Genomic DNA, 72,089 nt, shown 5'->3' on the forward strand with positions numbered 1-72,089 from the left:
AACCAGAGCCTGCAGGGGGAACAGAGAGAGACACGGGATGCACAGTAGCCAGGGTGACATCTGAAAGGACCACTAGGGACATGGCCAGCATTTGACATCCAAACACCAACAGATTGCAGAGAGGTGTCTAGCATCTGTAACCCGGAAGACAGCCAACTGAGTCCTCAGTGACTGGCATCTGGGAGCCTGAGAAGAAACTGTGAGTGAAGGTTGGAACTCCATTCAGACAGCGACCATCCAGCTCCCTCCTCTGCTCGCTTCCCCCTTCATTAATTCACACAGACAACTCAGTGGGCTGGCTTTATCCCAAGCTACTTCCCGGTTTTTATATTCTTTCTTTTTTTAATTTTAAAAATACTGTAAAGTACTTGCTTGCCTATTTGTGTGCTGGATTGTGTGTCCGAGTGTATGCACACGTATATTGTGGATGCACCAACCTGCGCTCATGTGCAGAGGCAAGAGGCGCAAGCTGAACAGTCTCTATTTCTTTGAGGCAGGAACTCTTCCCTGAACCTGTGTCTTGGAAAACTTTTAGACAAACTTATCAAAAACCAACTAAACAAACAAACCCAAATGAGCAAAATTAGAGATGAGAAAAGAGACATAACAGATACCAATGAAATTCAGAAAATCATTAGAACATACCTTATGTATTCCACTAAATTGGAAAAATAAAAAAAAGGATGATTATTGACCTATATGATTTACCAAAATTACACCAAAATGAGGAAAACAGTTTAAATATATTTATAATAAGTAATGAATTTAAAGTGGAATTTTGCTTTTGTCTGTTTTCTGACACAGAAGCTTACTCTGTGGCCCTGACTGGCCTGGAACTCACTTTGAAGATAAAGACTGGCCTTGAGTTTATAGAGATCTGCCTGCCTCTTCCTCCCGAGCGCTGTGACTAAAAGTGTGTGACACCAAGTCTAGCTGAAGCAATAATGCTTTTTAGGCCCCACAAATTAATAAGACAGTACAAGCTTAGGTAGATCCGCTGTCGAATCTTTAAGTTCTTTAAAGATGAACTAACACAAACGCTTCCTAAATTATCCAAAAGACAGACCAAGAAGGAGCACTCCAAACACTGTTTGTGAAGTCGGTGTTATCCTGACACCAAAGCCAGATAGTGACACGGCAAAGAAAAAACTAAACACAATTCTCCCCAACAAACTCGCCAAGACTCCCAATAAAACGATCTTTTTTCTTTTCTAAAAATCACTCATCTTACATAAAAAATACCACTTGTCACACACAGGTTGCCTTCGTCCCAGAGATCCAGGAATGGTTCAACACTTGCAAACCAATAAAGGCAATCTGTCACCTAAACTGACCCATGAAGGGAAATCACATGACCATTCGGGAGATGTAAAAAGGGCTTCTGACAATTGTCACCATCAGCTCATAGTAAAAGCCCGAAAGCTAAAACCAATGCTGCACAGCTAGGGAAAACCCAGACCATTTCCACTAAAACTGGGAGCAAGACAAGGGGCTCCACTCTCTCCACTGTTACTCAAGATATATTTAAAATCTTAGCTAGAGAAAAAAAAATAAGAGAAAGCAATAAAAGGAAAGAAAGGAAGAAGTTACTGTATCTTCATTTATAACTCATGATTCTTTGCAGAAGAGACCCTAAACACTCAACCAGAAAACTCTTAGCTCTGCTAAACACTTGCAACAAAGCAGACGATAGAAAACTTAGATGCAGAAATAGCAGCCTAAGGCTGGGTGGCTGCAGCTGGAGTGGCTGCAGCTCGGTGGCTGCAGTCGGGTGGTAGAACGCTGCCCAGCACTCACAAAGCCCTGGGTTCAGTCTCCAGCACTGAATAAAGCAGATACAGTGGCGTGCCTGTAATCCTGGCTCACAGGAAGTAAGGTTCTCAGGAAAATCAGAAGGTAATGGTCACACTCAGCTATACTGTGAATTTGCCTCCGCTATGGGTTACATGAGATGTTGTTTCAAACTATCATCTAAAAAAATCAGTGGCTTTCCCAAAGAGCAATAATAAAATATGTTGAAAGAGAAATTGGGGAAACATCCCACTCATAATTGACTAAACAAAAAGAAAAAGAAAACAAGCAAACCACCTTGTAACCAAAGTAATGAAATGCGTCTAGAATCTAAATTTTTAAACACCAAAGAAAGAAATTGAGGAAGACACTAGACAGTGGACAGATGTCCCATGCTCACTGATTGGAAGAATGACTATTGTTAAAATGATTATACTACCAAAAGCATCATACTAGTTCAATGCAATTCCCATAAAAATTCCAATGCCATTCAGATATGTGTGTATATGTATATGCCTAGCATAGAAATACCAAAGATCCTGAATAGCCAAAGCAACACTGAGCAAAAATTGCTCCTGGTGGTATCACCATACCTGATCAAAATATAGTAGCTCCATCGTAGCAAATACAGACCATAGAGCAATGAATGAACAGAGGATCCAAATGTAAACCCACACAAATGTAACCACCATTTTAAAAACAAAGATAGTCCCTTGGCCGGCCTGCGAGGAGTACCTTGCGGGTTCCTCGGGACCTGCAGCTGCCCCCGACCAAGAGAGACCAGCCGGCCTTCAGAGAACAAAGAAAAGAAAAACTCAAGGAATATCTGTTAATACGAAAAACAACGTTTCCATACAAACAAGAGAATCAGATATCCAGAGATCAGAAAATGGTGACATCTGAGGATCAGGTCCAAGAAGGGAAAAAAGTTGTGAAACTCAAAACAGAAGTGGCTGATAAAGAAAATATTGGAAGTATAGTTGAAAAAAACTGCGTTCCATTAAAGGCTGAAGAAGTAGCCAGCTCAGAAACGCACCACCCAAAGGGTGATGTGCAAGCCGTGCAGCTGTTATCCACCGGAGCGGATTTCCCAGGTCAGCCCGTGATGTTAGACCAGGCTTGTCACCATAAAGACAGTGCAGGGACGCAAGTGACGGCAGAGAAGCCGAAGCAAGACACTAACATGTCTAAAAAACGAGTGCTTGGCTATTATCACGGCCAGATTGTTCAGTCTAAGATCAATTCATTCAGAAAGCTTCCCAGTGTCAAAGACGAGAGTCTCGCAGCAACCAAGAAACTCCCCACTACTGTGTCTAAAGCCAGGAAGGCTCACATTGAGCCTGGGAAGGCCGTCAGTGTCAGAGCCTCAAATACAGCTGCTGCCACCAGGTCTGCAGACACTAACTCCGGGAGCGCCTTGTCCAAGAACACACTTGTGCGACCACCTATCCGAAGTCTCCACAGTAGAACCCAGGGCGGGACCCTCGGTGCTGTGAAGCAAGGCCTCGGCGGGACCCTTGACAGTGTTACAGTCAGAAAAGAGTCACTTGAAAAGGAGTCACATCGACCAGAACCGGTCATGTCTGTTGTCAAAACCAGTTCTTCTCAGGACACAAAAAGAGGCAAGGCCCCACCAAGAAGCATAGCATGTAAAGATGTAACCAGGACTAACTCATCTAATGCCAGGCTGACAGGAAAGTCCAGAGATCCTGACCAGCGCAGATACACGATCGCAGGAGCGGCTGTCCTTAGATCAGCTCAGCCCAAAGATACCACAGCAGACAGGAAAGCTCAGATGACCGACTGGAGAACTGGCAAAGGGAAGGGGCTAAAAAGGCCTCCTCATTCAGAGGTCACCCAGGCTGAGCCCAAGAGACAAAACGAAAACGCAGTTGGGTCCTTTTGGACCACCATGGCAGAAGAAGACGAGCAGAGATTATTCACTGAAAAAGTAAACAAAATGATTTCTGAGTGCCTGAACCTCATTAATAAGGGATGCCCAAAAGAAGAAATTTTAGCTACACTGAATGACCTGATTCATAATATTCCAGATGCCAAGAAACTTGTTAAATATTGGATATGTCTTGTACGTATTGAACCAATCACAAGTCCTATTGAAAATATTATTTCAATCTACGAGAAGGCCATTCTGGCAGGGGCTCAGCCTATTGAAGAGATGCGACATATAATCATAGATATTCTAACAACGAAGAATCAAGAAAAAGCCAATTTGGGAGAAAATATTGAGGAGGCTCATGCAACCAAGGAACATATCCAAGAAGTAGATGTTGAAACTAATCTCGGGTCAGGAAAACCAGAAGAGGAGAATGAACATCATAGAAAAGTTGAGGTTTACGAAGACAATCAGGACAGCGAAACAGAAGATCCAACCAATGATCTAACAACCCCAGACTCAAAAGCCGAGGCAGGTTGCCTGATTCGATATAATGTATCTTCTACACCACGCTTGCAAAGTATGAAAAAGACGCAACATGATAAAAATTCCACATTTAAAGAGCTAAAGTTTCTGACACCCGTGAGACGTTCGCGCCGCATTCAAGAGAAGACTTTACAACTGCCAGACATGTTAAAAGACCATGACCCTTCCATGTCTTCCCTGGAACAGTTGTCGGAGTTGGGAGGGGACGCTTTTGTTTGCCGCCCTAATGCAGCCCTGTGCCCTCTGTTCTGTGAGACCGACGTCGTGGAGGAGGAATAGCACTCCTGAGGCCTCAGCAGTTATGGTTGCCTTGTGTACAACTTTACAATAGGTCTGATGCTGTCTGCATGCCTAAGTATGATACAGGTGAACACCAATAGCCTGTTTATTGTGTTTTAAAAATATGTTAGCTATTTCACTTTACTATTTTCCGTAAAGAAGCGTAATCAGAAAACGTAGCCTATATAAATTTATATTTTTACATTGACTTTGTTCCTAATATGTTTATAATAAATATGTGTGTATAAATATGAAAAAAAACAAAGATAAAAAGATACAGTGGCTAAAAGGGTTTGCTCAGCCAGTGGAGTGGAGGAAAGTGGGTATGCATACATAGAAGAATAAAACTAGATTTTTTTTCTCCATCTTTATTAAATTGGGTATTTCTTATTTACATTTCAATTGTTATTCCTTTTCCTGGTTTCCAGGCCAACATCCCCCTAACCCCTCCCATTCCCCTTCTATATGGATGTTCCCCTCCCCATCCTGCTCCCATTACCGCCCTCCCCCCTCAACAATCCTGTTCACTGGAGGTTCATTCTTGGCAGGACCGAGGGCTCCCCTTTCCACTGGTGCTCTTACTAGGCTATTCATTGTTACCTATGCAATTGGGGCCCAGGGTCAGTCCATGTGTAGTCTTTGGGTAGTGGCTTAGTCCCTGGAAACTCTGGTTGGTTGGCATTGTTGTTCATATGGGGTCTCTAGCCCCTTCAAGCTCTTTCAATCCTTTCTCTGATTCCTTCAATGGGGGTCCCATTCTCAGTTCAGTGGTTTGCTGCTGGCATTCACCTATGTATTTGCTGTATTCTGGCTGTGTCTCTCAGGAGAGATCTACATCCGGTTTCTGTAAGCCTGCACTTCTTTGCTTCATCCATCTCATCTAGTTTGGTGGCTGTATATGTATGGGCCACATGTGGGGCAGGCTCTGAATGGGCGTTCCTTCAGCCTCTGTTCTAAACTTTGCCTCCCTATTCCCTCCCAAGGGTATTCTTGTTCCCCTTTTAAAGAAGGAGTGAAGCCTTCACATTTTGGTCATCCTTCTTGAGTTTCACATGTTCTGTGCATCTAGGGTAATTCGAGCATTTGGGCTAATATCCACTTATCAGTGAGTGCATACCATGTGTGTTTTTCTGTGATTGGGTTACCTCACTCAGGATGATATTTTCCAGTTCCATCCATTTGCCTATGAATTTCATAAAGTCATTGTTTTTGATAGCTGAGTAGTATTCCATTGTGTAGATGTACCACATTTTCTGTATCCGTTCCTCTGTTGAAGGTCATCTGGGTTCTTTCCAGCTTCTGGCTAATATAAATAAGGCTGCTATGAACATAGTGGAGCATGTGTCTTTGTTGTATGTTGGAGCATCTTTTGGGTATATGCCCAAGAGAGGTATAGCTGGGTCCTCAGGTAGTGCAATGCCCAATTTTCTGAGGAACCTCCAGACTGATTTCCAGATATTTCTCACCCTGTACCCCCCAAAAAATTACCTTCATTTGGGTCAAATACCTCAACAAAAAGCCTGAAACTCTAAGTCTGTTGGTGGGAAAATTAATGAAAACACCCCAAGATATAGGTGTAGTTAAATATTCCCAGACTAGGATGAATGGTACAAGCACCTCATCGATGCAACTAGAAATCATGGAGTGATAAGCTCCAAACAGCAAAAGAAACAGTTAAGAGCAAATTAAGAGACAGCCTCAAGAGTGGAAGCAAACATTATTCGACCATGTTTGATTTAACTGTGAAGTGTTCCCCATAGTCTCACATGTTTGTTGCAACACTTGGTCCCACTGTTTGCACGGTTATGGGAGGCAGAGCCTTTCCAGAGGAAATACGTCACTGCAGGGTGAGGCTTTGAGGTCTGGTGGCCCAGCCCCACTTCCTGTTCCTTTTTCCCTGTTTGCTGAGTGTGGCTGCAGTGCGATGAGACAGCCACCTGCTCCTACTACCAAGTCTTCCATGCCTGCTGCCGGGATGGACTGCATCGCTCTTGACTGTAAGCCAAAGTAAACCATTTCTCCCTTAAGGTGCTTATTGCGGGGGCATTTTATCACAGCAACAGAAAATAACTAAGACACTCCATCTAACAGAGGATTACTCTCCCAGATATGTAAGGAACAACAACAACCAAACACATAAACAGAAAAATCTGACAACTGAATCAACAATGGAGCAAATGAAGTTAACAGATGGTTCTCGAAAAGATTAAGAGCAATTAGCAGTATACGTTGAAGAAGGTTCGATCTCACTAGTCATCAGCTCATTACAAATCATATCATCACCATCACCATCATCATCACAATCACCATCACCATCATTAACATCACCATCACCACCATCACCATCATCACCATCACCATCATCACCATCACCATCACCATCACCATCACCACCATCACCATCACCACCATCACCATCACCATCACCATCACAAATCCTGGTCACAAAAAGGGACCCTTTTTACACTGATGGAGGGACTAGAAAGAAGTCCAGCCTCTAAAACCATCAGTATAGGGGTTCCTCACGAAACTAAAATGAGATCTACTATAAGATTCATCCATACCAACTGGTAGGATGTACCTGAAGTCTCCAAGTCAATATATCACAGAAATAGTTGCACAACCATGTTTATGGTGGCACTATTTACCATAGCTGAGTTAAGGAAACAGCCTAGGCACCCATCAACAGAGGAATGGATAAATAAAATGCACTCAGTATAAACACGATAGCTTGTCTTATCATCCATAAAGAATATTCTGTTGTTTACAGGATATGGAGGTAACTGGAGAACATCATATTAAACACAAGTCAATCTCAGACAAAAACGAGGTGCTTTCTATGTGTGACCCCTAGATTTTGGGCATACAGGAAATCATGTATGCATATATGACATTGAAAGTAGATATGAAACTAGCTAGGGGGACAAAGAGGACTAGCAGGATGGCATGAGTACAAAAGAAAGAGATCTGTGATCTATATTCAACATGTATCATATACCTGTGTATAAAAACACCATGTATAGAGCACTTTCTCAGTCATCTTTAAAATTTTCAAATTAATTGTATGTGTATGTGCATGTTAGTACAGTTCCTATGGAGGCCAGAAGAAGGGGTTGGATTCCTTAGACCTGGAGTTAAAGGTGTTTCTGAGCTGCTGGACATGGTCTTGGGAACCAAGAGCAGCAAGTTCAGCCATCTCTCTAGCCCAGTCCATTGACTCTCCGTACCTACAAGTTACACACCTACAAATGGATCCAGCCACGAACTAAAATAATTTATTAGAAAGATGTCACATATGTCCTGAACAGGCTGGCACTGCTACCTGCAAGTGACCTAGGGAATCATCCACGTACATAGTGTTACACTACAGTCTTAGAAAGAATCACAAGTTATTTAAAGTACCTGTAGGGTACATGCAAGTCCCATGACATTTTACATAGAGAACCTCACAGACTGTGAGCTTGAGTATAATTCGGGGGAGGGGAGCATCCTGGATCCCATCCCCCACAGGTGTCTGTATTGCTTGGTAGCCTTAAGGTGAGAATTCACAAAGCTTTGGCTTAGGAATCTGCTGTGCTGGGGGTGATTAGGGACCTCTAATGCCACGGGGAAATGAGTGAAGTCAAGAGGGCTACTGTGAGCCCGATTTCCACATGACACCTGTGCTGTCACATTCTTAACCTAAACTGAACCCCAACGAGAGTTAATGTGAACCCAGCTCCATTGGCAAGTTAGTTTATAGGCAGCTACAAGGTAAATGACAGATGTTGGAGTGATGCCATGTGTTTTAGAGGTTGACATCATAGAGACTAAACAGCTGGGCCTGGGGCACACTGTCCTTGGTACCCTCCCAGCATCCACCTTCCTTATGGAACAGCGAGTCCTGAGCCAGTATGTGCCAAAGTGTCCACAGGACAGGGAGTGCACAGGGTGGGTACTAGCTGGTACATCAGAAACAAAGGGTGATAGGCTTCCCGGAGAATGCAGACTGTCCTTTCCCTTCAAACGGTGACTTGGAGCTGGCACACTCCCCCTGCTGGTCTCCTCTTCTGGAAGCCCCAGCCCCAGAATACAGAATCCTTCTTGGATATCACAAACAAACCAAAACTATCCCCATGGGTGCAAATGACTCCCTTCCCTTCAGAAGCAATTACAGATTTAAATAAGTGATCACTCCAGAAAGCAGATAACTCACCCCATCTCGCACTTGCTGCCTGCCTCACTGCTTTGCCCTTGACGTGCCTTAGCTCTTCGCCACCACAACACTATTGTTTGGGAAAATATGCCCATCTGGTTCCATGACTGTTGAAACTTGCCTGTGACATGATGAGCCATTTGCGGGGGTGCCACCACTGAGGGAATTAGTCGCTATTAAAATCATGTTCAAACCAGGGCGTTGCCAAGGTGCCGACATCTGGGGAAGCTGCCCGGAGGCTTTTGGCTGTCTAACAAAGACTTGGGGATGGCAGGAGTTCTGTAGGACTTCTAAATCATGGATGGACAATTTGAGACCAGAAGTCGCCTGAAGACCATGCCAAACCTGTGGGTTTTTAAAAGCTTTTAATAAACACAGAGAGAGAGAGAGAGAGAGAGAGAGAGAGAGAGAGAGAGAGAGAGAGAGAGAGAGAGAGAGAGAGAGAGAGGAGAGGAGAGAGAGAGAGAGGAGAGAGAGAGAGAGAGAGAGAGAGAGAGAGAGAGAGAGAGAGAGAGATTTGACCTAATACGGGCAGAAAAGGGAGAGAAACTTTGAGACAGAGACAGGAGGAAGAGAAGAGAGGAGGTAAAGAAAAGCATGTGTCCTTGACCTTTTTTTTTCCCTTTCTCCCGTGCATAGCTGTTCATAAACAGCATTTAGCCTAAATAGCATTTAACATACAAAGTAGCATGTTCTCGCTTGTGACTAAAGTTGTAAATGTCCTAGAGTCAGATGAGTGGATGGCAGAGTGACGTATGTACCACATCCCTACACCAGACATGTCTACACTTTCATTTGAGTCAAGTCTGGATCGGCCTGGCAGAGGGGACCGGCTGGAGACAGGAGCAGCACTGTTTGCCGACAGCCCCAAGTTCCTCTGGCTTTCACTTGGGATGCCCCAGGACTCTGGTCCTCAGCAGCAGACCAGCGCTGCCAGGGGTTTCTGTCCCAGGCGCTAGGTAAGGTTCTCTGCCATTCCATTCTCCATCCCACCCAGTTCTGCATCTCCAGTTGGGAAAGGAGCTGTAAAGTTAAAGAGGGAGGGAGCGTGAGTTGGGGGTGGGCAGAAGCAGGTGGGGTGAGTTTGTTTAAAGTACTCCCTGGATTGGCCCCTAGACCACAGATGTCCACATGGTTCTTTCAGGATAATGAGGCTAGAAAGACTGTTCAGTGGTTAAGAGCACTAGTGACTCTTCTAGAGGACCCAGGTTCAATTTCCAGCACCCACATGGTGACTCAACTTCAATTACAGAGAATCTGATGCTCTTTTCTGGCCCCCTCAGGCATCTGACACATGCATGATACACAGATAAATGCAGGCAAAAACATCCATACGAATTAAATTTTGAAGAAATTTGAAAACCCATATAGGCATTTGTACACTTATGTGTCTGAATGTGTGTGGGTGTGTGCATGCGCACGAGTGTGAAGGCCAGAGAAAAGCTCTGGGGTCATCCTCTGGACACCATGCCCCTCCTTTAAGGCAGGGCCTCACACTATATCCAGACCAGACTGGCTGGCCAGGAAGGACCAGGAGTCCTCCTCTTTCTGCCTCCCCAGTTCTGGGATTACAAACATGACCCATCATGCCTGGATGTTGAACAGAGGTTTTGGGGACTGAACTCAGATCCTCCTGTGAGCCCCACAAGCATGTCCTGACTGAGCTCCTGAGCCCTATTCTTTTTCTTCTTTTGGGAACTAACTTGTTTCATTTTTTTTCAATTTTCCGAGAAACAAGGTCATCCAAAACCTTTGTTCAGCATGGATTATGGATTATGAATCCAGTTCTTGTTCAATAACTCCATCTGTCAGATGGGGAAAGGCAAAAGGAAATAGAACTGACTCTCTTCACGATGTGAGAAAGCAAAGCATTAACAAAAATGTATACAAACCTTCTGTGTATATGCACACGTGTGGGGGCGTGCATGCCACAGCACACAGGCAGGGGTCAGAGGTCACCTGCAGGAGCTAGTTTTCTCTTTCCACTGCATGCATCTCGGAGGTCAAGCTCAGGTCACCGGGTTCTGTGGCAGGCATGGGTGTCCACCGAGCCCTCTGGACAGCCAGCCCACAGACATTTTTTATGTCTACATTTCAAACGTCTCGCTGTTAAACAGCATCCCATTGTGGGATGTATGGCACATTCCTGGTTTTTAAAACTGATATGTAATCACTTGAAGCCTAGTCAAGGAGTTGCAAATGGCAGACACATAGCTCCCACCACAGCTTTTAAGGAGATGTATCTGTATGTCTACGTTAGGGAGTCGAACAGTTGACACTTGCTTTTGATTCCGAAAGTTAGGTTTCGCTCTCACACAGTATTTTGACTTGATGTATCGTCTTAATCTCTTTACACATTACTCAATATTTTTTTTCACAGCCGAACTAAGTCTGTAAATGGAAGACTTTTATTTATTTTTATTTCCCGTGAAGTAAGCATTAAGCTTTTATCAAACAACATTTAGACAAAAGCAAACGAAAGGGAGTCTAAGATAAACTTTTGGAAAAACAAAATATCTCGTCTTTGTGTTCACAGAGTGTTATAGAACCTTTGCTGGGTTGGGGTGACAAGAACATGACCTTTATTCCCTTTCTGGTCTCTGTAAGATCAGAAGCTGTCAGAAAGAAATTGGGGCTGAACATTGAACAACCTGATTCTCTTTATGAACACAAATTAAGTGTTATATTTGTGAAAAAAGGTTAATGGCGGTTAGGGAATGTGGCCCGTTGCTAGAATGCTTGCCTGGGGTCTAGTCCCCAATGTGGTATAAAATCGGGTATAGTGGTGACTACCTGTGATTCCAGTGCTGGGAAGGTAGAGAGGCAGGAGGATCAAAAGTTGAAGGTGAACCTTGGCTACGAGTTTGAGGCCACCCTGTGGCAAAAGCAAAAGAGTTCATGTTTTGGAACTTGCTGAAATTTGTCACCTGTTTTTTGAAAATACAAACTATACAAATGAGGCATGGATCAGACTAAGTGAATGAGCATATTTTTAAATGTATTTATTTATTTTTACACTCCAGATTTTATTCCCCTCCTGGTCTACCACCTGAGGGTTCCATATCCCATACCTCCTCCCCCCTCTTCCCTCTCCCCTCCCCATCTCCACAAGGATGTCCCTACTCCACCCACCCCACCAGACCTCTAAACTTCCTGGGACCTCCAGTCTCTTGAGGGTTAGGCTCATCTTCTCTGACTGAACCTGGGAGTCCTCTGCTGTGTATGTGTTGGGGGCCTCATCTCAGCTGATATATGCTGCCTGGTTGGTGATCCAGTGTCTAGGAGATCTCAGGGGTCCAGGTTAATTGAGACTGCTGGTCCTCCTACAGTGTTGCCCTCCTTAGTTTCTTCCAGTTTTTCCCTAATTCAACCACAGGGGTCAGCAGCTTCTGTTCATTGGTTGGGTACACACATTTGCATCTGACTCAGCTGCTTGCCAGGTCTTTTGGAGAGCAGTCATGGTAGGTCCCTTTTTGTGAACACCCCAGAGCTTCAGTAATGGTGTCAGGTCTTGGGGCCTCTTCTTGAGCTGGAACCCACTTTGAGCCTGTCGCTGGACCTTCTTTTCCTCGGGCTCTTCTCCATTTCCATCTCTGCATTTCTTTCAGACAGGAAGAATTATGGGTCAGAACTTTGGCTGTGGGATACCAACCCTATCCCTCACTTGATGTCTTTATGCTGGAAGTGGGTTCAATAAGTTCCCTCTTCCCACTCTAGGGTCTTTCATCTAGGGTCCCCACCCCTTTGAGTCCTGAGAGTCTCACTTCCCAGGGTTCTGGTACATTCTAGAGGGTCCTCTCAACCTGCTTCCTCCAGAGGTCACCTGTTCCATTCTTTGTGCGATCATGTTCCCCTCTCCCCAATCCCCATCCCCTTTCCTTCCCCTGTCCCTCCCTCCCCCTTGTGGTTGCTTTCTTCTCCCTCCCAAGTGGAACTGAGGCGTCCTCACTTGGGCCCTTCCGCTTGTTGACCTTTTTGAGTTCTGTGGACTATCTTTGTTTTTGGGGTTTTTTGGCTGATATCCACTGATTAGTGAGAACATACCACGCATGTCTTTTGGGTCTGAGTTACCTCACTCAGGATGACATTTTCTAGTTCCATCCATTTGCCTGCAAAACTCAGGATGTCCTCGTTCTTAATAGCTGAGTAGTATTCTGTTGTGTAAGTGAATCACATTTTCTGTATCCATTCTTCTGTCGTGGGACATCTGGGTCAAATTAAATGGAGAGATACTTGAAGAAATCCCACTAAAATCTGGGACAAGACAAGGATGTCTACTCTCCCCATATCTATTCAATGTAGTATTCAAAGTGCTAGCGAGAACAATAAGACAACAAAAAGAGATCAAGGGGATACAAATTGGCAAAGAAGAATTAAAGGTATCATCATTTGCAGATGATATGATAGTATACATAAGTGAGCCCAAAAATTCTACCAGAGAACTTCTCCAGCTGATAAACAACTTCAGCCAAGTGGCCAGATTTAAAATTAACTCAAATAAATCAGTAGCCTTCCTTTATATAAATGATAAACAGGCTGAGAAAGAAATTAGGGAAACAATTCCCTTCACAGTAGCCACAGATAATATAAAATATTTTGGGGTAACTCTAACCATACAAGTGAAAGACCTTTATGATAAGAACTTCAAGTCTCTCAAGAAAGAAATCAAAGAAGATCTCAGAAAATGGATCTCCCATGCTCATGGATTAGCAGAATTAATATAGTAAAAATGACCATCCTACCAAAGGCAATCTACAGATTCAATGCAATCCCCACCAAAATCCCAACATAATTCTTCAAAGACATGGAAAGAGCAATTCTCAAATTCATCTGGAAAGGCAAAAAAAAAAAAAAAACAATAATAGCGAAAACAATTCTAAACAATAAAAGAATGGCTGAGGGAATCACCATCCCTGACCTCAAGCTCTACTACAGAGCAATAGTGATAAAAAATATGTGGTATTGGCACAGAGACAGACATGTTGATCAATGAAATAGAATTGAAGACCCAGAAATAAAAACACATACTTATGCACACTTTATCTTTGACAAAGAAGCCAAAAATATACAATGGAAAAAGGAAAGCATCTTCAATGGTGTTGGTCTAACTGTCTGTATGTAGAAAAATGAAAATAGACCCATATTTGTCACCATGCACAAAGCTCAAGTCCAAGTGGATCAAGGACCTCAACATAAAACCAGATACAATGAATCTAATAGAAGAGAAAGTGGGGAAGAGCCTGGAACTCATTGGCACAGGCAGAAATTTCCTAAACAGAACTCCAATGGCTCACACTCTAAGATCAAGAATTGATAAATGGGACCTCATGAAACTTGGAAAGCTTCTGTAAGGAAAAGGACATAGTCAATAAGACAAATTGGCAACCTACAGATTTGGAAAAAAAACTTCACTAACCCCACATCCGATAGAGGGTTAATATCCAAAATATATAAAGAACTCAAGAAGCTAACCACCAAAAAAACAAACAACCCAATCAAAAAATGGGGTATCAGTGAACGTGATTGTTGGGGGGAGGGCAGTTATGGGGGGAGGATGGGGAGGGGAACACCCATATAGAAGGGGAGGGGTTAGGGGGATGTTGGCCCGGAAACTGGGAAAGGGAATAACATTCGAAATGTAAATAAGAAATACTCAAGTTAATAAAAAAAAAATGGGGTATAGAACTAAACTGAGAATTCACAATGGAGGAATCTCGAATGGCTGAGAAACACCTAAAGAATGTTCAAAGTCCTTAGTGGTCAGAGAAATGCAAATCAGAACGACCCTGGGATTCCACCTTATACCGGTCAGAATGGCTAAGATCAAAACCTCAGGTGACAACACACGTTGGCAAGGATGTGGAGAAAGCAGAACACTCCTCCATTGCTGGTGGGACTGCAAACTGGTACAACCATTCTGGAAATCAATTTGGGGGTTCTTCAGAAAATTGGAAATAGACCTACCTAAAGATTCAGAAATTCCACTCGGGAATATACCCCAAAGATGCCCCACCATGCCACAGGGGCACATGTTCCACTATGTTCATAGCGGCCTTATTTATGAATGAGCATTCTTGGCAAGTTCTTTCTTTTGACTGAAGACAAACTCAGAGAGGGCACACCTCCCCTGAGACCAGGCACCTCCCAGAATGCTTTGCGTGAATGCTAAGCATTTGGTTTCCACTTACATCTCCACTCCAGCTTTCCACACCCCTTGGCGGACTCTCACCTTTCCTTCTCCTGTGCTCTGTTTCTCTCAAGCCTTCTGCATCTCTCAAGAAACCTGACCACCTACCTGCCTAGCTTCTTCCCTCCGTGTCTACCTCTACCTCTCTGTCCTTTCAAATCATACCCGTGCCCTGTCACCTCACTGCCAAGGTCTGATTAAGACCCTCGTGTTGCTTCACCCGGGCATGTGTTTTTCATGATTACTTGTCCCCGCCGATGGTCTCTGATTAAATCCCTGCCAGAGCACTGTCCCCAAAACAGAAGCCATTTTAATTGGAGTCCTCGAGCAATGATTTCCAGCTCTGGCTGCATGGTAGAATAAATCACCTGGGGTAATTTTAAGGGCTCAGTATCACAGCTGCTCACCAAATCAATTAAACCAGTTATCTCTGAGTGCAATCAAGATGTGTGTGCAGTGTGTGTGTGTGTGGTGTGTGTGTGTGGTGTGTGTGTGTGTGGTGTGTGTGTGTGTGGTGTGGGTGTATGGTGTGTGTGTGTATGTGTGTGTGTGGTGTGTGTGTGTGTGGTGTGTGTGTGGTGTGTGTGTGTGTGGTGTGTGTGTGTGTGTGTGGTGTGTGTGTGTGGTGTGTGTGTGTGGTGTGTGTATGTGTGTGTGTGTGGTGTGTGTGGTGTGTGTGTGTGTGTGTGGTGTGTGTGGTGTGTGTGTGGTGTGTGTGTGTGGTGTGTGTGTGTGGTGTGTGTGTGTGTGTGTGTGTGGTGGTGTGTGTATGTGTGTGTGTGTGTGGTGTGTGTGTGTGTGTTTACAACTGGCCAAGCTGCTCAAGCCAAGGCTAGGAACTGTTACTGCACACAGGCCCCTGCTCCTGGGTCGGGCTCTGCAGGCACAGGCTGTACTCCCACTCTGAAGCTCTGGTCACATGAGATGTCCTCGGTTCTCATGCTTTCTCTGCTCTCACTTCTCTGACCTGGCATGGCCCCTGGAACTCCCTTCCTCCTCTCATGACCTGAACAACCTCTATCCATTGGCTGGGATAGAAAGCTAAGTCACTGGGAATTCCCTTTTTACTGACATATTTTTAAAAAACTGCCAAGTAGCAGACACCACATCATGCCCGTTCCAGTTGTCAGTTGTCTGCGCAGCCTTTCATTGAACACAACCATCTCTCCACCATTTGACAGTACTCCCAGGCCTGTCATTCAGCTTCTCTAGGATGTCTTAATTCATCCTTCTCTGGACCCAGGTTTGCATCTCTCTCATGGATGAGATACTCAAGCATTGCTGGGCCAAGGGTCCCACAGTAGCTTCCTTTCAGCTTTTCTGTGTCCACTACTAGGCATGGTCTCTTGGCATGACTACACGGATGCCACTGATGCTAACACATTGCTGGTACAGTGGTCCTATAGCAAATGTCACTCTCTTTATAGTTTCTATCATAGAAACAATCACAGATGCCTGCTACTTGGATCCATTAGTGAGGGACACTTGAAGAGAAGCTGGTCTAAGCAGCATTAGGATTCAGCAAGGCTGACATATAGAAGGTGAGAGTCACTAGACCAGAGACAGGAGACGTAGCGCCAACCATCCCCATTCAACCATAGCAGGCATGGCTAAGTAATCCTGGCCTCTTAACTCCAAGCTCCAGAATGCTTTCAATACACACACTCCACCCATGAGTAGTTGAGACTTATTTAGCATCTTGGCCTTAAATGTCATGCATAGCCAGCCGAGTTCTTAGCACACCATAGAGACATGATGAGTACTCAGGTCCCAAAACTGAATTGAGGCTACATTTGAAGGGTTTGTAAGTTTAGTGGTAGAGCGCTTGCCAAGCATGTTCAGGGCTCTGGGCTGGCTCTCTATCACTGAAGTAAAAACAACAAAGCTACATTTGAATTTAGTAACAAGAATGGATCCAAGGTTAGGCATCTGCATGTGAGAGCATTTTAGAGAAATTCTTTGTAGGTGTAGTTTTAAACCAAAGGGTCAAAGCCCTGAACAGGTCCTTACTGAGGTCCCCGCTCTAGTATGGACCTTTGTCTGAAACCTCTGCTGACTTCCCGTTGCTCAGGGCATAAACAGGGCATTCTCTCATTTGCTGTGACTGTCAGGTCTGGCCCTTATCTCTCTCCATCCTCATATCCACACGTCTCTCCCTGAATAACTAAAGCACTTTACACACACCCTGTCTTCTAATCATCACCATCCAACCATGAACCTGGCTTGTTTATCCGATTTTATAGATGAGAAATTCTCACCTGATCCTCAGGGAGATTATGGGAGTTAGCTGAGGTCCCGTGTCTTCCAAGTTTCGCCCACAGGCCTTTGAATCCCTTGCTGGCTGACTCTGAGTGCTGTGTGTGCCTGTGAATGAGAAACACAGCCTCGAGCTGACCCGTACCCAAACCAAGCAGAATGGAACTGACTATTGGTCCACTGGAATTCAGCCTGAGAGGGCCAGGGGAACGGATACTGGTCATCTGTGCTACTCTCAGCTCGTTGTGTGGCAGTGTCAACAGAACTCTGTAGTTGTACAGTGTGTGTGTGACAACAGCTGACTCCCTCAAGAAGAGAAAAGCCAGTTGCTGTTCTCTGATACTTTCTGTGAGCCTTTCTTTCTCACCCCACCCTCCACCTTCTGTGTTCACAGTTCTTCATGTTTTCACACCTGAAATGAAAGAATACTGGGAGGGAGGGGTCCCCTTGGTAAGCCAGCCACTTTCTCAGGAGCACTAGAGAACAATACAGCTGGTCTCTTCTCCAGCTAGAACTTCCACCTGTACGTGACATCTGACTATGACAACACAGCAAGGCCCATAGGACACCCCTCTGCCATCAGAAAAAAACCCTCTTCTTGGAATACAAAGGACTGTCCTGACAGCATCTTCCCCAATAGGGCAGTGCCTTCTGCCAGGCAGTGCCGTTGGGATCAGCTGAAGAGACCGGGGAACCTAACCTTCAAAGGAGACAGTGCCAAGTTACATGGAAGGCCACACTGACCCATGAACAATACTTCTGTCCTGCTGCCCACTGTGGCTCTGCAATCTGATTCTGCAGGATAGCAAGAGGCTCAAGTAGCACAAAGAAGCCTGGAGCCACACACCCCAGCCCCCTACACACACCCTCACCACCACTGTGTCTCTGGCAGGCTCTGAAGATAAGCAGCACACCCTTTCCCAGAGGGGCTCGGGTAGTAACAGCTATTAATCAGTTGAAGGGCACAGCAGGGCTTCCTCCTTTTAGGGTAGATGCACTGAGTTTTGTAAAGAATCACAGGGAATTTGACACACCTGAGTGGGCTCTGACTTTGGGTGACTTTTCTTTGTCCCTCTGATGGGGGCTTAGTTTGTGCCTGTGTTAGGAAGGTCTGACTGAAAAGGGGTTTCAGAAACTTTCATTTTTTAAAAAAAATTATTTTTATTTATTAAAATGAGTGTGTGTGTGTGTGTGTGTGTGTGTGTGTGTGTGTGTGTGTGTGATGTGTACAGGTGCCCTCAGAGGCTGTTGGATCCCCTGGAGCCTGAGTTACAGGGTTGTGAGTCACTGACATGGGTGCCAAGAGCCAGCCTCAGGTCTTCTTGAGGAGCAGAAAGCTCCCTGAACCACTCAGCCATCTCTGCTGCCCCTTCAGAACATTTCTTAACAATCAAAGTGGGCAGGTAGAGAAATCATGTGTGACTGGACCATAGGCTCTGGACCTCGAGTCTGAGGCATTGCCACATGTCTTGGAACTGGCCAGGGCTTCCCATGTCCTGCCAGGAACAAAAATAGCAACTGCAGAGAAAACAACAACAAAGACAGAGAAGAAAGTTACAAAAGAGGTTGAGAGATTGTCAGAACCTGAGTGTCCCTGTCTGTCTGTCACTCTCTCTCTCTCTGTGTCTCTCTCTGTCTTTCTCTGTCTCTATCTCTGTGTCCCTGTCTCTGTCTCTTTCTCTCTGTCTCTGTCTCTCTGTGTCTTTGTCTCTCTCTCTCTCTCTCTCTCTCTCTCTCGCTCTGTGTGTGTGTGTGTGTGTGTGTGTGTGTGTGTGTGTGTGTTTTGCCTGCATGTGCACAACATGTGTGCCTGGTGCTCACAGAGCCTAGAAGAGATGTCAAATCCCCAGTGACCGCAGACATTGACAGTTGTTCACTGCCCTATGGGTGCTTGGAATAGAACCTGGGACCTCTGGAAGAGCAGCAAGTGCTCTTAACCACTGAGCCATCTTTCCATCCCCAGAGTCTGTGTCTTAAGTCCTTCTGCAGAGTCTGGATCTATGACTTCAAATTTACAGCCAAGCAAGATCAGCTCTACAAGTCTATCCTCTCATGGTAACTATGGTTAATAATGTATCATATCTTATTTAAACGGTCTCAAAACATGTATGTGTATGTGCATGTGCACACGTACACATACATACACCCTGTGAGTGTTGTACATATTCATTTCCTTGCTTAAATCATTTAAGAGTGAGTTTTATACTCTAAAAAGTTTTTGAAGATCTTAAGATTTTTAAAATGTTTTTATGAGCAAAGACTAGCATGGCGTTTCAGTGGATAGATGGTCTTAAACAATCAAAGTCCAACTTATTGAAGCCTATGTCCTAGTGTGTGGACAGAAACATTGACATCACAAGTTCAGTTTGTATTTCCAGATCAGACTATGGAAGTTTGAACATAGGTGGCAAAATCAAGAACCCTGGTGACTCCTGTAGAGCTGCCAGTAAAACATCTTCAGATGGCCAAGGAAGACAAAACAAAAAAAACAAAACAAGGCAAAGTAGAAAATACCATATTTTAAGTTGTCAATTATGCTTTCGTAAAAACTAGGATGAGACCCGCGGATCCCGGCCCGCAGCAGCTCTCTGCTCCCAGACCTCATGGGAGAGAGACCTCACTGCCTGGTCAGGTGGGCACTCCTGAGGCTGCAGAGCGGAAGAGACCACCAACACTGCCCACCCCTGCCCACTTCCCTGGCCCAAGAGGAAACTGTATAAGGCCTCTGGGTTCCCGTGGGGGAGGGCCCAGGAGCGGCAGGACCCCTGCGCCTGAGACACCGCCGGAACCTGAAGGAACAGACCGGATAAACAGTTCTCTGCACCCAAATCCCGTGGGAGGGAGAGCTAAACCTTCAGAGAGGCAGACACGCCTGGGAAACCAGAAGAGACTGCACTCTGCACATATCACTGATTCCAGAGGAAAACACCAAACGCCATCTGGAACCCTGGTGCACTGAAGCTCCCGGAAACGGTGGCGCAGATCTTCCTGGTTGCTGCCACCGCAGAGAGCTCGTGGGCAGCACCCCAAGAGCAAACTTGAGCCTCGGGACCACAGGTAAGACCAACTTTTCTGCTGCAAGTGACCTGCCTGGTGAACTCAAGACACAGGCCCACAGGAACAGCTGAAGACCTGTAGAGAGGAAAAACTACATGCCCGAAAGCAGAACACTCTGTCCCCATAACAGGCTGAAAGAAAACAGGAAAACAGGTCTACAGCACTCCTGACACACAGGCTTATAGGACAGTCTAGCCACTGTCAGAAATAGCAGAACAAAGTAACACTAGAGATAATCTGATGGCGAGAGGCAAGCGCAGGAACCCAAGCAACAGAAACCAAGACCACATGGCACCATCGGAGGCCAATTCTCCCATCAAAACAAACATGGAATATCCAAACACACCAGAAAAGCAAGATCTAGTTTCAAAATCATATTTGATCATGATGCTGGAGGACGTCAAGAAAGATGTGAAGAACTCCCTTAGAGAAACACAGGAAAACATTAATAAACAAGTAGAAGCCTACAGAGAGGAATCACAAAAATCCCTGAAAGAATTCCAGGAAAACACAATCAAACAGTTGAAGGAATTAAAAATGGAAATAGAAGCAATCAAGAAAGAACACAAGGAAACAACCCTGGATATAGAAAACCAAAAGAAGAGACAAGGAGCTATAGATACAAGCTTCACCAACAGAATACAAGAGATGGAAGAGAGAATCTCAGGAGCAGAAGATTCCATAGAAATCATTGACTCAACTGTCAAAGATAATGTAAAGCAGAAAAAGCTACTGGTCCAAAACATACAGGAAATCCAGGACTCAATGAGAAGATCAAACCTAATAATAGGTATAGAAGAGAGTGAAGACTCCCAGCTCAAAGGACCAGTAAATATCTTCAACAAAATCATAGAAGAAAACTTCCCTAACCTAAAAGAAGAGATACCCATAGGCATACAAGAAGCCTACAGAACTCCAAATAGATTGGACCAGAAAAGAAACACCTCCCGTCACATAATAGTCAAAACACCAAACGCACAAAATAAAGAAAGAATATTAAAAGCAGTAAGGGAAAAAGGTCAAGTAACATATAAAGGCAGACCTATCAGAATCACACCAGACTTTTCGCCAGAAACTATGAAGGCCAGAAGATCCTGGACTGATGTCATACAGACCCTAAGAGAACACAAATGCCAGCCCAGGTTACTGTATCCTGCAAAACTCTCAATTAACATAGATGGAGAAACTAAGATATTCCATGACAAAACCAAATTTACACAATATCTTTCTACAAATCCAGCACTACAAAGGATAATAAATGGTAAAGCCCAACATAAGGAGGCAAGCTATACCTTAGAAGAAGCAAGAAACTAATCGTCTTGGCAACAAAACAATGAGAAGAAAAGCACACAAACATAACCTCATATCCAAATATGAATATAACAGGAAGCAATAATCACTATTCCTTAATATCTCTCAACATCAATGGCCTGAATTCCTCAATAAAAAGACATAGATTAACAAACTGGATACACAACGAGGACCCTGCATTCTGCTGCCTACAGGAAACACACCTCAGAGACAAAGACAGAAACTACCTCAGAGTGAAAGGCTGGAAAACAACTTTCCAAGCAAATGGTCAGAAGAAGCAAGCTAGAGTAGCCATTCTAATATCAAATAAAATCAATTTTCAACTAAAAGTCATCAAAAAAGATAAGGAAGGACACTTCATATTCATCAAAGGAAAAATCCACCAAGATGAACTCTCAATCCTAAATATCTATGCCCCAAATACAAGGGCACCTACATACGTAAAAGAAACCTTACTAAAGCTCAAAGCACACATTGCACCTCACACAATAATAGTAGGAGATTTCAACACCCCACTCTCATCAATGGACAGATCATGGAAACACAAATTAAACAGAGACGTAGACAGACTAAGAAAAGTAATGAGCCAAATGGACTTAACGGATATTTATAGAACATTCTATCCTAAAGCAAAAGGATATACCTTCTTCTCAGCTCCTCATGGTACTTTCTCCAAAATTGACCATATAATTGGTCAAAAAACGGGCCTCAACAGGTACAGAAAGATAGAAATAATCCCATGCGTGCTATCAGAACACCACGGCCTAAAACTGGTCTTCAATAACAATAAGGGAAGAATGCCCACATATACGTGGAAATTGAACAATGCTCTACTCAATGATAACCTGGTCAAGGAAGAAATAAAGAAAGAAATTAAAGACTTTTTAGAATTTAATGAAAATGAAGGTACAACATACCCAAACTTATGGGACACAATGAAAGCTGTGCTAAGAGGAAAACTCAAAGCTCTGAGTGCCTGCAGAAAGAAACAGGAAAGAGCATATGTCAGCAGCTTGACAGCACACCTAAAAGCTCTAGAACAAAAAGAAGCAAATACACCCAGGAGGAGTAGAAGGCAGGAAATAATCAAACTCAGAGCTGAAATCAACCAAGTAGAAACAAAAAGGACCATAGAAAGAATCAACAGAACCAAAAGTTGGTTCTTTGAGAAAATCAACAAGATAGATAAACCCTTAGCCAGACTAACGAGAGGACACAGAGAGTGTGTCCAAATTAACAAAATCAGAAATGAAAAGGGAGACATAACTACAGATTCAGAGGAAATTCAAAAAATCATTAGATCTTACTATAAAAGCCTATATTCAACAAAACTTGAAAATCTACAGGAAATGGACAATTTCCTAGACAGATACCAGGTACCAAAGTTAAATCGGGAACAGATAAACCAGTTAAACAACCCCATAACTCCTGACGAAATAGAAGCAGTCATTAAAGGTCTCCCAACCAAAAAGAGCCCAGGTCCAGACGGGTTTAGTGCAGAATTCTATCAGACCTTCATAGAAGACCTCATACCAATATTATCCAAACTATTCCACAAAATTGAAACAGATGGAGCACTACCGAATACCTTCTATGAAGCCACAATTACTCTTATACCTAAACCACACAAAGACCCAACAAAGAAAGAGAACATCAGACCAATTTCCCTTATGAATATCAATGCAAAAATACTCAATAAAATTCTGGCAAACCGAATCCAAGAGCACATCAAAACAACCATCCACCATGATCAAGTAGGCTTCATCTCAGGTATGCAGGGATGGTTTAATATACGGAAAACCATCAACGTGATCCATTATATAAACAAACTGAAAGAACAAAACCACATGATCATTTCATTAGATGCTGAGAAAGCATTTGACAAAATTCAACACCCCTTCATGATAAAAGTCCTGGAAAGAATAGGAATTCAAGGCCCATACCTAAACATAGTAAAAGCCATATACAGCAAACCAGTTGCTAACATTAAACTAAATGGAGAGAAACTTGAAGCAATCCCACTAAAATCAGGGACTAAACAAGGCTGCCCACTCTCTCCCTACTTATTCAATATAGTTCTTGAAGTTCTAGCCAGAGCAATCAGACAACAAAAGGAGGTCAAGGGGATACAGATCGGAAAAGAAGAAGTCAAAATATCACTATTTGCAGATGATATAATAGTATATTTAAGTGATTCCAAAAGTTCCACCAGAGAACTACTAAAGCTGATAAACAACTTCAGCAAAGTGGCTGGGTATAAAATTAACTCAAATAAATCAGTAGCCTTCCTCTACACAAAAGAGAAACAAGCCGAGAAAGAAATTAGGGAAACGACACCCTTCATAATAGACCCAAATAATATAAAGTACCTCGGTGTGACTTTAACCAAGCAAGTAAAAGATTTGTACAATAAGAACTTCAAGACTCTGAAGAAAGAGATTGAAGAAGACCTCAGAAGATGGAAAGATCTCCCATGCTCATGGATTGGCAGGATTAATATAGTAAAAATGGCCATTTTACCAAAAGCAATCTACAGATTCAATGCAATCCCCATCAAAATACCAATCCAATTCGTCAAAGAGTTAGACAGAACAATTTGCAAATTCATCTGGAATAACAAAAACCCCAGGATAGCTAAAACTATCCTCAACAATAAAAGGACTTCAGGGGGAATCACTATCCCTGAACTCAAGCAGTATTACAGAGCAATAGTGATAAAAACTGCATGGTATTGGTACAGAGACAGACAGATAGACCAATGGAACAGAATTGAAGACCCAGAAATGAACCCACACACCTATGGTCACTTGATTTTTGACAAAGGAGCCAAAACCATCCAATGGAAAAAATATAGCATTTTCAGCAAATGGTGCTGGTTCAACTGGAGGTCAACATGTAGAAGAATGCAGATCGATCCATGCTCATCACCCTGTACAAAGCTTAAGTCCAAGTGGATCAAGGACCTCCACATCAAACCAGACACACTCAAACTAATAGAAGAAAAACTAGGGAAGCATCTGGAGCACATGGGCACTGGAAAAAATTTCCTGAACAAAACACCAATGGCTTACGCTCTAAGATCAAGAATCGACAAATGGGATCTCATAAAACTGCAAAGCTTCTGTAAGGCAAAGGACACTGTGGTTAGGACAAAATGGCAACCAACAGATTGGGAAAAGATCTTCACCGATCCTACAACAGATAGAGGCCTTATATCCAAAATATACAAAGAACTCAAGAAGTTAGACCGCAGGGAGACAAATAACCCTATTAAATAATGGGGTTCAGAGCTAAACAAACAATTCACAGCTGAGGAATGCCGAATGGCTGAGAAACACCTAAAGAAATGTTCAACATCTTTAGTCATAAGGGAAATGCAAATCAAAACAACCCTGAGATTTCACCTCACACCAGTGAGAATGGCTAAGATCAAAAACTCAGGTGACAGCAGATGCTGGAGAGGATGCGGAGAAAGAGGAACACTCCTCCATTGTTGGTGGGGTTGCAGACTGGTACAACCATTCTGGAAATCAGTCTGGAGGTTCCTCAGAAAATTGGACATTGAACTGCCTGAGGATCCAGCTATACCTCTCTTGGGCATATACCCAAAAGATGCCCCAACATATAAAAAAGACACTTGCTCCACTATGTTCATCGCAGCCTTATTTATAATAGCCAGAAGCTGGAAAGAACCCAGATGCCCTTCAACAGAGGAATGGATACAGAAAATGTGGTACATCTACACAATGGAATATTACTCAGCTATCAGAAACAATGACTTTATGAAATTCGTAGGCAAATGTTGGAACTGGAAAATATCATCCTGAGTGAGGTAACCCAATCACAGAAAGACATACATGGTATGCACTCATTGATAAGTGGCTATTAGCCCAAATGCTTGAATTACCCTAGATGCCTAGAACAAATGAAACTCAAGACAGATGATCAAAATGTGAATGCTTCACTCCTTCTTTAAAAGGGGAACAAGAATACCCTTGGCAGGGAAGAGAGAGGCAAAGATTAAAACAGAGACTGAAGGAACACCCATTCAGAGCCTGCCCCACATGTGACCCATACATATACAGCCATCCAATTAGACAAGATGGATGAAGCAAAGAAGTGCAGACCGACAGGAGCCGGATGTAGATCGCTCCTGAGAGACATAGCCAGAATACAGCAAATACAGAGGCTAATGCCAGCAGCAAACCACTGAACTGAGAATAGGACCCCCGTTGAAGGAATCAGAGAAAGAACTGGAAGAGCTTGAAGGGGCTCGAGACCCCATATGTACAACAATGCCAAGCATCCAGAGCTTCCAGGGACTAAGCCACTACCTAAAGACTATACATGGACTGACCCTGGACTCTGACCTCATAGGTAGCAATGAATAGCCTAGTAAGAGCACCAGTGGAAGGGGAAGCCCTGGGTCCTGCTAAGACTGAACCCCCAGTGAACTAGACTGTTGGGGGGAGGGCGGCAATGGGGGGAGGGTTGGGAGGGGAACACCCATAAGGAAGGGGAGGGGGGAGGGGGATGTTTGCCCGGAAACCAGGAAAGGGAATAACACTCGAAATGTATATAAGAAATACTCAAGTTAATAAAAAAAAAACTAGGATGAAGGTAGAAATAAATGAATCTGATAGAAAGAGGAGGAGGAGGAAGAGAAAAAGGAGAGGAAGAGGGGAAGGAGGAGGAGGAAGGGAAGGCACAGCTTCGGCAGGATGGCTAGTATGGTGGTACATGCCTGTAATCCCAGTATGTGGGAGGCTGAAGCAGGAGGACCACAAATCAAGGCCAGCCTATACTGGCTAGTGACACCCTATTTCAGAAAAGAAGAGCTTCTGCAATGAGGCTGTGACCGTCCTTCATCCTCTGAGGCAGGGCACTTTCTGCATGGCAGTTGTGGTTGTGACCATGAGGGATCCAAACTCTGAGTTATCCTGAGGCTGTCTACAATAATCCTCTAACTTTAAATGAGCTATAAGAAGGATTAGCTAACAATGAGTAAGCCCACCTAAGTGAAATGGTGTGTATAGAATCAGCATCTGTCTGTATACACTGCTTCCATTCTCAGGGCCAGTGAAACCAGACACAGCCTAAACCCAGAGCAGCATCGTTACTGTTGTGTGCACTTTATAGGACCCGAGCCAACTGTGTCTCACTGCCTTCCAGTAATAGAATCTGTTCTTGACTTTGGAAAATAGAAATTGAGACTCAGAACTCCCCTAAATAATTCTCATGTGTGTTCATGTTTGTGTGGGTGAGTCCATGTGTGCATGGGGAGGAGATTCTTCCTTGATTGTTGTCCATTTTATTAGTTTATTTTGATTTCATTGTACACATTCATGTGTCTGTGTGTGTGCACGTGTGCATGTCTCTGTGTGATAGGCCACGTGCTTGTCATGGAACAAGTGCGGAGGCCAGCTGACTTTCAGAAGTTAATCATCTTCTACCATGGGATCTAGAAATCTAACTCAGGCTTTCAGGCTTGCATGGCAAGCACTTTTATCCATGGAGTCATCTTGCTGGCCCTCCGCCTTATTTTTTGAGACACAATCACTCTCTAAACCTGTAGCTCACTTATTAGCTAAACTATCTGGTCCATGAGGCCTTGGGGTCTGCCCATCTCTGCCCTCTAACACAAAGGATACATACATGGATACACACACACACACACACACACACACACACACACACCACATACGTACACACACACATACATACACACACACACACACACACACACACACACACACACATCCACTCCTGGCTTTTTCTGGAGTTGGTTGGAAATGGGAGTCCAGGCTCTTGGCCATGCTGGGCATATGCTGTACTTATGGGTTATATCCCCAAGTCTTTCCACAAAGTACATTTTTAAGAAAAAAAAGAGGATAGAATACATGCTTAACACTGATTTTATTCATGGCTAAAAAGTCCTACATGCTGTGTATAAATGTAGATCTGTGTACACATACACAAACCGTACCATGGTACACAAGAAGTCAGGGAAGTAAATGGCCGATCTGTGTGGGCTCTGAGGACATGTGCTTATAGGGTGATATGAGTGTCCCTGTCTGACTGGCAGTAGCTTTCTCCTCCCCTGTATTTCAACAGCTCATCTTCCCTTGCTATCACCCACACATAATTCATCCTTCTCTTGACCAAAGCGAGTCTCTAGTACTTCCATGCCTAGTCCTGTGTCTACTTTTTGGGTTGAGACAGGGTCTCACTAAGTTGCTTGGGTTTAAACTCATGCTGTGGCTTACACACGCCCTGGGTTTGCAGGACTAGCTGGGGTGGCAGGTCTGCACCACTAGTTCAGGTTCGCCCTTACCGGTTGGTGTTCTCAGTGTAAGCATCCTGCATGCTGAGACTGCTCCTGCCTGGGATCTACATGACTCTCCCCGTCCACCTCTCACGAGAGAGCTGCTCACGGGATGGGACGTGCTATGGATGTGGGTTTGGTTTCATTTGTGTGTTTTGAGACAGTCTCACTCTGTGTCACAGGCTGGCTTCAAACTCACTCGCCTCCTGCCTTAGCATGCTGAGTAATAGATAGAATTCATGGAGTGACCTACCATGTGGGGAAGTAAGATGCATGTTTTAAATCGAAGAAAAGGCCAAGATGATTCAAGAGAAATGGTAGGCAGCTGCTTAGACAGGCAGGAGACAAGTCATAGTGAGCATTTTAGGCAAAAGGGGATTCGTAGAAATACAGATTCAACAGCATTGTCTAAAAGCTTCAATTTAGGCATGAGTCAGCTTACTGAGAATATTCACAGCAGAGAATGCTGGGTTCCTAGAGAAAGGCTTTGTATTAGGTGAGTCTCCAGGTGGGGACTGGACACATAGAAATTACATAAAGAAAAGTTGGCATGACATGATCTTTTACCTTCATGGTCCTCATCAATCTGTCACAACAGGACGATGTAGTCATTACCAAATATCAGCAAATGTTCATTCAATTTAACATTAGGGCTTTTGTGATGATAAAGGGGAGGGTGGAGATGGCTGGAAAGGAGGTGGTCGTACTGGCATAGCATTGTTCCGGGGCTGGGCTCCTGAGAGCCACCTACCTTCATAGCCCTCAGCGGTGTCAAGGAAAAAAGTCTTCCTTCCTTCCTTCCCCTTCTTTCTTTCTTTCTTTCTTTCTTTCTTTCTTTCTTTCTTTCTTTCTTTCTTCCTTCCTTCCTTCCTTCCTTCCCTTTCTCCTTTCTTTCTTCTTTCTTTCTTTCCTTCTTCCTTCCTTCCCTTTCTTCCTTTCTTCTCTCTCTCCCTCCCTCTCTCCCTCCTCCTTTCTTTCTTTTTTCTTTCTTTCCTTCTTTCTTCCTTCCTTCCCTTTCTTCCTTTCTTCTCTCTCTCTCTCTCCCTCCCTCCCTCTTTCTTTCTTTCTTTCTTTCTTCCTTCCTTCCCTTTCTTCCTTTCTTCTCTCTCTCTCCCCCTCCCTCCCTCCTTCTTTCTTTCTTTCTTTCTTTCTTTCTTTCTTCCTTTCTTCCTTTCTTCCTTTCTTTCTCTCTCTCAGATTGGTCCTTTGGCCTTCAGCACTTACTGGCTAAGCACCTTGTGGCTTGCCAGAGTCCTGAAGGAGACCAGAGAGATTCTTCTAGTTCTCAGGGACTTGGCTTTTCATGGCAGATGCCTCTTGCTAGGAATTCTTCTTGTCTCCCGGGCACTAACAATCAAATGACCTTATCCTACCATGAGGTTCAACCATGATGTCCTGACTCATCAGAGCCCCAAGGTGGGTAAGACTGGCCACGGGCTGAGACCTCTGAAGCTGCGAGTGAAAATATGAATCTTCTCGGCTGTGCTGCCATACTGACAGAAAGCCAACGGTCACACGCTTTCACATGCCATGGTTCCTATGTAGCTGGGGTAGACACTCAGAAATACCCGCTCAGGGACCTCTGCCCTCCAGCCCTCTGTAACACTTAGAACAAATCCATGTCCTGGTTAGATTTTTGTCAACTTCCCTCCATCAAATTGGTCTGTATCAGTGAGGCACTTTCCTGATTGTTAATCACTGTAGGAGGGCCTGATGCACTGTAGGTAGACCTGTATACGGGTGAGCCAGTAAGCAGCACTCCTCCATGGTCTCTGCTTCAAGGCATCCAGGTTCCTGCCTTGGGTCTCTGCCTTGGCTTCTTTCCATGATGAACTATGACCTGTAAGCCTAATAAACCCTTTCTGTCTTGAAGTTGGTTTGGTCAGCGTTTTGCCAAAGCAACTGAGAAGTAAACTAGGACAATTCTTGTTTTCTATATCATTTCCTTTGGACCATTCACAAGGGAAAAGTTACCTTATTCCATTTTGATCAAGAGTCACCAACTTAACAGCAGAGAGAGAATATCACAGTCACCTGTCTGCACTCTGTGTCCTCACGCCACAGGGAGCTCTCTGGGTGCCTTTACTGAGGCACTAATCTCATTTTTGAGATTCCACAGTCAAGGCTAATCAGACTTCAGGGCCTATGCCCCACCACCATCCGAAGGCCATCAGACTGCAGTGAGGATTCCAGCATGAAAACGTGAGAGGGCGTGGCTCTGTTCCTAAACAGTTCCTGCTGAAAAACCTCTGTTCCTTCCTTACACACATCAGCCACCATGCCAAGGCTCACATGCTCTTGCCTCCAAACTTCACCATTTTAGAATGTTGCCAGTTGGCTCCACAGCCACACCACCCTGAGTGTGCCCAATCTTGTCTGATCTCGGAAGCTAGGAAGGTTGGGCCTAGTTAGTACTCCGACGGGAGAAGGAGATCAGTCAGCCTTGAGTAGGATTTACCTTTACATTTTAATAATTTTAATTTAACATTATCGTCATCATTGTGTGTGTGTGTGTATGATGGTGCACACGTGAGAATCAGGAAACAACTTTTGAGAGTTAATTTTCTCCTTCCCTTGTGGATTCCAGAGATCAAATTTAGGTCATCATGCTTGCACATTGTATACTTTGCTCACTGGGCCATCCCACCAGCCCAGAAGGATCTGTCTTAATGACCTCATTTTAATTTGATTACCTCTCTAATGACCCTAGTTCCAAATATGGTTACATTCTGAGGTATTATTTTGGGAAACACAATTTGCCTCATAACATGGTCTGTCACTATGACAATATAATCCTGCTTAAGAAAAACACATGAGCCCTCAGGTAAAAAGAGGCAGTGTACAAAGGCACAGGCTACCGTGAGGATTACATAAAATAATATCCAGAAAGGCTTGCTGTCAGGCTGGGTGTGGTGGTGCACAATTTAAATTAAAGCATTCAGGAGACAAAGGTAGACAGTCTCTGTGGTTTGAGGCTAGCCTGATCTACTGACAGTTCCAGGCCAGCCAGGGTAGTCAACACATTTTAGTTTCCACTCTTACGTTCCCAGGTTATTAATCAATCTTTTCTACAACATTAAAGGCTAAGTTTTCAAAGACTGAGTCAAGCTACACAAATACAAGATAAAAACATATTAAAGACCTTATCTAAGCTATCCATGGGGGAAGCAGTAAGACATGACAAGAATTCTTTCTTAAAGGAGAATTCAAAGAATAACACACACAAACACTCACATATTCACACAGACACAGACACATACACACACATGCACATACACAAACACCCACATATACATATATATACAGACACACATACACACACAAACACTCACATATACATAGACACAGACACACATACACACACATGCACATACACACACAAACACCCACATATACATATATATAGACACACATACATACACAAACACCCACATATACATATATATGTATATATATATATATACAGGCACACATACACATACATGTACTCACATACACACATGTACACACATTTACACACATACAGACACAAAAACCATTGAAAAATTTTACAAATAGATACAGAATGACTCTATCTTCCCACTTCTTCTGTGCCTTAAGGCAAGAGTTTTGGATTATCTTTTCTGCATCTTAAATATTTTTAGATTGACCAGACACACAACACACATACATGTGACACTCAGAGCTTCTCAGTGATTTTCCTAGCAGAGGGAAGTCTTAGACAAGTAAGCCTTCCTGCATTCTCCTATTTTTCAAGCAAGGTGGTACTAGAGCTAAACCTACAAAGCTCCCAAGTATAAAGTTGCTTTTTCAAAAAAATAAAATATCAATGTTAGAGACTCAGGAGATGGCTCAGTGGGTCAAGTACCTGGCGTACAAACATGAGGGCCAGAGTTTGAACCTCAACACTTATATAAAAAACCATGGGCCAGAAAAAGTAGAGCTTGGCTGCACAGGTAGCCACAGTCCCAGCAGTGGGAAGGGAGGAGACAGGTGGCTCTCCAGAGCTCCCTGGCCGGCATGGAGTGGCTGTCCAGCTCACTGGTCCAGCTGAATTGATGCACTCCAGGTTCAATGAGAGATCCTGTATCAAAAACTCAGATGGAGAGTGACTGAGGAAGACACCTGACGTGGGCCTCTGGCTTCCACAAGCATGGGAGCACACTTATGTGCAAGTGCATCTGCATGCACGTGTGTATGCACATACAATAAAGTAATACAAAAATAGATGTTTTAAAACAAGGCCAGCATCTCAATTTGATAGAACAAAGACATTATTAAGAATCTATTGAGAGCAGCCCGAGCAATGACTCAGAGGTTAAGGACTCTTACTGCACTTCCAGAGAACTCCGGTTCAGTTCCCAGCACCCACATATAGACCCATGGTCACCTCTACCTTCAGTTTCAGAGGTTCTGACACACTCTTCTGACCTCCACCAGCACCAGGCACACACACACACACACACTACAAACACTCATACATATAAAATAGATATCTTAAAAGAATGTAAGGAGAGGGGTTAGAGAAACGGCTCAACAACTAAGAGCCCATATTGTTCTTCCAGAGGGACTCCAATTCAGTTCCCAGCACACACATCAGGAGGCTCACAACCAACTACCTGTAACTCCAGCTCCAGGACTGTCCAGCACCTCTATCCTCTGCTGACCCCTGCACTCATATGCACACACACACACACACACACACACACACACACACACACACACACACACTTAAAAGTCATGAAAGTAAATTGTTAAAAGAAGAAAAACCTTTCTGTAAGCACACGATGATGTCAAAGCCCCGTGGCAATGGCTTTTCCAGGAGGTGACTCTAAAGAAGAGCAAAAAGTCAGCCTTCACCATCTTTCTCCTCATCCTGTGTCTGAGGTGAGAAGCAGGCCTAGCAGAAGAAACCTTATGTTCTTCCCCACTAGTATCCCTTCTAGCCTAGCCCCGCCCACACAGTCCCTTGGAACATCCCCCTCCCTCGTAGAGCTATAGTTCTGAGAGGTCCAAGGCCCTTCATCTCTGAGCCCTGTACCTGGCAGTATGCCCAGACAAAGGCAAACCTCAGTTTACTTAGCCAGGTTAAATGCATTAAATCTAACAGAATGCCTTTTTGGGTCTCTGCCTTCAGAAGAGTGGGCGGCATTGCTCATGCCTTACTGCCTTTTAGCCTCTCCCACAAACGTAGCTTTCTTTCATCTGCTAACTCTGACTTAGAGGCAATTGCATAAACACACCTCAACAAGACAAAGGTCAATTGCCTCCCCTTTGACTAGACTGCAGCGTGCACAGCTTGGAAAGCCACAGAGGTACCATTTAGTGGAAGAAAGACCTACACAATTAATCAGATTTTCAACTACTAATTACATATTAGTGTTAAGTAATAGTTCCCTCTTGTCCCTGGGCATATCTGAGCCTTCCATAAATGCATTCTTCCCACTGCAGAGGCAGAGAACTTTGTGGGAAAAGGACCCACGCCTGGATGAGGTAGAATCCTCAGAGCCTAATAATGTTAATCATAACTGGCAGATGCTAAGTATGCTACGCTTTACAGAGTGCTGTTTTGACAGGCCATCATTTCATTCCTGCCAATCATCCTGGGAAGGGAGGTCTTCACTCATATTTGAAACACAAGGTCATTAAAAGCCAATGAGGTGAAGCAAAATGGGGATGGGCAGTGTCATCTGACTACAGATCAAATTCTCTTCTGGGGAGGGGGAAATGAAGTGAGAGTTTTGGTTTCTTTAAAAAATCCAGTTGTGAGATTACTGTTTTTGTTTTGATCCTAGGTTTGGGATATGGGGCTGTCTCAGACTGTCCACAGATGCTAACTAGGCTTGTCTTGTGCTCTAGGAGGGCATGGTTTTTGTCGGCTGTAGATAGTTTAATTCTGAAGACTATGGAGATGGGCAGGAGGTAAGAAGAAGAAAAGGGAGGAGGAGGAGGAAAAGGAGGAAGAAGAAGGCTGCTGCTCCCCCCTGCTTCTCCTGGTTGCTATTGTTGCACTGTCAGAAAAAGAAGTTGGAGATATCCTGATGATGAAGACTGGACTGGCCCCAAGGAACTCTTATCAGCTGGAAGAAGCCTATAGAGGCCGTGCCTCTTTCCTCACTAACCCTCTTATTCTCCTACCTGGTCTTGAGGGTTTAGAAGGGATTAGGGTGGAATAAAGGTTGGAAGGGAGGTAGAGATATAAGAATCCAATAAAATAACAAAATGAATTCACCAACAGGGGAAAGAAGAGATAAGCTCACAGAACCATGGGTACACAGGGTAGAAAGAACATGATGAGCTCTCCACTTAGGAAACTAGTGGTGTGACCCCTACACACAGTTATCAAATAAACCAAACATGACCCCTCCATCTTTGAGCATGAACTTCACATTACCTAACCACAGCAACCCTCAGTGTCTCATGTGCGTAAGCCATAGGACTTAGTAGGAAACAGGAGGTAAAAGCTAACCTTGTATAGGGTTCAGCACTTGCCAGGCTTTGTACTTTGTAAAATATAATTTTTAAAATTTTAAAAATATTTTTTAAAACTAATTTGTATTTTTTAAAAATAATTCATTTTATTAGTTTAAATCACATATGCATATGTGTCTATGTAAGAGTATACATGAGGCATCAGTTACATTCCCTGAGGATAGAAAACATAAAGGATAAAAAATACTCAAAGATATAATGGCTAAATTTGACAAAAGAAACGCCTACAGAATCAAGAAGCTTTGTGAATAGCAAAGGATAATGTCCTCCCCCCCCCAAGAAAACACACTAAGTCACATGATAATCAAATTTGGAAGATGAAGAAAAGCTTTTAACAGTGGGAGTGGGAGACTATTTTTAGAAGAAAAACATTTCAATGTGTCATTTTAAAAAGACAGTGAATTTCTCATCAGAAATAATGAAAACTAGAATGAAGCAGTTCAATAATATTCAAGTTTGGCAAGAAAAGTACTGTCAACCCAGAATTCTATACCCAACAAAAGTATCCTTCAAAGATCAAGGTGAAGGCAAAACAGCCTCAGATGAAAGAAACCAAGCGAATGTGTTCCCAGAAGACTCACTCCAAAGATTTATCAAAGGAAGTGGTAAGAAATGGAATTGTAGAACATAAGAAAATAAGATAGATCCACATTTCTTTGTATTTTTAATAACCCTCTCTTTAATTTTCTTAATTATGCATTACTTTCTCAGTGAAAGTGATAACACAATCTGACACCATTTGAAACTAAAGTGAAGGGGCTCAGTGGTAGAGCGCTTACCTAGGAAGCGCAAGGCCCTGGGTTCGGTCCCCAGCTCCGAAAAAAAAGAACCAAAAAAAAAAAAAAAAAAAAAACTAAAGTGAAATACTTCAGTGATTATATTATAAGCAAGACGACAACAAAACAAAGAAAATAAGGTTTCTACATTTTACCTTAATTAGTAAAATAATGTGGCTCTCAAAGGGTTATTAATGATATAACATCTCAGATAAGTTTAATGTTTTAACAATAACCTAAAAAGTGATCAAAGCAATACATTAAAAAACAACATGGATAAATCAAAAATGGCAAACCAAATATTAGTCAAGTAATTCACAGGAAGGCATGTGAAAGAAAACAGAAAAGTCAAAAGCAGAGAGAATGGGAGCAGGGCAGACCTGAATTCTGACATCGAAGGCATTAACTGTAATAGAATAAATATACCAAGTAAAAGACAAATTGGCAGAGTGGATTAAAGCCTACAACTCAGCTATCTGCTACCTACAAGAAACTCACTTCAAAGGCAGCAATAGAGGCAGGTTGAAAGTAAGAAGAAAAGCTGAACAAGTTTTTCACCACTACTTCTCCAAATTACTGCAAATGTAGTAGCTCCAGGTAACATTGTTGCAGAGCTCTGTAAGTCAGACATCCGACAGAAATCTTAGGAGGCTAAAGTCAAGGTAGTGTCAAGGCTCACACTCATTTCTGGAAACTACAGGGAAATGATGTCCTGCCCCTCCCATCTTGCCAACACTGGGAGGGAATCCCTACTCTTTGGCTCAAGGCTCTCTTCCTTCTTTGTCAAAGTCTGAAAGAACAGGAGAGTTCTCACACTGCAGCACCCAGACCTCTTCTTCTGCCTCCCTTCCCACTGTTAAGAAACTGTGATCACACTGAATCTACCTGGGTCATCCCAGAGCCTTTCTCCATCCCGAAGTCCTTAACCACACCCACACTTTTGTTCTATAAGGTCAAACATTTACAAGTTCTGAAAATTAGAACAGGAATAACTTCAGGGGGGCATTTTTTTTTTGCCTGCAACAACAAAGCCGTATCAGGACAACATTAATTGGAAAACAAAAGCAAGTAAGACTTAATAGGCCAATGCCACAATGGAGTGGACTGCAGAGGGATAGTGTTTAATGTTAAAGGTCTCAATCCACTGAAAGCACGGCAACAAACCACACAGCTACGAAATATGTCGTCCTCCAATTTTGTTGTAGTAAAACATCTGAGGCTGAGTACTTCTAGAAACATCTCTTCAGTGTGTGATTCGTGTGTTCAGAAAATCCAAGCATCCATTTCTGTCCATCACTTACAAATGCCCACAGCACCCACCGGAAGCTTCTCTCTGAAGGGCTGTGCTCAGATGATAGGGTAGAAGCCCTGCTCTCTCAATGGCCTCTCTATCTTTTCGTCTTCAGCAGATATCTGAGGGAGGCAGGGAGCAGGGGAGCTGGCATCATCCTTGATGTATAGATAAGAACATCCGGTATCAGTTGTGTGGTGTCAGCTCACCATGGGGTCGACATTAGAACCGGGGCTTGTCTGTCATTGGTTTTCCCATCTAACCCACACTAATGCAAGACGGTAAGGTATTCGTGCTTGGTAGTAACAGGCTCCGCCCCACCATTCGGCAGCTGCACACCCTTAGAGGTGCTTCTTAATGGCTCTCTGACTCAGTTTCTTTCTCTATAGAGTCAAAATGATAATGGTTCCCATCCTAGTGACCCCTATAAAGTTTCAATGTGTTAATACCAGATGGAACCCTTGAAATAGTGCCCCAACCCTTACAACTTAAGCTCAATAACTGGCAGTTGACATTAAATACTAACTCCTTTTATCCCAAGTAAATGAATGGTAGAAGGAGCAGTGATGTAACGGTTACAAGCACTCACTGGCTATTTTTACAGAGGTACCTAGTTCAGTTCCCAGAACCCAGCTCAGGTGGCTTAAAACCATCTGAAACTCTAGTTTAAGGGGATCTGATATCCTCCTCTGGTCTCTGCTGGTGCTGCATGCAGGTTACACAGACTTGCACACAAGCACACACACATACACACACACACACATTTTAAAAAAAGGTATAATTCAATAATTATTTGTCCAATTCAGTAAGTGGTGCTTCTTCCTGAAGTCCTCCATTATCAGATACCCATTATTATCCGTGCAAATGGATAAAAATTCTTAAAATTCTGCTCAAGAGACAGAGTTAATACATTTGTCTAAAGCCTCAGATCACTTCAGGGGATGAACCTTTCTACATGCATTAGGGGGAAAAAAGATATTTCACACCCTTCCAACTGGGCACAGAGGTGTGGTGTCTGTTGCTGGTTTCTTGTACTTCCCTCCCTTTTCTCAGGCCAGTGACCATATGTTGGGATGGGCAAATGTTTTAATGCCGCCAGGTGGACAGGGCATAAAAAGACAATAATCAGTTAGTATCCACAAGAATACTCCATTTTTCACCTGTTCAGCAATCATGGATTAATCATGAGCCTTGTCTCTCCAACAGGTGGTATCCATGGTCACATGACCATAGCAGAGTCGTCTCCAAAACCAGGCACATAAGCAGTCTATGCTAATTTCAAACACAGGTGTCCATCAGCTTTGTATGCAAGCTTGAGTCAGAGCAGACGTGTAATTTACCGGGATGCTCTTTGTGAGTGTCTTAGATCCTCATGCTTGCTCAGAGTGATGGTGAAGCCATTCTAAGCAGCCCCTCAATGGCATGTCTGCCTGGGTTAGACCAGGTTAGCTCTAATGGTCAAGGATGTCCCTGTTTCCTTCATACCATACATCATGTGGCTCTCCATTATCTTCTTGACATTCGCCAATTCTGATGGCTTTGCCAGGGATTTTAAAGAAGCTTCGAGTTTAAACATTCTCTTGATCACACAGACAACTAAAGCATGTATTGAACACTTTCAGCCCATGTCTTATGCTTCAAAATGATGTAGAAAACACTTTTCAGACAATGTATTATGACCTGGGAGTTACCGTGGCATAAAATCCAAAGAAGAAGAAGAGTAGAGGCTCGATGTCCAGAGTAAGCAGCTGTGTTTGAGCCATGAACATGGTCCACAAGGTGATTATAGCACAGCTAAAGAGGTGACCAAGCTCAGCCCATGCTTTCTTGACAATCATTTATTTGAAAGACAGACAGACTGTGGTTATGCAAAATTAGGATTTCAGCAGACTTTTTTTTTTTAAAGTGAACAGATCCCCTCCTTACTTCCGGGAAAGGAAATGGCTGCTTAAGTTGTTGGTTGGTTGGTTGGTTGGTTGGTTGGTTGGTTGGTTGGTTGGTTTGCACTGTTAACTCAAAGTTGGAATTTTGGAAAATGCTTATTCACAGCTACATTGTCTTGATAAATGTAAGCTATTGAGCTCGGTATAGTGGCACATGCCTAAAATCCTAGCACTCAGTAAGCAGAGGCAGGAGGATTGCCATATGTTTGAGACTAACCTGATCCACATAATGAGTTACAGACAAGTCAAAGCTATATAGCTAGAGATCCTGCCACAAAGGAGGATTAAGAGCAGGGTTGAGACAAAAAGACAGAAGGAAAGATGAATCCAGAGGAAGGTCATGGAAGACGAGAGAAATTAGAAACACCAAAGCCACGGAGGGCAAACCAGAACTTTTCTCTGTGGAGGTCTCGGCCATCGGAATCACACAGAAGGTAGTCTATTTTCATTCTGTTGCTGGACACATACCATGAATCAAGTAACTCAACTTATTTCATTCATACTTCCAGACCACGGTCCATGACTGAAGGAGGTAAGGGCAGAGAGTCAAGCACAAGGCAGGACTAATTGCTAGTCCATGCAGCATGGCATCTGATCAGGAAATTCACACAGCCAAAAAATTACAGCAGAAACCATGGAGGAATGAGGCTTGATAGCTTTTGCCATCTTGTGTTTAACTATCTATCTTATGCAGCCCAAAACCACCTGGCTAAGGAATGGTGCTGCCCACAGTGGACTGGACTCTCATGCATCAGTGAAAACAATCACGATGATCCCCCACAGACACGCTTCAAGGTCAGTCTAGTCTGGGTATTCCCTCAATCCAGACCCCCTTCCTAGGCAATTCTAGGCAAGTTCAAGTTGACAGTTAAGTCTAACTGGGACATAGAGTGAAGCTGGAGGTATATGGAGACCTCAAAGGAGCCCATGTCTGAGGCAGCAGCAGCAGCAGCAGCAGCAGCAGTTGGGTGAAGGCCTGCAGGCAGTTAACCTAGGAGTTCTAGCTCTGGCTAGCCCTAGACCACACCTGTCTTCTTGTGTTCAGTCTAGAACTTAATTTAGACTGGCTTTCTGTGTGTATTCTTTTATTTTAATATTTCCCATAACTTGTGAGGAATTTATTATTTACTACATTAACATTCCATTACGGGTACCTCGGGAGGAAAGATTGCTAAACTCGATACTAGTGTGGGCCAACTTGTGTGTTTATGTTACATCCGGGCCTTCTTCTGTTGTGAGGAAGCCTGCTCTAGCTAATAAGATACAACTTTGCCTCCTCGACCTGATCACTGTCCTGGCTCTCACTAAAGTCTGTATCAAACTCTTCAGAATAAGGGACAGTTCCATGGATGCAACTCACTGTCTGGGCTGAAAAACATGGACTGCTCCTCCCTCCCTCCTTCCCTCCCTCCCTCCTCTCCCTTTCTGCCTTCCTGCCTTCTTGCCTTCCTGCCTTCCTGCCTTCCTTCCTTGCTTTTTCTCTTTTTGATTCATTTATTTGATTTTATATACATTATTTTACCTGCATATATGTCTGTGTGAGGGTGTAGGATTCCCTGGAACTGGAGTTACAGATGGTTGTGAGCCACCATGTGAATACTGGGAATTGAACCCAGGTCCTCTGGAAGAGAAGTCCATGCTCTGTTTTTTGTTTTGTTTTGTTTTGTTTTTTTCCTTTTCTTTTTTTCGGAGCTGGGGACCGAACCCAGGGCCTTGCGCTTGCTAGGCTAGCGCTCTATCACTGAGCTAAATCCCCAACCATGCTCTTAACCACTTAACCAACGCTCCAGCCCCTAGGTCTGGGTTCTTTAACCTCTAGCCCATTTGACAGATGCTTTGGTCAAATGCAGTAAAAGTCAATAATTATAAAAGAGAAGTATAAATAGACAACTAAATACAAATTTAGTTTTCATATATTTATAATTGTGTTTAAATTGCCTCTTTATTAAAAAAAAAAAAACAGATTTCAGGCCACCCAGATGGGTCAGTAGGTAAAGGCACTTGCTGCTAAGTCTAACAAAATGAGTTCCATCTCTGGGACCCACATGGTGAAAGGAGAAAATGGACTCCCCCAAGTTGCCCTATGACTTCCATAAGAGTGACACACACACAAATACACACACATACACACACACACACACACACACACACACACACACACGTAGACTCCACTCTGACCCAATGCCTTTGTCATTACTAGATGGAAAATACAATTTGTAAATGTACTTTTGTTGTTGATGCACCAAGGCTTGGATTGTGCTAGGCACAAATGCATGCCACTATATCTTAGGCCTTTCTTTTTACTTTTGAATTTCTCAGCAGGATCTCACTAATTTTTCCCTAGGTTGTCCTTGAACTCTCCACCCTCCTGTTTCAGCTCTGAGTAGCTGGGATGTCAGGCCTCTTCTGCTGGACCTGGCTTTTAAATATATTTTCAAATTTGACCAGTATTGTTGATAGTGTCTCACAGATCTGCAATGACAAGACGTCATCACCTTTTAATGGTTATTGTTACATTCTAGCTCTGACCTAACAATCTATATAGAAAGTTGGTTCTTCCAAATATTTCCTTTTAAAAATCTCCTCAGGTTTTACCTGCCAATGGAAGAATATATGCTCTATTCCCTCCTTGTATGGCAATATTCTGATACTGAAAATTGAGATGTTAGATATGGCAGTTTGATCAAGAATAGTGCCCATAGACTAAGTTTGAATACCTCTTCTCCAGTTGGTGGACTGTTTGGGAAGGACTAGGAGGTGTGGCTTTGTTAAAAGAGGTGTGTCCCTGGGGTGTGAAGTTCAAAAGACTGTAGTTCCCAGCTCTCATTCTTTCCCAGAGGCATGGATAGAAATGTGAGCTCTCAGCCTAACACATAAGGAGAAAAATACATTTAATGTATTACTGTCTATAATTCAGAAATTTTACTCTATAACTAAGCAGCATGTGTATGTGTGAGAGAGAGAGATGCATCTACATGATGTGTATATGTCTGCATGATCTGTGTGTCTACTGTGTGTGCGTGTGTTTGTGAGAGAGAAGGGGAGCTCTGTCTGCATGATGTGTGTTGATAGTGTGTATATGTATGTGAGAGAAAGAGAGATGTATCTATATGATGTGTATATGTCTGCATGATGTGTCTACAGTGTGTGCATGCGTGTGTGTGTGTGTATGTGTATGTGAGAGAAAGAGAGATGTATCTACATGATGTGTATATGTCTGCATAATGTGTGTGTTTAAGTGTGTGTGTGTGTGTGTGTGTGTGTGTGTGTGTGTGTGTGTGTACTATAGCACATGTGTGGAGGTCAGAAGACTACCTCAGGTGTGGGTTCTTACTCTCCACCTTGTCTGAGACTGGGTCTCTTGTTATTTGTCAATGTGTACAACAGGCTAAGTGGTCCATGAACTTCTGGGGGTTCTCCTGTTTGCCTCCTATCTCACCATAGGATACCTGGGATAACAGATGCAGGCTACCATGTCTGGCTTCTGTGGGTCCCAGAGATCTGAACTGGAATCGTCTCACTTGCATAGCAAGTGTTGGCCACAAAGTTATCCCACCAGCTCTCAGCTGACTTTTTTATAATTGCAAAGCGTTATCAAGGAAGGGGCTGGCACATTGATTTATAGCCCATCGCACGTGCTTAATAACTATCTCCTAATGCTGCTGCAAGGAGCTGTGAGGAGCACACAGAGCTCTCAATCACAGCAGTGCATAATGGGAGTTTTCATAATTTATCAGTTCAGGCCTAATTGGATTTGTTGAAAGGTGAAAAAAATCCAATTGTTCCTTCCTGTCACCTCCAGTGTGGTTGGTAGAAAGTCTCGTTAGCAGACTCTGCATTTGCCACAGTTGGGTGACTAGCATTTGGTGAGCTTTTGTGTTTCCAGAGTCAGATTTCCATATCATTAGAATGCATTAAGCCACAGCCTTTAAAGGCTGAACTTGAACCATTTCTTTGTCACAGATTCACCCAACACTTGCAAGTCAGCAAGGGAGCTGAGTCTCCTAGGAGAGTCTTAAAAACTGGACTATCAGACCAACCAACCTGAAGTGCTACTTTAGATGAAGCTTATCAAGAACTAACAGAAGGGCAGGGATACTGGGCTGCTGTTTCTGTCAGCTTTTAGATACTGGGTCTGTATTTCAACATTGTCAAACCTTCTGGGGTTTTCATTGTTTGCATGTAAGTTGATAGGTTTATTTCTTCATTATTTCTATAAATGGAAACATAACAGGTTTAGGGTTGTGTTTTTATTGTGTTTTTTACATTGTGTGTGTGTGTGTGTGTGTGTGTGTGTGTGTGTGTGTGTGTGTGTGTGTGTGTGTAAGTCTGAGGACAACCAGCAGGCTTGGTTCTTTTCCTCCCGCCATCTGGAACCTGATGATCTAACTAAAGACCCTTTAATATAGCACCTCATCTTGTGGTGACCTCTAACTATATAAATATTTTCGCTGCTACTTCCTAACTTTAAGTTTGCTACTGCTATGAATCGTAATGGAAGCAGCTGATATGCAACCCTTGGGAAAGGGCCATGCGACCCCAAAGCGGTGGAGATCCACAGGCTCAGAACTGCTTCTTGACAGGCTTGGCAGCCAGCGCCTTTACCTGCTGAGCTATTCACACGCCTGAAGCTGATGCCCAAAGTGTCCTCTTTGAGTCACTGTTGTGAATGCTTTTCACCATCGGTTTCTCAAAACCACTTCTTTGCTGTCGGTCGGTGGTTTACTACTGCGGTACTCAGAAAGGTCGAATCTTCTCTTAAGGAAGCCACAGGGGACGGGGGGGGGGGTGGGGGGTGGGGGGTAGGGGTGGGCGGGATACTACAAGGGGAGAGGATTTTAGTCATCAGTGAGTTACAGTTCATAAAAGCAGTGCCACAGTAACCTTCCTAACTTAACCATCGTGCAGAATTTCAAACGAGCTTTATTAACACTTGAAATGATTTCAAAATAATCACTTTAAGAACTTCACGTTGTCTCAGATTTTTATAAAGTGTTGGGTTACAATTAATCGACTCTAAAATATTGCCTCCTGTCTGTTGCTCCCCTTTTATAAGACAAGTCCACAATTTCGTATTGGGAAGTCACAGTTATGTTAAAAGGCTGTTAAGGCGCTGGAAGCCTCTGGCTAAACATTGCCCAATACCTTCTCTGGAGTCTTGCCGAACAGGAAGGCACCAGTTTCTATGAAGATATTAGAGGTCGTGATAGAGTCATCTCTGACGAGAAGCGTTTAAGGAAGACATCTCTGGAATTCCCGGCTTCCTCTTGAACATGGATTTGAAAACCATTGTTTCCCAGACAGCTTTGTGAGGTCTGCCCTGCCCTCTGCTGGTCTTCACAGTAAATGCAGTCACCATCCACGTTTGTTTCCCGCGGGTGAGAATGGAAAATTTTTGCCAACTCTTCTTTGAGCACTCTCAATGTGTCAGGAAACGAGCAGAATGCAACATATTAATTTCCACTTAATGGTTACCATAATCCTATGGGACAAATAAAATGCCTCTGCTCCTGTTTCACATTCGCGGAATAAACTTACGACACCGAGCCAAGCGTTGAGGACACATAGCTGATAATGTTCTGCAGCTCCCGTCCTGGCCTAACACTAAAGCCCACAGCGGTTCCTCTCTGTCTCCCTACCTCCCACTTGCTCGACTTCTGACAATGTCTAAGTAGTTACAGTGCTGCTGCCCTTCTTGATGCAGAAAGCCACACAGACGCACGTGCAAATACAAATGTTCGCTACGGCCACAGCACATCCGGGAGGCAAGAGAACCACGCAAATGCTAATGAGGAAGTCAGACTGTGGGTGTGGTTAATTCTTTCCTGGTCAAATGGGCACGGAGGCCATGGCCCCTCAGCGTACCCAGCAGTGGGCATTGCATGGCAGTTTCTCCTTTTCTTCTTTTTAAAATTTAAAGTTAAATTTTTATTTTACTTTGTGTGTATGATAGGAAAGGTGTGTGTATGTGCATCCTACGGTCCAAGTGTGGAAGTCAGAGGACAACCTTTAGGAGACAATTGTCTCCTTTATATGGGTTCTGGGAGTCGAACTCAGGTCATCAGAGTTGTTTGGGAAGCACCTTTACCCCCTAAGCTATCTCCTTCTCTTTTCTTTCCTCTTTTCTTAAGACAAGGCCTCACTACATAGCCTAGACTGCCTTTAGAGTTGTGTTTTTCCTGCCTACGTCTCCCAAATGCTGCAATCAGGAGCTGGAGAGATGGTTCCGTGGTTAAAATACTAGTTGTTCTTCTGGAGGACCCAGATTCAGTCCCCAGCACCCATGTGGCAGATCATTGCCTGCTGTAACTCTAGTCCCAGGGGAATCCAATTCCCTCTTCTGGTCTGCATAGGCACTGTGCACAGACACTCGTGCAGTCAAATACCCCTACATATAGAAAATTAAAATTAAAAAGCTTCCGTGTCCAGTTGCCTGAGCATTTCTAGGTTATCTTCTGACTCCGTGGGCGTGAGGTTTTAGCAGGCAATTGCTTTACCCAGCTAAGCTACAAGGCCTCAGGGAGTGAATTTTCAAACACTAGGACTGGTGCTGCCGTAGATATTCAAAGGAGCTGCATAGGAACTTTCCAGAAGCTATGAGGTCTCGGAGGAAACGCTGCACAGCCTGACGGGGGCACTTCCCAGGGTTCGTGGTGATCACAGGAGACTACTGATGTGCCTATGCCTCTGGGGAGCCTTCAGGGTCCTAAAGAGTCATTTTCAGCAAGCCTAGGCTGTGGTGTGCTAGCTTCATAGCTTTTGGCCTTTGGTTGCTATGTATTTGAGATATTTCACTCCAGAACAATGTCAGGTCATAGTGGATGCAAAAACCTCCTTTATCGTCCTATGCTGCCATTCTTCACTTCATGCTTCTTAGCCATCAGTCACACGGTTGGAATGGAAGCACGATATATGCAAATGTTTTCCAAGGGAACTTTCTCTCCGAATCCCCAGCTGGCTTTCATGAGAACCACCTTCCTGTTGTGATATCAGATCTCCAAGTGCAGTGATCTTCCAAACACATCTGCTGGCTGGGACAGCAGGGACTTTCCCAGCTACTACTGAATACTTCCGTGTCATGATGTAAGAGCTGGTCCAGTGCAGAAGCAACAGGGTGGGGAACAGGGGACAGGAGGGTAGCTTATTAACAAGCAGTGTGGAGTGGTAGAGTGTTAGGTCAGAGCTCTAAGCAGTGGGTTCCCCAGTGGGGCTAATTCTATTCCCTAATCTAGAATCTGAATGTTCTCTCTCTCTCATTCACTCTGGTTTTATATCTGGCCCAGCCCTCAGGATGGTCCAATCTAGTAATCAAGGAGGCTACAGATATCAACAAAGAACAGTTGTTAGGCTCTGAGCAAGTAGGAAAGAGCTTATGAAGAATGGTTATTGGAATTGCAAAACAGTGATACACCTGGACCTTACCAGGCAAAGGAGTCACTACCACCCCAGGCCAGGAGGGAGGGAGGGAAGGAGGGAGGGAGGGAGGGAGGGAGGGAGGGAGGGAAGGGCAGACTATCAGAACCTGAAGAAAACAGCTAGAGTTGTGGTCATCTCTTAAGGACATAGCCAATCTGTTGTTTGGCAAAGGTGATTTAGGAAAATAAACATCCTGTGCACTTTTCCTTCCTGCCCCCCACTTCTTGCCTATGCTTCCCATTGGCCAAACCCAGCCTGGGGACAAGGACTCAAGGGTCACAAAAGTCAGGTCATAAGAGCTCAGGGAAGGATGAAGGTAGGTTTCAAAAGATCTACAGAACCATGAGAAAAGAGTCAAAGGCCCTTCCTCTCCTGTAGGAGTCACAGGTGAGGTAGTGCTGTAGATTGGCTAAAGACGTAGGTTTATACGCAAAGTGACCAATATCCAAAGACCAGGTCCAGCAGTCCGTGTGACCTTGAGCTCATCAGCTACACCCTTATGCCTCGGTTTCTATATCTATATATGGAATGCAGGTCTCGCTGTCATGGTCTACTTAAGTCCCGGTGCTGAGGGTTCTGTTAATGAAATGAACTCCTGCCAAGGGCAAGGGATGTGGGAGAAGCTGGAAACATTGGCTTGACTTCCCCACAACTTGCTGATGGTGGCCACAGATTCAAGATTGGCTACTTTACAGGAAAACAGATACTGCCCCTGAGTTACTCTTATCCTCTTAGTGACAAAGGTCCTCTCCCACCTTCCAAAGGCTCCCTCTTTCTGGAGAGTTCTGGGAGGAAGTGGAGTGCAGTGAAGAGGAGTCATTTGTTCATACCTGTTCATACCTGTTCTGCACCTCATCTGTTGGTACAGAGCAAATGAGCTTTCCAGGCCTCATCATCTACAACTGTAGAATGGGGACAGGCGATCATTGTAAGAAATGGCTGGCCTACCTTCCCAACTTTCTCACCCCAACCTCAAGAGAGTTTAACCTTTCATGTTCTTATATCAGATCTCTGGACTTTGCTTGTGGCCATATGTTTGTCACAAGCATCCCTTCAGGAACACAATGATCCCTCCATTCCTCCATCCCTCCACCCCTCCATCCCTCCATCTCTCCATCCCTCCATCCACCCTTCGTTCACTCCTTGGAGAATGAACTAGTATGCTGAATACTTTCATCCCAACGCAGCCTGGCATCTCCAATGTACCTGAATATTTGTCTTTAGGTCAGTCTTTCCATTTTGAAACCATTACTCCAAGACAACCATTACTCTACCCTTTCATCCCATACAGCACCACTGATAGACAGTTATGGGTAAGGGAGTCTTCTCTCAGAAGTCACACAAAGGTTCTTCACAGCCAGATGGAGAACTGAGTGTCTAGGTCCCTTCAGAATTCCTTACAAGCATATCAGTGATCAATGATCAATGATCAATGATGAAGCTCTACCACTCCTGGGCATATTCCCAAAGAACTCTGTGTCCTACCACAGGGATATTGCTTACTCATTCATTGCTGCCTTATTCACAGTCGCCAGGAGATGGAAACAGTCTAGGTGCCCATCAACTGACCAGTGAGTGGATAACGTGTTACACATACACAATGGATGTTACTCGGATGTAAGATACAATGAGAGTAGGAAATTAGCAGGTGAAAGATGAAGCTAGAAAGCAACCACTCAGAATGAGGTGTGACGCAGACTCAGAAAGGCAAGCACCACATGGTCTCTCTGTCAGATGTGGATCAGCTTTGAATCTACTGTAACTATCTGAGTTTAATTTGGAGTAGCCATATAAGGCAGGAAACTAGTGGACAGCAAGATCGAGAAAACTTCAAGGGAAGGGAGTAGGATGCGGGTGGTACTGGGGGAAGGGAAGAGGGCTAAGGAGAAAAAAGGGGTAGGGGTGAAATAGAACTTCTTTTCTCTAAACTCAAAATTGAGAGTTACACCCAGTAGCCAGACTAACATCTTATCAAGAACCCCATCCTTTAGAAAATGCTGATACTGCTTCCATTTAGACAGTACACAAAACCAAACAACCCACAGCCCCTTCCCCAGTGAAGTACGATACAGAGAAGCCAACAGGATATTTGCCTCTTCCCTAGGAAACCGTCTCCCCAAATTGAGGAAGAAAGCACATAATCTTTCTGTCTCCAAAACGCAACCATTAGATCACTCAGTATCATCAGTGAGTGAGTGAGTGAGTGAGTGAGTGAGTGAGTGAATGAGTGAGTGGGTGAGTGAGTGGGTGAGTGAGTGGGTGAGTGAGTAAGTGGGTGAGTGAGTGAGTGAGTGAGTGGGTGAGTGAGTGGGTGAGTGAGTGAGTGGGTGGGTGAGTGAGTGAGTGGGTGAGTGAGTGAGTGGGTGAGTGAGTGGGTGAGTGGGTGAGTGAGTGAGTGGGTGAGTGAGTGAGTGGGTGGGTGAGTGAGTGAGTGAGTGGGTGGGTGAGTGAGTGAGTGGGTGGGTAGGTGAGTGAGTGGGTGGGTGAGTGAGTGAGTGAGTGGGTGAGTGAGTGAGTGAGTTGGTGGGTGAGTGAGTGAGTTGGTGGGTGAGTGAGTGAGTGAGTGAGTGGGTGAGTGAGTGAGTGGGTGAATGAGTGGGTGAGTGGGTGGGTGAGTGAGTGAGTGAGTGAGTGGGTGAGTGAGTGAGTGGGTGAGTGAATGAGTGAGTGGGTGAGTGAGTGAGTGGGTGAGTGGGTGAGTGGGTGAGTGGGTGAGTGAGTGAGTGGGTGGGTGAGTGAGTGGGTGGGTGAGTGAGTGAGTTGGTGGGTGAGTGAGTGAATGAGTGGGTGAGTGAGTGAGTGAGTGGGTGAGTGAGTGAGTGAGTGGGTGAGTGAGTGAGTGGGTGAGTGAGTGAGTGAGTGGGTGAATGGGTGAGTGAGTGGGTGAGTGGGTGAGTGAGTAAGTGAGTGAATGAGTGAGTGGGTGAGTGAGTGAGTGAGTGGGTGAGTGGGTGAGTGGGTGGGTGAGTGAGTGAGTGAGTGGGTGAGTGAGTGGGTGAGTGGGTGGGTGAGTGAGTGAGTGGGTGAGTGGGTGAGTGGGTGAGTGGGTGAGTGGGTGAGTGAGTGAGTGGGTGAGTGGGTGAGTGAGTGAGTGGGTGAGTGGGTGAGTGGGTGGGTGAGTGAGTGAGTGGGTGGGTGAGTGAGTGAGTGAATGAGTTAGTAGTGAGTGAGTGAGTGAGTGGGTGAGTGAGTGGGTGAGTGAGTGGGTGAGTGAGTGAGTGGGTGAGTGGGTGAGTGAGTAAGTGAGTGAGTGAGTGAGTGAGTGGGTAAGAAGAGCCATGCAGAGTTCTAGAAAACACTCCTCTTGTTGGTAGGAAAGGCAGGTCAGCAGTTAAGAGCACTTGCTCACAGAGGACCCAGGTTCAGTTCCCACCCCTCTCATGGCTGCTCTCACCCATCTAGAACCCAAGTTCAAAGGGATCTGACATCCTCTTCTCACTACTCGGGAGCACCATGTGCAGTTCCCATACAAACGTGTAGGAAACGTCCATACAGATAAAACTAATAAATCTAAAAGCTAAAGTAAAATACCCTCCTGTGTGGGAACCTGGAGTGAGGAACAGGTTGCTCCTGTACAGTCCTCATCAAGAGTTTTCACTGGGAGCCACTACCTCATTATCCAGTCAAAGATTTTTTTAAGGCCCTCAAATTTGCTGGCAGTGGTGGCGAATACCTTTAACCAGCACTTGGGAGGCAGAGGCAGGCGGATTTCTGAACCCAAGCTCAGCCTGATCTACAGACTGAGTTCCAGGACAGCCAGGGCTACACGGAAAAACCCCATCTCAAAAGCCACACACACACACACACACTCACTCACACACACAGACACACATATACACACACTCACACACAGAGACACACACATACAGACACACATACACACACACTCACACATACACACTCTCACACACACACTCACAGACACAGACACGCACACATACACACACACTCACACACACAGACACACATATACACACACTTACACAGACACACACACATACACACACACACACACACACACACACACACACACACACACAGTGGCCCTCAAATCTGTACAATTGTCTATTTAACACAGTTTTATCCAGAACCCAGTTTGTGCCAGGAAGGTTATAAATCTGGGAGATGCACTGAGTAGAACAAAGATTTTGCCTTCATGTGCCCATGGGAGACAAAGTCTCACCTACAATGTTAGGAATGACACAAAACAATGAGGAGAGCTGAGGAGGGGTGAAGAGGCTAGCCCTTTGCAAAGGGAGCAGGCCAATACATAATGCCATTGAGTCAGGCAAAAGAATAAGACGAAGAGGTCAGTGGGGATGTGGGAAAGTAGAGAGCACATCCCCGTGACATCTTCAATCAATATAAAATTATACTGGATAAAACTGTCAGAAACGACAGGGCCAGTGAGATGGCCCAGCAGAGGGCGTTCACCATTCCTGCAGAGGACCCAGGCTCAGTTTTCAGCATCTGCACATTATCTCACAGCTCTCGGTAACTCTAGGTCCGAGGGATCCAATGCTCTCTTCTGACCTCTGCAGACTCTCTACGCACGCATGCATTCAGGTACCCACATATACACTTAAAATAAGTATTTATTTAAAAACTGTTCTCCTCTCTTTCCTTCATCCCATTTAAGCAGCCAATCAGGTGTGAACTAGAGGGTTGGGTCAGACGAGAGGAAACTCATTCAGAAGTCTCTGTTCGGCCTCCTAGACCACAAATTCCACCCACAGGAGTTTATCCTGAGGGAATTAATCAACAGAAACAGGAAGACGCTCGTGGAAGCATTAATCATACTAACAAAATAATTAGAACTTGCTTAAACATCTAGCCATGAGGGAAAAGTTAATAGATTATAATCAACTCACTCAACTAAATATTATGAGGTAATTAAATGTGACAATTAGAGAACCTATGTGACAAGTTGGAAATTTTACTAATGTGTTACTGAGTGTAAAAAGTAAAATATAAAAATGTTTTCATAGTAATTAGCACTTCATAAAATTATATGTGAATAAGACAAATAGGCAACAAAAATATCAAAACAACTTGCTTTTACAGGGGCGATGGGATGCTTAAAAAATGTGCTTTTTCTTGTGTTTGGAGAACTATCACTGCATCTGTGTTCTTTATGCATAAAATGCAGCATTTTCCTGGAAGGATCTTAGTTTGGGTTTAGAAAAGGTGATCCTCAAGTCAAAGTAATCTATGCTTAGTTATTTCCCAGCCGCTTACCTTTTGAAAAGAGGTTTTCGGGATCCTGACATTTAAACAGGCAGGAAGCACAGGACCCATCTCTGGGCAGGGAGAGCAGTCCTTCCTACTTCCTAAAGCAAAGGGAAATCTTGAGTCTTGGGGCCAGAAATAAGAGTGAAGGATTGGGCTGCAGAAATGGCTCAACAGTTAAGAAGTTAAGAGTGCTTGGTGGAAAGAGAGAGAGAGAGAGAGAGAGAGAGAGAGAGAGAGAGAGAGAGAGAGAGAGAGAGAGAGAGAGAGAGAGAGAGAGAGAGAGAGATCGAGATCTCAGCACCCACATCAGGCAGCTTACAACCATCTGTAACTCCAACTCCAGGGGATCTGATACTCTCTTCTGGTGTCTTATCAGCGCATGTGCGCGCGCGCGCGCGCACACACACACACACACACACACACACACACACACACACCCCTCAGAAATGCTTTTTTGGGTATGTTAAGCAGGAAGAAATCTGATCTCTGGTGTCTGACAAACTGCCCTGCAGGTAGGACTCACCTGCACCCCAGCATCCCAGTACCCATAGTCAGCAGTTCAGAGCAAGCTTTTATGACACTCAGGACTTTAAAGCTCACTTGCTGAGCTCCCAGTCTCAGACAGGAGACGTGATGCACCCATTCCATTTTCTTCCACTCCCATTTAAGGTAAGAGTTTATCCACCATTATGACCTCCACCTGACCCTGGGTCTTTCTCGTGTGTCAAAGAATGGATGCAACCTGAGATTTTTCTCTGGGCTGGTCCCTGGTCATGCTTGGGGCTCGGCTAGCTGGTAATTATGGGAGCTCAGCGAACCGGTCATGCTGGAGGGCTCATTCCTTCTCTGGGTTTGAATGAAAAGGAAGATTTGGGATGACCACTGGGTCTTAGACAGCTGTTAAGTGCCAGCCATAGCAACCTTATTCCTGGCTTGACTCTGGAGAATCGGTTATTCTTTCTTTTTAAAGTGTTTATTTGTTTTTATTTTATAGGTGTGAGTGCTTTGCCTGCATGCATGCCTGCACACCACCTGCATGTCTGGTGCCCACAGAAGCCAAAATAAAGTGTCAGGGTCCCTGGAACTGGGATTACAAAACAGCTGTCAACTGCCGAGAGGATACTAGGAACAGAACCAGGGTCTCCTGAGAGCAGCAAGTGCTCTTAACAGCTGAGCTTTCTCTCCAGCCTCTGGGTTTTATGTTTTGTTTTTTGAACCTCCACTTAAAATTTCTTAGAACTTAATTAAATACTTTAATTTGTATATGTACACGTGCATGGTACATATACACATATGCAAGCCCATGGACCTGTGTGCATGCATAAGCCAGGGGCTAACACTGGGTGTCTTTCTCTAGCTCTGTTGCCTTTCCTTGAGACAGGGTCTTTCACTGAATTTGGAGACAGGAGAAGCCCTAGAGCAAGCTGGCTGGTTAGACCAGTGCGATTGGTGAGCTTTGGACTCAAGTAAGACCTTGCCTCAGTGACTAATATGAAATACTATTGAGGAAGACTCCCAACATCAGCTCTGGGCCTCCACATATATGTACACACATGGATGTGCATTTATATCCAAATACACGCGTGTACCTCCTCCAAACACACATTTAACATGGTTAACCAGTAAAGGTCTGAGTTCCCACTGTGACAAAAGAGGTCAGGAACTGTAGGTCAAAGGGGACAGTCGGGGCAAACAGCACAGAGGGAGAACATGTAAACTCTGTAAAGATAGTTGGGACTGGGTGCTTCTCAAAATGGACATCATCTCTGGTGTGGGCCAGACCTGCAAGTGGAGGTACAAACACTAGCTGAGCCAGCCTCCTTCCCAGCTTGTCCCTCCTACAGCCTGGTGGGTGCCCTGCGTAAGACATGTTCTTTCTTACTTTCATGGCTCTCTGCCCACATCCCTGCTCTCCTTATCAGCCTGCCCACTGCTCACCGCCCACTGCCCACCACCCACTGCCCACCGTCCACTGCCCATTGTCCACTGCCCACCGTCCACTGCCCACCGTCCACTGCCCACTGTCCACTGCCCACTGTCCACTGCCCACCATCCACTGCCCACTGCCCACCATCCACTGCCCACTACCCACCGTCCACTGCCCACCGTCCACTGCTCACTGCCCACTGCCCACTGCCCACCGTCCACTGCCCACTGCCTACTGCTCACTGCCTACTGCCCACTGCCCACTGCCCACTGCCCACGGCCCACCATCCACTGCCCACTGCCTACTGCTCGCTGCCTACCACCCCTTGCCCACTACCCATTGCCCTAGTCCTTTAAGACTTAGCTCAGCCAATTCCAGTTTCCTCTCCTCACCGAAGCCCAGGCTTCCTGCTGGGGCTCCCAAAACTCTAGCCATGGACCTCCTTTGAGCAGCTATTGCATAGGTGGAATTATTTTGGATGCCTTTTTCCTAGTAATCCTGAGCTCCCTGGAAGCAGGGACCATTCTCTATTCATGTCTTCATCTTGCACATGGGTCCTGACACAGAAGATGTGTTCAAAAAGTCAAGTGAATGAATTAAAAAAAAAATTCCCTTGGATTCAATTGAAGAGGCGATTGCAATCACTTGCATCATTCGATCTCCATTGTGTCGCCTCAAAAAACACTTTCTCTTCTCCTCCCACGGCCAGTGACTCATTCCTGGGGCAGATAACACAGCTCTGAGGTACAGAACTTGACTTTCTCAGATCTTTTCAAAATCTGCTTTTTGAACATTCTCCTCCCAAGACAAAAACACAAAGAAGGTTTTGGAATCTCTCGACTTGGTTGTTGACTGATAGAGTGCTAAAGACGTTTGGAACTTTATCTCTGCAGAGTATCCAAAAAAGAACAGGCAGGTGAGTCACAAGCTAGTCATTCATCCTGGCTCCGCTCAAGGCTCTCAGGCCTTAGCGCCACTTCTCACTCAACAGACATAGCACCTCGACGATGACTAGAAGGCGAAGAGATTGGAGACCAAGAAAAAACACAAAGCCGTAAAGTCTGGCATAGAACTTAGGTCTGTCTGAGCCAGGATGGTGCTGTAACAATGTTACCTGTTCATTCCGGATTGAATAGAAGAGACGCCCACCAAAATGGAATGCCTATTCTTTGTATATTTGTGACTCATGCACATGTTCCTGTGGGGCTGTGCATTGTGTGTTCCGTTGCATGTACACATGTGTGTACATACTTGAGGAGGTTAGAGGTCAATGAGGTTTAATTGTTCGCCACTTGATTAATCGTCATTATTTTGGAATTTTAACATATATTTTTATTTTTTTTTAATTTTTTTATGTCTATGAGTTTTTTTCTTGCATGCCTGGTGCCCTTGGAAAACAGAAGGAGGAGTCGGATCCTTGGAGTTAGAGCTGGAATTCTGGAAGGATGTGGGTGCTAGAAAGTGAACCCAGGTTCTCTGCAAGACAAGGAAGTACTCTTATGCACAAACCATTTCTCCAGCCCTGTCATTTTGGTCTTTGGAGTTGGGGTCTCATATAGCCCGGCCGGGCTGATCATGCTGTTTCTGTCTCCCAAGTGTTGTCTCATAGGCATTCACCACCACACCTAGATTCCCATCTTATTTTTTAAAATAGTCTTCTATTGGACCTGGTGTTCACAGATTCAACTGGATTGACTGGCCAATGAGCTCTGAAATTGCCTGACTCCACCCTTAACCCCCTAAGTGCTGGCATTAAATATATGTGCACCCCATCCAGGTTTGAGATGGATTCTGGGGTCTGAATCTAGGTTCTCTGGTATGTGTATCAAACACTATAGACACTGAGCCACCCCCCCCCCCAGCCTTGAACACCCATCCTTGACAGCTCATGTCCTTGCCAACAGTGGGCAATGACAGCACACAAAGGCCCAGCATCCCTGGGCAAACATGGTATTCTAGTTTTTGTTTTGTTACTTCGATAAAACATCGACTAAAAGCAATATAGGGAGGGGAAAGGGATTATTTGGCTTATGGGTCACAGTTCATCACTGAGGGAAGCCAGGGCAGGAGCTCCAGGTAGGAACCTGAGGAAGAAGCTAAAGCAAAGAGCACAGAGACACTCAGCTTACGGGTTTCCCGGTGTCTTGCCCTGTTTCCTTCCTTACACAACCCAGGACCATTTGCCAAGGGGTCCATTTGCCCACAGTGGGCTGGGCCCTCCCACAGTCATGAAAATGTCTACAGACATGTCAGTCTAATAGAGGCGATCCCTCAGCTGCAGTTCCCTCTTCTCAGACGATGCTAGTGCATGTCAAGTTGACAGAAACTAGCCAGCACACGGTTTTCAGTGACGGTTATGATGAACAGCCTGCCCCAACAGACAGTCACCCAGCCACCAACCTACTTCCGCGTCCCTCTCTGCACCTTGACTGCAGCGCCAGGAGCTTTTTCTCCTGTCCACCCCCACACAAGGACATAAAAGCCCCTTTCTCCTAGCTTGCCGCTTAATTACAACTTACCCGCTCCTTGTCCCAGCACTGCCATGGCAACAAGTTGCATTGGAACAGAGTCAAAAGCGAGAAAGGTTGCCTAGCAACAGAGTAGTAGGAAGAATTCAAAGATCCCAGAGGCCCAAGTTCTAGTTTTGGTTCTGACTACCTGGGACACAGTAGATAAAAACCTACTCCTCTGTGCTTTGATTAGGTTTTGCTTTTGTTTTGTTGTTTGTAAAACAAAGGCAGTAACCTCCATCTCAGAGGAAAACTGTAAAGAACAGCTCATTCCACACATTCTAGGTCATATTGTAGGGGAGACTAATCAAAAGGAAACAAATGTCAAAGACGGATTACTTTCTGATGACTGAGCCACAGGAGTGGTCACCTCTTTGTTACTGTCAATTCCAGACAGTCCCTTTGATGCTGTCTCTTGGGAGGATCATTAAGTGTGTCAGTTATGATTCAAATGTAGGTGCTGTTCAGCCCGTCTACTTTATCTCTAGGAATCTTTGTTATGGAAATAACTAAAGTAGTTTTCAAGCTGAAAACTGAATATGAACTCAAGAGGCCATTGAAGAGGGACACAGCAGTGTCAAGCAGTGGGACCGGTGGGATACTGTGCAGTTTGAGAGGAGTCACTTGTCCTGTAATTGCTGTTCTCTCAGTCTCTCTCTCTCTCTCTCTCTCTCTCTCTCTCTCTCTCTCTCTCTCTCTCTCTCTCCTCTCCTCTCCTCTCTCCTCTCTCTCTCTCTTCCTCCTCCTCCTCCTCCTCCTCCTCCTCCTCCTCCTCCTCTTCCTCCTCCTTCTTCGACAAGTCCTCATGAAGCCTAGGTTGGCTTCAGGTTTGCTATGTAGCCAAAGATGACCTTAAACTTCTGGTCTCTCTTGCTTCCATCTCCTGAGTGCTGGGAATCTAGGCATGTGCCACCATTCTCAATTTAATGCTATGCTGAGGATTTTACCAAGGTCCTGCACATCCTAGGCAGGTCCTATACCAACCGTGTCACATCCTCAGCACTTAAGATTTAGGGCCACCGAATGTTGCATACTGCTAATTGTTCACTGTGGTCCTCCAAGTCCTGTGAAAATGTCATGTCCTTTGTAATAACAAGATACTAGAAAACAAAATGGCCGTTTTGTTGTTGTTGTTTTAAATTAAAGTAACACTCTGTAGGGGTTCACTCAGCAATATGGCAGGGGTCTCTAAAATATGATGTGTAGCTAGTGAAGGCAAATTGCAGACACCTCCTTTCCAAAGATGTACCTACAAACACATCTCAAAAAGCCTGGGAGGACTTGTCTCAGAGTATAAGCAGTTGTTCCCAAGTCACTTCTTGGTACTCCTAGAAGAGGTGACAGATGCTTAAATAACCTTAAATTCTGAGTATTCCATTCCACCCACCTGAAAACCCAGCCAGGGCCAGATAAACACCACAGTAGACCAGGAGCTCTGAGGCTGCAGAATCATCTTTTTATTGCTTACTCCAGGGCCTCCCCAGCCTCCCTGGGGCATTCATTAAAAAAACGAGAGGTTGAAACCTTGGTGGAAGAAACCGAAGCCACCCCAGCTGCTGTGGGCTCTTATTGGGCAAGCATGCTCTAAGGGAGGGTGGGAAAGCCAAGCATGGGTAGAGAAGAAGCTGGGTGGAAACTGCCTGACAAACGCAAAACAAGTCGGCATGTTGGCATGATGTTCACAATCTGGGCAGCAGGTGGCGCACGTGACCTAAATTTCTTAGGCCATACCCAGAGAGACGTCACAGAGAGAAAGATGTAGGGAAACGGGCAAGGTGGAGAATTTCGTTCTCAGGTGTCATTCTCCAGACAGATGTTCGGTCCTCTGCCCCAGGGTGTGAGGTCCTAGCCTCTGCCTTCCACCCTTTGAACTCACCCTCTCCAGTCCGCCCATGCTCCCTCTGAAACCACACCACACTTTTCTCATGGCGCACCGATGCTCTCATCCCACCAGTGGCAATGGGTATTTGTAAAACTGACCCAAGGAGCAGAGGCTAGCCCAGGATTCAGTTTCAAGTTGTGTGCTGGTTACTTTCCCCACTCCTTAGTCAAGCCGGGATCATTCAGGAAGAGGGCTCATCATTTGAGACTTGAGATGTTGCTTGCTTGCTAGCCTGCTTGCCTAGTGTGCGTGACAGCAGGGGTTCCATTCCCATAAACTCATAAACCAGGCATGGTGGCTGTCTTTTCGTTGGCTTCCTGTTGCTGTGATTCAGACTGTGGCCAAAAGCGACGTGGGAAGAGAAGGTTTATTTGGCTTATAGTTTTGCATCACAGTCCATCTCTAAGGAGGTCAGGGCAGGAATTTGAGCAGGAACTTGGAGGCAGGAAATGAAGCAGAGGCCATAGAGAAATGCTGCTTACTGCCTTCTTCTCCATAGCTTGCTCAGCCCACATTCTGACAGAATTCAGAGTCACCTGACCAGGAGTGGCATTTCATACAGTGGCCTGAGTGCTACCACATTAATCATTAATCAAGAAAAGCCACACAGGTCAATCTGATAGAAACATTTTTTTCAACTGAAGTTCCCTCTTCCAAGGTGACCCTGGCTTGCGTCAGGACAGTGACACATATCTGTAATCCCACAGGAGGTAGAAACAGGAAGATTAAAAGTTCAAAGTTGTTCTCAACTATATTGTGAGTCCGAGGCTGGCTTGGACCCTGTCTAAAGAAAATTAATAATAACCCTCAGGTTATGACCAGAACTGGAGCTATGCTGGTGGTGTGTGGGACCTGCGATGGCAGAGAAGTGGAGGAGGATAGAAAACAGAAGGAATGAAGAAGTGCTACCAACGGGGGCGGGGGGCAGGGGAGGAGGAGCTCATCCTTGTGAGATTGAGGTTAGCAGTGTGGAAATCAGAGATAAGTATAACAAAGGCCAGAAATCTGTTGCTCTTGTCTCCTGAGTGTGGGAGGTAGTAACAGTGGACTGGAAGAGAGTGCTGCATGGGAGACACAGGCACGGGAGGATCCAGTTCACAAACTGTGGAGCAAGTAATTCCAGAGGGTCTGTTGTAAGGCTTGGAGGTAGTGGAGGTAGTGGAGGTAGAGGCTGTGTCAGGGTTTAGATCAAGGATACAGAGGGGTTCCTGAAAAGGACAGATTGCAAGGGGTGTAAAGGCTCAGATGACTGACGCTTGGGTTCTTGGCTATTTTAAACAAGCCAGGGTAGCACGGAAGATTCTGCAGCTACTGTCTCTTTGAGGAGGGTGGGTACCAGGTCTAGTAGCTGCAGATGGGAAATCTGCCATCCTCTGATGCTCAGGAACTAGCAAGCAAGACAGACGGACTGGAAACAGCCTTGGGGGCTGGCAAGATGGCATAGATGGCGTCACCTACAGGCCTGGTGATGTTGTACAGGCCTGATGATGTGAGTTCAAACCCTGGATCCCACAGCGGAAGGAGAGAACCAGCTCCTAAAAGTTGTCAGGGCCCGTAACCCCACAAATGTGCACAGTAACAATAATTTAACTTAATTTTTGCAAAAAGAATAGAGTTTTAGAAGTCTGAGCAAACACTATCCAGGCTAGTGAAGGTCAGCCCTAGAAACTGAGTCTATCGCACGGAGACACATTGAAAGGATTACATCTTTAGAAAGCGACAATGGCCTCCCTACCTCGAGAATCAGAGTTGGGTTTTTTTTTCCCCTACTTTGCCTGCCTTCCAGATTCTCACAGATTCACAATGAGCGCACACTTTGAGACTCTGCCTCCCCCTCCTCTGCATAGCACATCAAGTATTTTCCACATTGTTCTGTCTTAATCATAGGTAACCTTCGGAGGGTTATGAATACCTGCTGCTCTCACTTGGAGGGTTTTTTTTTGCATGAATGTATGAATGTCTAACCTTATGCGTTTGCACACATATAAATTACGCAGATATGCATACCTGCCTCTGTCACAGATTTGCCTCAGCCCCCAAATATATCTCAAGACTTTTTGATCTCTTCTTAATCTTTTGCCTTAACACCTAGAACAATTATCAGCAAGCTGTCCAAAACGCTACCCTTTTCTCAACCACTTAGGACAACAAGCACGCAAGTGAAAACAGTGTTATTGTAAATAATAATAACCTTTGGTCTACTCCAATTCATAACAAAAGTGGTTCATTTGAAAACCCCAGCTTGGTTACTATTCAGAAAGCAAATGGCACCCAGAAATACAGTTCAAGTCCAAGTGCGGCAGCCAGCAAACCCCAGTGCTGATGCTGGGGTCTGCAGGCTGCCTGGGGAAGGCGGAGTCCTGAAAGAGTGTGGTGGAAACATGGCTAAAGGGCACACATCTCAGCAGGAAGTGGTACCTGCCTCTTGATGGAGGTTGTCACTCAACACACACACACACACACACACACACACACACACACACACACACACGTCTATTTCAGATAGGACAAAGTGCACAACCCAGGATTTGGGAACTGATGTCCATCCTTCAGTGGCTTAAACTCAGTGCACAAAGTGCACATCCACAGAAGCTGCTCACCAAGAAGGCGCCTCTGGACTCTGTGAAAGGTTTGTAACTGTTTGCATGTGGTTTTTGGAGCAGATGGCGTCATCTTTTGGAGTCATCTGAATATGCATTGGTTTGGAAGTTTCAGTAGGATGGAGAAAGGGTAGAGAAACTGGAGAGTGTGGTGGACACCAGGCAGGGAGGATAGACAGTTCCAACATAGTAGATAGCCATTGCAAACTTGAGGACAGCAAGAAGAGGCAAGCAGTGGCCTGACTGTAAGCTTTCTCCTGTTCTCCAGGCTGGTATGTAGCTCGGTCACACGGGTGACCACGCACCTTCCTCCAGCTTGTGCCATGTGTTGCCACATCATGAATGTTACTCTGTGACCGAGACCAGCCTTCTACTGAGTCAACCAGCCTTCCTAGAATGACGTGCTTGCAGAGGAAAATAAAATTTAAAAATAGCACTGGCTGACCAGCCCAAGCACCTGAGTTGGATCTGGGGGACCCTCTCCGTGGAGAGAAAGAACTGACTCTCACAAGTTGTCCCCTGATCCCCACACCCTTATCATGGCAAAAAAAACCTTCCCACGACTAATGCACAAAGTAAACAAACAAACAAACAAACAATGTATGGGAAAGAAAATTAAGCCAAATCCATGTGAAGAACAGATTTCCTCAGACAACACTTTTGCCAACTTGGTGGTATTAAATTATTAGAAATTAAGGACCCTTGTGTAAGGACTCAGTTGATTATAGAATCCACTCTCAATTTTGTGACCTGGAGTAGAGAGGGGAGCATAGTTTATCTGGCCTCAGCTTCTTTATCTAGAAAGCAGCATAATAATTTCTACCTTGGCAGCAGTGGTAAAGAGCCAATGGGTAAAATGTGCAGTGGTCCTGATGGGGAGCCTCAGAGCATCCCCGCCTTCTCTCCATCCTGTGAGGCCCTTTAAGAGTTAACTCACAGAACAGATAGGCACTAAAAACCATGGGGTTTGGAGGAGAAGCCAGTGGGTGGACTTCCAGGCAGAAAGGGAAGTAGCTTGAGATACTACTACTCATTAATGCTGACTAAGTCCCCTGGAATTAAGCAAAGGACAAAGGAGCTTAATTCAGTGGGATCTCAGAGAAACTGTGTGTGCTTGTGAGCCCTTTCCAAAGCCCACAGCCTCTGTGGGTGGGACTAAGAGCTTTATAACAATGGCAGGGATTCTAATCTCACAGAAAGAGCAGGGTAGCTGGAAGACAGAGTAGGGCTGGGGTGGGTAGACTTCCCTGTGATTCTCTAGCTCTGGGCTAAAGTGCTCCAGTTTGGGGAGGTTCCCAAGGTTCCTTGGCCATGCTGAATCAAGTGACAGCCTAGGCTGATTCACAGTTTGAGAAGCTGGCAGCTTGCAGCAGACCGGCCGGCAGCCCAGGGTGAGCTCATTAACCACAATGGACCTAAGCTGTGCTGCATCACCCAGGCTGGTTCAATCTGTAAGGCAGAGAGAGGCTTCGTGCCTGAGTCAGGACTTCACCAGCTTCCAGAATCACTGTCTCTAGAAGGGAGTTCCAAAGGCACTTGTCAGTGAGTTCTTGGTGGTCCCAACATCCTGTCACCTTCCCTGAAAAAGGCTAATGACAAGTGATGTCATTCTGTCCCTTAGTGAGAAGCACACATGATTACATTCATGAGGTAGAGCCCCAGCCTTGGTCAGACACTAGGCCCCAATCTGAGGTTTTGAAAATATGGTTGTCATTAACAAGCCAGATGGAGACCTTCCTGTCTGCGGTTCAGAAATCCACAAGGCACAGCTGGGCTGCCTGACCTCAGAAAGGGCTTCTAACTGGGCTGCCTGACTTGAAGAGTTTCTGTCCCCAATAGAGGCAGACAGCAAGACAACCAGAACAAGGCCATGGGCAACAGTGCATGCCTGAAATCTCAGCAGTTGGGAGGCTGAGGCAAGGAGATCCGATGTCCAATCCAGCTTCTGCTGTGCTCTGGGGTACTGTCTCAAAAGATAGAAAGTATAAATGAGGGGAAAAGGGAAGGCAGGAAAGTGTTCACACATGTGCACACACCCCATCTACACACACACGCACATGCACACGCGCGCACACACACACACACACACACACACACATTCACACACGTTTTCTATTTTTTTTTAAATCTAAAAAAACAAAAGACATTTCTCCAAGGAAATCTGATGATTCATCTGATGACCAACTGGGCTACAGAACACGAGTTTTAATGGTGTCCCTTAAGGACAACCACATACCAAGAAGGTGTCTCTTGGGTGTGGGTGACTTGAAATAATCATCATTTGCTAACTTGCTCTTCCAGGGAAGTGTGTCAGCCTTGGGTAAGCGAGTCTACCACTGGAGTAGACATTTTTCCTCAGAGAGGCGTCTGCTCTCTCAAGCGTCTCTCCGTAGCTCACAGTGCTTTGATGAATCACGTTAGTGAGCTGCCTTTGAAGCAGAGGTTTCTTCCCAGAATCCTCTTCCAAAGCACTTCCATAATGCTGCTGTTACTAGTCCTGCAGGAATTCAAGAAGGTTGAATTCCACATCCTATCGATGTCTTCTCCTTTCTTCTTCCTCTTTGTCCTTTCTCTCCCCTTATTGATTACTTTTTCTGATGATGCCATGTATTCGAGGGCTGGATGGAATGGTCTTGTGGGGGTGTGGACTTGATCTAGGTCCTTTGTTGGCTTCCTTCATGAGTCAGACATGGTTTAAGACCTGTCTTCCTCACTAAGCTTGGTGCAGGCTGATGATCTCAGCTACCTGGGGCACTTTGGGAACTGAGAGCTGAATGACAACTCCACTCACTAAAGTCCCTCTTTATTTAGAAAGTCCATGCACTTGGCTTTCATAGTCTTAAGAAATATGGGGGTGGGACAACTTTTCATTCCAAACTAGATAAGGCAAAATACATGTGTGTCGCCATGAGTTTGTGTCTTAGCACTTTATTCTGTAGAGACTGCAATGCTCAACAAGGCAGGACCAGCATGGGCCATTCTGGGCCATCATTGACATTGCCTCTGATAGGATGTAAAGGGCAGTGAGGCCCTTTGACTAGTTGGCCTCATGATACCCATGATTCCTGCCTTACTGTGATCAGAATCGTGAGAATATGGAGGTACTCGTGTGACTGCAGAGGTCACATCATAACCAGACCTTCACAAGCCCTGTGTGATGTCAAGCACAAATCCTTGATGTGAGACCAAGTTTTAGTTGAATTAAGATGTTTGTTGACATCCCACAGACTGTGCCCTGGTGCTGATATGGGAGCTAAGGGGATCCCTTGCTGTTCCTAGACAAAGCCCAGATTTTCCTAGACCTTGGCTATAGCAAAAACAGTCCAAGGTTAACCCTGAGAAGAGATCAGAAAACTGATAGCTGGACATGGTGGTGCATGCCTTTAATCCCAGCACCACTTGGGAGGCAGAAGCAGGTTGATCTCTGTGGGTTTGAGGCTAGCCTGGTCTACAGAGTGGTTTCAGGTACAATTGGGGCTATGTGAAGAGATCCCATTGAGAGAAAGAGAGAGAGAGAAAGAGAGAGAGAGAGAGAGAGAGAGAGAGAGAGAGAGAGAGAATGAATTGAGGTAGACAGCTACAAAGCAAGAGGCCATAGAGAGCCTGGGATCTGGTAGGCAGAGGTGACATAAAGGCCAGGGATGGCGGGCTTTCTGAAGTTGTTCCCTCCAAGATGAAGCATTCCTTCCTGGAGAGAGGCAGGAAGGTGGAGTCTCCTCAGACTCCTCAAGTTAAGAAATATCCTAAAAGGCTCTGCGAGGTCATGAAACTTAGTAGCCTCAGGAAGCTCTGGAAGTTACAGGTTTCACACACACACACACACACACACACACACACACACACACACACACCTGGGTTATCTTACAGTAAACAATTACCAGGGAAAGGGGGACTCTGGGGAAGGTGCCTATAAGCTATGCTTGGCTCTTCAGGGACACAGCTTTTCCAGGTTGTCCTCCAAGCTGGGTGCCTTTAGTCACAGTGATCCTGGAGGTAACCACAGTAGCCTCACTGGTTCCCAAAGTCAGATTTGGGTGGAATGATTTCTTTAATTGCTTGCTGGTGCCATATCTCTGGTGAACAAACATTTGTCCTTGTCTTCTCAGGGGCTGGGGCATGAGGGATCATATTACAAAGAAGATAAGGGCCTAGGAAAATGATTCTGACTTCGAGAAGGGAGGAGTAGCAAGACGTGTGCTCCTAGCAGCGATCCACAGTTGGCCTGCCAATCTTTGGAAGCTGCTGGTTTATCTCCTCTTTTCTCCCCAAGTTTGCCCCCTGGCATTTGCAGATCCATTCCAGGTCACACATTTCCGTTCCAAGCTATTGTCCCTGAGTGGAGGGACACTTGCCCAGTCTGTGAGTTCCCAGAAAGAACTGCGGCTTCTATTCCCTCCCCTTTGTTGAAGGCTCAAAATAACTTTTCTTCACGCAAAAGGGGCATCTCCCATGGAGACGTTGACTGTCTTAGAGCCATTCTCAGGGAGTAGCTAGTCTTCAAATCTCAGTGCACACAGCACCTTGGGACTGTTGGCTCAAATAGGAGCCCAGCCTGCTTGAAGGCCTCCACCCACCTTTTCCTTCCTAAGGCAAAATATGTCTGATTAGCGTTTATTTTCCTTCTCAGTCAAAGGCTTTGTGTTTTGCCTTTTGCAGGGAGGGTTCTTATGATTCAGCTCAAGGGGATCTCGGCAATGAAAGAGAATTGGGAGCCACTGGGTTGGTGACAAATGGCAGCCTATGTCCTATCTGGAGCCTCTTAAGGTTTAACCCTGTCAAGAGTTCTGCTCTCTTTCCTGAAGATGCATGAGAGAAACACGAAAGAAACTTAGGCAGCTTATCTCCGAAGCACTCTCACTGCCCTTGCACTGCCAATGTGCTGAATGTCATTTGGGGAAAAGTCTACGCTATCTTTTTATACTTGGAGAAAAATAAACAAAAATATGGAATGAAGATCAAACTCCCAAATAAGCCTAAGGCTCCTGGCCTGGGTAGTCAAGTGTCTGAGATCTGAATTTAATCAGGACTGATGACCCGTCCCACTGTCCACCTTGTCCCAGGAAGCGGTGAGCCAGAGAGCTTCCCTCTCCCTAGACTTCAGCTGAATGGCACCTCAGAAGGGAGCCCTCAGACAAGGTACAAAGAGACACCAAAGCAGAAACCAGCAGACAGAAACCAGTTCTGGCAGCGGTGGCCCCAAGCCTGGCTCTTCCCCAGGGCTGGGGCTCTGGTTGTATTCTTCTGGAAGACGCATAACCTTGGAGGAAGGGTGAGTACACAGACTCTGCTCTGACTCACACACAAAGGAGGACTCATTGTTTTTCCCTTGGCTGCATAAGTGAACGGGAGCACGGGCTCCAGTCACCCAGTCTGCTATGTCTGGGGCTGGAGTCTCACTTCACTACTTCCCAACAGTGGACACGTCAAGCTGGCACTCTTCAACTGGAAAAGGGAGTCAGGAACATGCTGACTTAGCAAGTTGTTTCCAAGTTTAAACCAAATGCTGTAGAGAACAGAGCCCTACGCCATGTTAAAGGGACCAGATCAGCAATGCTGAATTCAGTTTGCAAAGCTAATGGCTGCTCTCGTCCTATTTTATTCTCACAGTTTCTAACTCCTTTCTTGAAGAGGAAATAGGGAACACACACACACACACACACACACACACACACACACACACACACACAGAGAGAGAGAGAGAGAGAGAGAGAGAGAGAGAGAGAGAGAGAGAGAGAGGCACATATGTGGCACCCTCCCCAAAAGCCATTTCTTTTATACCATCAGTTTATCCCCACAGCTGGGTTCACTATACCCTGAGAGCCAGGGTGAGCATTTCTAACTACCCTGCTTCAGGATTCAGCTGACATAGTTTGCGGTTAAGGACCTTAATCTCTGAGCTTTTCTCAGCGGCCTCTTGTCTCACTCAACAGGGGCTCTCAGGGTGGGATGCTATCCTGCATGTCAGATCGTCTCTGGGGATCACTTCTTCCTCTGGGCCCTGCTCTGAGCCTTGGCTGCAACCAGGACCTTAAGGTATCTGTCTTACCAGAATTCTGATACAAGCTACCCTGGCCTTGGGGCAGAGGTGAGAATGTCGTCATGTCTAGAAGCACGATTACATTTGTATTCACTTTTCTCCCTTCTGAGTTTCTACCAACATGTGAAAAGAAATGGTTTGGGGGTTTTGTTGCTATTGCTGATTTGCTGCTGCTGCTGCTGCTGTCTATTTGTTCTCGGCTGCATTATCCTGGCTTCTGAGTTATGTTTGATTTAGTTGAGTTCTTACTGCATAGCTGTACTCATCCACCCCAGCCACCTGTGGTGGTGTAGATGGAATATGTCTTCTTGTCAACAGGTCCAATAAATTTTAAAATAAGGAAGCTCATTCCCTGGTCTGGAGACACCAGTGACTGCTGGGCATTCCACTCAGGAGGCCAAGATGGAAAGGGTTAGAACAGGCTCTCAGAGCTCTCGGGAGAGCAGAGGGATGCCGCCTCCCTCACCTCAAGGATGGGATGCAGAGCAATGTTGACCCTTCCCCCATCTCTAGAAGTTATAGAAGGAAGATTATGTGCACACACACATAGTGAATTCCTTGTGGAGAGAAAAATACACTTCTAACCATAAAGCATCTAGGATTTAAGAAAAATGGGGGACAAGGAGGAGAGGGTTGGTTTTGAGGGAAGTAGTGACATGTGAATGAATCAGGGAGAGTCGCCCTTGATTCACCGATTTTCTCTCTCTCCCCAAATCCAATTTGTCTACCAAGCTCTACCTTGAAAATATACTGGAATCCATCCTCTCTCATCATGACCACTGCCCCAACCAGTCATTTCCTCATCACAGCTGGAGTATCCCACACACCCCGGTCCTTCCGCTCTGATCTCATACATAGATATCAGCCTGAAGCCTTTAAGTTATCACACACACACACACACACACACACACACACACACACACACACACACCACAGAGAGAGGGGGCAGACGGAGAGGGAGAGGGAGAGGGAGAGGGAGAGGGAGAGGGAGAGGGAGAGGGAGAGAGAGAGAGAGAGAGAGAGAGAGAGAGAGAGAGAGTGTTGGGTTTTGCATTAGCTACTTTTCTATTGTTGAAACAAAACACCCTGACCAAAGTAACATGTACCAGAGAGCATTTGCTTGGGCTTTATGGTTTCAGAAAATTAGAGTCCATGATGGTGGAGCAAAGGCATGACAACAAGAACAGCTAAGATCTGGATCCTCAAGTAGAAAGCAGAGAGGACTATCAAGCACTGAGAACTGCAGAGGGTTTTGGAACCTCAAAGCTCCCTGCAGCCCATGCAGTCATTCCCATTCAGAGCACCGTAGGATTCAAACCTAAGACCTTGCACATACGGGCAAGCACACTGCTGCTCAGGTCCAGCTTGAGCCTTGTAAAGGAGAAGCAGATTTCGCTCCTCTTCTGGAGATGTAGAAACAGCTTCCTGGCTCGTGCAGAATAAACCCCAAAGGCCTTACTATGCTCCAATATGCTGGCTTGCTCCCTTTCTGACCTGTCTACACAGCACTGCCCTTCCCTCAACTCCTCCCCAGTCCTATTCACTTCCTGCTGTTCCTCAAACACTCCCCACAGATGTCTCAGGACACTCAATGCACAGCACTGCCCACAGCCGCCGCCCTCGTTCCCCAAATGTCCCACCCACTCTAGCTGAAACAGCATTCCAGCCTTAATTTCCCAGTCCTTTGTTTTCTTTTGTGTCTTTGCTTTTGAGGTGAGTTTATTTGTTTGGTTTTTGGTGTAGTGTTCATTGTTGTTGTCATAATTTTTTTTAACCTGAAATTTAAGATCCTACTATTTATTTGTGTGTGTGTGTGTGTGTGTGTGTGTGTGTGTGTGTGTGTGTGTGTGCCACATGCATGCAGGTGCCTTCAGAAACCAAAGGGCATTGGCTCTCCTGGGACTGGTGCAAGTCATGAGATACTGGTGCTGGGAACTGAATCCAGGTGATTTGCAAGAGCAGCAAGTGTTTATAACCACTGAGACAGCTCTCCAGGGTTTTGTTTTTGTTTTTGTTTTTGTTTTTTGTTTTGAGACAGATCTTGTTATGACTCCCTTTCTGATCTTGTAATTACTATGTAGCCCAGCAGCCTGGTATTTGTGTCAATCCTCCTGACTCCCAAGTGTTAGAATGACAGGTATCCATCACCATATCCAGCCATCTTTTTCTACTGGCTTTAAATTATGCACTTGTCGATTTGCAAGTTTTGTGCATCCTACTCACAGAATGCAGGGACTCCGCTCCTCATTGTACTGGCAAACTCTAGAACAGTGCTTGGCTTGTAGCAGATGTTCAATGAACAGTTATCAAATAATGGAATGAACCAGGCATTAAATACAAATACAGAGAGGTAATTAATGACAGTGTTATCTATACAATGCTCAGAGGTACATGGAAGGAAAAACCAGTGATTCTACTTTGGGAAGGTGAGGAGAGGGGTTTGCTTATAGTGAAAGCCTGTTGGGGGGTAGGAGGGGTAGCATCCCTCATTGAAGCACAAGGCTGGAAAGCAGAACTATGGAGAAAGAGGAAGAAGGAGATAGTAGTGGGCTTTACAAACAAAGCAAAGCTAAGGAGCACAAAGTACCATCTACTGGAAGCTGCAGATAGCTGGGTGGTTCCTAGAGAAACCACGTGTAGAAAAGCCAGACTGAGCCAGGGAATGAGATGGAGCAGCACGCAGGGACCAGACAGCAAGACTGAAGCTTGTCTGGTTGGAGACTCTGGACGTTGCCTTGTAAGTGATTATAAACCCAGGAAAGACTTTTCAGCGGCGTGGGGTGTGCTTAGAAAAGCTGGTCTCCCAGAGGACCCACGTTCAGTTCCCATCACCCACATTGAGCAGTTCATAACTACCTGTAACTCCAGCTTCAGCGGGATCTGCTGCCCTCATCTGGCCTCTACAAGCACCTGCACTCACATGCATGTACCTACACAGGTATACACGTATGCATGATCTCAAAGAATAAAACCATTAAAAAGAAAATTTCCCAGTATGATAGCTCACACTTATAATCCAAGCACTAAGGAGACTGAGGCCAGAGGATTATTACAAGTTTGAGCCCAGTTTGGGAGTTACAGACCCTTCTCCTACTCCACCCTCCAAAAAGGGGAGGAGAGGGAGAAGAAGGGATAAGAAAAAAGAAAGAATTCAAAGTTAAGATGTGACCACGGGCAAGGTAGATTAGATTAGAGAAAGTCTCCAAGGCAGAGAGCCCCAGTGTATAGCTTGGGTGAGAGACAAACAGGACAGAACTGGTAAAAGACAAATGAGATGAAGGGAACTGGATCAGAAGTAAGGAGACAGAACTCTGAAGGCCAGTGCTCATGAAAGACAGAACAAAGAGGGGCCAAACTAACACCAAGGCTCAGCTAACAAACACCAGGGCCCAGTTTCCCCAACTCTTTTCTATGACTCTGACAAGTATCACTAATCCTTGCCCCTCTTCCCTCCAAGAAACAGGGACCCCAGAAGCCTCCAGGTAGTGCCTAGGCTGCTATTTCTAAGTAGTTGGTCATTGTGTATGCACAATGTTGGAATAGAACCCAGGGCCTTGCACATGTGTGTCAAGTACTCTGTTGATGAGCTACATCCCTCCCCCCCCCCCCCCCCGAGGCTCAGCTGAATCACTTTGAGAGTTAAATGTTTGTTAGGACTGAAGGGAAGCGCTGGAGTGAGTAGCGATGTGGTGCTTTCATGAATTGAAATGGCCACCCAGCCACCCATGATACTGCTTTGGCCTAGAATGTTTGATGAGGAATGGTAGAAAGTAGGAAAGTCTATAGAAATAACAACATAGAGGTAAAGAAGATTAAGGGAAGGAGGGCTTATGAGTCAGTAAAATCAATGGAGTCTTAAGAGTCTGAGCACTGAGTCTTTTATGCCTCTCTTGTTACAAAGCCATGCAACAAACATCACCTGAACAGCTACAATGTATGACACTGTTTTTGGTGCTAAGCAACAGGCAACAGTAGCAGTTCCAAGTTGGAGGCCGTTCAGACTGTAGTGTTCAGACTGAGCTCCTGCTTATTGCTCAGGGCTCAGAATGAAAGACCCAGATGCGTCAGGCTTCCAGACAGGAGTCCAAAGCACAGCTCTGCCACCTGCTAGCCCTGTGGTCTTGAGCCAGCTTATAGCCCCATCTTTATAAAATGGAGCTGATGACACTACCCAGGATGCTGCTGTGATGTTTATCGAGCCCCCAAGATGCCAAACCAACGGCAGCACTGCTAGCCTATCCACATGCCTGCTTTCCCTGTTACTTTGTTTCATTCCATAAATATTATCCAGGACTTTATCACTGTTGCTTCATCTAAACCAATACCATCCTCCTCTGTCTACATTTTTCAACTTCTCTGAAGACAGGAAGGCACTGGAGAGCATTCTCCAAGTCAGAATAACACCACTTGCCAACTTGCCTACCTATTTTGCCAAATAGTTCTTCTCCCCCCACCCCAAGAGAAAACCCATCTTGTCAAATCAAAGGACACAATGCTTTCTCCTTCGGCAGACAGCTGACACTGCTGGCAGCTCTTCTGTGTGACCACCAGTGGCAGCACAGATGTAGATAGATGTGGGCAGTGCATTTGTGACAGACACAGAGGTAGCAACAACACCAGCCCAGCTGAGATCGTACATCTAAGGCAAGGCAGGACAAGCCACAAGGTGATGTGACAACGTGATGACCATTGCTGAATGCCTTCACCTTGTTCAGCTGCCTGTCCTCCATATTCCCACTCAGGCCTTACCAATAGGCCACTGAATCTGCCTCACTGACACCCAAAGCCCAGGGAGCCTCAACTCTGCCCTGACTTCAGAAAGAAAGATTATTCAGGTGACACATATGCACCACATAACCACATACTGCAGTATGTACTTGTATACACACTTACAAACATGTACATATACAGTCAGAGTCAGGATGGTTGTTCCTAAGCAAAGCCATTCTGCAGTGAACCTGGAGAAGATCCTGACTAAGCTCAGAAACCTTCTTGGTACAAGCAGAGCATTTGAATATGTGTGGAGTGTTAGGTGATAACTGCAGATTCAAGATTAATCTGTTATGTGTGTGGGAAGCACAATACAAGAGGGAGAGGCCCAGTTGGAAGATGTAAATGGGAAGTACTTGAGGGTGTGTAGAAATTAACTTCATATAGTGTCACAGGAGAGATAGACAGTAGGGAGACAGATAAATGCTAAGTACATAGAGGGTAGATAGGTAGGTAGATAGATAAGTAGATAGATAAGTAGATAGATAGATAGATAGATAGATAGATAATTAGTAGATAAACATATACAGACATAATTGGTAGGAAGACAAGTGATTGATAGACAGATAGGCCATAGTCAGATAGTACAAGTATAGAAGGAGGTCTATGATTATCATATTCAAATCAAGCCTTTATGAGCCTACTCTTTGAGTTCTTCTTTATTTGAATTTATTTCATTTTTTTCCTTAGTAGTGAGGGCTGGAGAGGCTCGGAGGTTGAAAATGCTCACTGCTCTTGCCTATGACCTGGGTCCAGTTCCCAGCACCCATCGGGGTGACTCACGACCGCCTCTGACTTCGATTTCAAGGGATTTGGTGTCTCCTTGCCTATGATTGTACTTGGTTTCGTGATGTGCTTGAATGCTCATAAATATACACACACATATACTTACACAAATAAAAATTTTAAAACATAAAGATAAATCCTGTTTAAAAGCAAAAAGAAATGGACGTGAAAAGAAAAATGAAGATTAGTTACAAAACACCGCGAATCTGAGCAGCTCGTCAGACGTTCATCCCCGAGATCTGCACATAAATAATTAATGTGAGTGGGGAGAGTGAAGAGAAATAAGGGGGGGTGTACAGAGGAAGGGGAGCAGCAGAGCCACAGGGTGACAACCTGATGACCATCGCTGAAGGCCTTCGTTCTGTTCAGCTGCCTGTCCGCCATATTCTCACTTGGGCCTTACCAGCGGCCTGACTGAGGGGCGGCGCTAAGCTTCTATTTGTGTAATTGAATATATCTTAACTAAAGCGATTGAAGTCAGTGACCCAAACTCATGTGACATGTATCAGACAGAACCTGGCTCACCGCAGGTCTTCTAGTAACCAGCCTTGTGTTCTTTTCTGGGCATCTACGGGTTCTCATAGGA

The 72,089-nt window shown here is 44.9% G+C and overlaps 1 long non-coding RNA gene and 1 pseudogene across 2 annotated transcripts; one reads left to right on the forward strand and one right to left on the reverse strand.

The window, feature by feature from the left end:
- Nucleotides 1-2,501: 2,501 nt before the first annotated feature.
- On the forward strand, nt 2,502-4,783 carry Ckap2-ps3 (cytoskeleton-associated protein 2, pseudogene 3; annotated as a pseudogene). Its single transcript, XR_015647452.1, has one exon. The product of XR_015647452.1 is annotated as a cytoskeleton-associated protein 2, pseudogene 3, transcript variant X2 (transcript).
- A 6,900-nt stretch (nt 4,784-11,683) lies between these two features.
- Nucleotides 11,684-55,465, reverse strand: LOC120099909 (uncharacterized). Its single transcript, XR_015647454.1, has 4 exons — nt 55,438-55,465; nt 17,151-17,256; nt 12,777-12,912; nt 11,684-12,306 (listed from the first exon to the last, which is right to left on the reverse strand). It is a non-coding gene; the product is annotated as an uncharacterized LOC120099909 (long non-coding RNA).
- Nucleotides 55,466-72,089: the final 16,624 nt, after the last annotated feature.

Source organism: Rattus norvegicus, chromosome 1 (assembly GCF_021556685.1).
Source record: "Rattus norvegicus strain SHRSP/BbbUtx chromosome 1, alternate assembly SHRSP_T2T, whole genome shotgun sequence".
Classification (NCBI taxonomy): domain Eukaryota; kingdom Metazoa; phylum Chordata; class Mammalia; order Rodentia; family Muridae; genus Rattus; species Rattus norvegicus.